Genomic DNA, 72,089 nt, shown 5'->3' with positions numbered 1-72,089 from the left:
TACATGTAGGTATATATTTTGTGTCATAGAACGAGTGTGTATGGATGTTCGGAAAAGATTCAATTTCACATGATATGATTGATCGTATCCTTTTCAATCTACTTCTGACTTGATTGATTTATATTTCAGATGTAATCACATCGGCCTCCCTTTTAGACTTATGGGCCCTAGCTGCGTACGCAAGTACCCCATTATTTTAAGGCTACTGGAGGTTAACTAAATATGACTCGGTCGAGTATATATCTTAATGAGTCTAAATCACACTAAACCCTTCGAAGCTTTTGGTGTGGCGCAAAATACAAGAGACTAAAATACCATTTAGCGTTTACGGTTTAACCGTCGGTAATTATCATTAATACCTTTTAACACTGAGACCCGTAAATTATGGCGTTCGGGTAAGTCCAGTTGCCTTGTAAGGGCTTATCCTGGTGATCCGGGAGATGCAGGATAGGGCGAGATGGTTGTGCTTCTTGGGGCAACCGTGGCTTGCAATTAATTGCCAGACTTCGTAGAGCAGACCGCGAGTGGATTAGACGCGACAAACGCCATCCGTACAAATTGTTCAGAAACTAGCGCCCTAGACGAAGACCACTGTCATGAGTTAAGGCAACGGTCCTTTGCTTGAAGGGTGTGTGGGGCGTGCGAATTAAAATATAAATTAGGACGGCCGCATTACGATTAAAGTGTATTTAAGTCTGACATAACACACGCATTGCGGGAAAATTGGGTTTAAAGTTAATGTGTTCGGTTCAAAGCGCCTGAAATATTAAATCTGCATTTGTATAATAAAATAAACAACAACTAGTTACGAATTGGATTAATTTACAGTGTAATTAATCTACAACTACGAGTAACTTCCTAAAACCCGGTAATTAGTATAAAATATGCACCATTTCTATTATAGTTATTCTGTCTTAATTGGATATTATAATAATGGCAGGTCTAAAGTAAATAGATGATATGATTTTTGTATTAAGCACATTTTTTTACTAAAGGGGACCATATGCATTGCGGTGCAATATTTATAAAAAGGAATAAATGTTAGATATTTGTAGGCAGCAGGACTGCAACTTGAATAACAATTCTTTTTAAAATAAAGTTACTTCCTAAATAATTTTTCTTACCAATTTATTTAATATAGGCTTTTTTAATGGGCTTTGTGTATGTTGTCACTTATTTTTTCAGCTTTCTTTCGTGAATTTAAGTCAATTTTATTCACAAAATTTATTTTAAAGCTCTTTCAATTGGTTAACATTTTGATTAGGACTGTTGTTTAATTTCATTTAAAAGCTTTCGCTAGTGAACAAGATGATAGGTATATGGTTTGAGCTCAGATCATATTTTTTCTACTTTTATATAGTTGCTAATATGTTCCTAACAACAAAGAAGTCTATTTGATTAGTTATTTATCTGTATGTAGGTTTTTCAGTTGACAGTATTTGTGTACTGTGTTCTTGTGTAGCATTATATTTAATTAATACAACAGCGCAAATATTAAGAAATTTAATTCTTGAGAAAACTGTTATTTGTTTTAGAAAAGGCTTAAATTAAAATTAAAAAATTGAAAATATTTTGGTTATAAATATCATTTTACTAAAATAAAAGATTAAGGTTCAATTTACTACATAGTAAAAACTCATTTTATAGTATATATTTAACTTATAAACTACTATTTCTATAACCTATTTATTAAATAAGATTTTAAATAATAAACACGGAGCTTGGAGTCGCAATTTTGTATCATATTTGGCTAGTGGGTCACGTTTTTGACTACCTAGATATATTTAACCAATTTGGTTGAAGACAAATCAATTGCAATTGTGACAAATACAATTCAATCCATAACTTTGCCAATCTTTCAAATCAGACGATTAAAAAATAAAAAAAAAGAGTTTTAAATATTTATGTCAAATTTATAATTTTTATGTAGGTTTTATATAGACAGACAACATAAAGGCCAAACAAATATTTTTAACTCATTATTTTAAAGATTTTAATTAGTCTTATCCATTATAAATTTATTTCAGACGGGTTAGATGGTTTGTGTTTAGATTTTCAGGGTATGGGGATAATAATTTGTTTTCATTCTCAATCTCAAAAGGTTTTGATTGAAAATGATAATTTAATCCTCTATGATCTACCACTTAAAGCTAAGTAAATTTTAGGGCTATTCCTAAAATTGAAATCAAAGTTTGAATAAAACCATTGAGATAGATATAAAGAAAACATTTGGATGTTTAGAAGGGTTGCCGAAATGCGATGACGTAACTTAAATATAAATTGAGACTTTAATAAATATCATAATTTACATATTTCTGACGTCGGTTTACTTTTCAAGACAGATGTTGCCACTCGTATTGCGTCAGCAAATTGCGGAAAACAAGTTAAGAGTATCAGTAAATTATCTGGTTATTGATCGGGAACAAAGACCGTTTGACTATGACATTTGAAAGCGCGTTTTGCAGTTCAGGGAAACGAAAGCAATTCCGCAAAGCTGACAACGCTTGTAATCCTATTTACGAGGCTTTCGAATCGATCGTTTATTATCTGAAATCAATTAAACGCAAACGAGAACATTTTCACCAGACGTGGGTGTAGACTTATAATTAGTATGGTTATCACGCATAACCCTTTAAACAATCAACCGATAGTTTTTTTAGTGTTCGTTTTGTTTCACTTTTAAGGTGATGGGACAATTTTTTTTATTTGCCCTTTGAATAAATACATTTAATTACTATTTAACTTTGTAGAAACAATAAAAACATACTTTATATAAAATAATTTATTAAGATAATTATCACATAATAATAACTGCAAAATTAATTAACCAAAGTGTTTTTAGTATATATTTTTAATTAATTTCTACAGAGTTTATACAGGGGGCTTAATTATCATATTATTTACCGCATACATTAATTATTACACAGAATTTAATCTCTCGTATTTTTTTGCTTCTTTTGATTATATTACACAATGAACCCGCAGATTTAAAAGGATTTTCGCCCGTTTGTAAAATTTCCCATTCCGTGTAGCATTTATCTCGCAGTTTTATTGATTAATTGCGACAGGTTTGAGGCTCGCTTTAATAATGGTCCAAGCTATTAAAAGTATTGGGATCTGATATAATAAAAGTAAATTATACGAGAAATAAGTAAAATAAGTTAAGTACAATGCATTTACTATAATCAATCAGCAAAGGTTCCATCACGTCTTTGGGTCAAATAATTCAGGCCGATCACGTTCAGCATTAAGTATTACCCCTCTTTCATATTTAATTGAGTGAAATGCCTCATCAAACCCACACAGCTTTCTCCAAAAGGCATTAGCACGTGCGCTTTCTAATATGCCACCGACGCATTCAAATGATTTTTACCCTTCATCCAGAAGCAATAAAAATGACACCTTATGAATAATCATTTTCGCGCAACTTTTATTAAGCTCAGTGGTAAACAAAATATACTAATTAAATTATAATAATATATACTAATTAAACTATGCTAGGGATCCATACTATCCTATCACAACCTAGATTGTTTTACAAAACGCGTGCTAGTTAGATAACTGATGCCAAAATTAATAAAATCACTGAAAAACCAATTAATTATTGAAGAAGATTTTAAATAAAAAAAACAAGGATTATTATCGGGGACTTATGTTATATCTAAATGACAAAAGAATATAAGTGTATCTGTGTATGCTGCATGTGCATTATGGTTCAATTGATTAATTTGAGAGCAACCTATATATTGGATTACTGCATTCTCAAATTACTATTTATCAACAGAATCTAATATATACAAAACGGTTAGAATTCTTCTTAAGATAATTTACAAATGATGATCTTGTTAACTTAGCCGTGATTCTATTACACTATTTCTCTACTGTGTTAAATTATATAACATATAATAAAAATAAACTGTTACTAGCTTTACTGACGTCTATTTTGGCTGCAAAATCACACGACTTAAGCCTCAAGACGTGGAAATCCATTTCTAGTTTAAAATGATATTATTTTTAATACAATATAACAAAAAGAAAATTAATATTCGTTAAATCAGGATATTCTGATACATTTGATATATAAATCTCACAACTTTGTAACATTAAGCGTCTGAAGAAAATTCGCCTTTTATAAATATACTTTTGTTCGCGAACAAAAGTAAATAAATATACCTTTGTTCGCGGACCTGTCTTTAAAAAGCCTTACAGTAACAATTAAATTATTAAGATTTTAAAATTGCGTACTTCATTTAAAATTATTTAAGTATGCACATAGTTTTATGTCCTTTCTCTAAGAGTTAATTCTTTATTACTAGGGGTACCAATGAATGTATTTAATGAACTAATATGAAATTATTTTATAGAGCTAAAGTACAATATACGGTCTCGCTACTTTGATTACATATATTTTTCATGCATTTTTTTTCCGATCGGCTGTTGATACAGCGTATTTTTATTTATATTTAATATAAATACATATTAGCAATATTCCAAATACAAACATCGAATGAACGCGATTTCCACGCAACTAAATAAGCAAACATCCAATTGATATTTGTTCATGAAATTAATTTTTCCGACCTTCCGTGAAACGGTAGACACATAGCAGACGCCCCGCGAGAAAACTTTTCCACGACATTAGTAAAAGTTTCCCTGCGAGTATCTGGCTCGTTTGTCATCAGAATGTTGCATTGTTGCCTCTAGTGAATTATTAATCGGTGAAATCGGTAGTAGGGGCGTCTGTGGCGGTGACTAATTATAGTAAGGGATTATATTAGATATAATTTTATCTATTAAAATATTTAGCTTTGGGGTTGATTTTAAAATACATTTGTAAAGTACTTTACATATTTTTAAATTAAAAAGCGCATTTTAAAATACCATTTAGAAAAGTTGTATTATTAATACACCCATCAACCAGACACCAACAATGAGCATTACCAAGACCACAAATATCGTAACCATAACGTTATATATTAATGACTAAGCACTAAGTATCAAACTTTTAAATAGTATTGTGCTCTATTCAAAACCATAAGCACTATCTTGCTCAACAAATAGTTATTAATCCTGCAATTTGTGATTTTGGATTTAACCACAATGGTTTCATTTTTAGATAACTACCCAGAAAACACATGCTTTATTAGAGGAAGCAAAAATTAGAGATGCTGAGTTTGATTATAGTGTAACTGACTATTTGACCATAGAATTACTGATTTCAATAAACATTTTCTCCACTCGTTCAAGCTTATGTGAGAAAATGTATAAAAAGTTTGACAAATGCCCACTTCATCATACCCTCGACGGCTTACTACTACATTTTTGATTAAATTTTTAGTCCAGTCAAATAAGGGTTTAACCTCGGAATGAAAGATAACAAGCTGAAATTTTGCACAGACCTTTGTTTTGGCGTTCTAAATATATGGTGAAAAGTCTCAAAAGATATCGTGTCTGCTAATCAAGATATTAAAGGTCAAAGGTCATAAAAATCGTTTTTTTGCAAATATCTCGCCTCTTTTGCGTCGCATGTCATTAAATGTTTAACAAAACTTATAGAAAATAAAATTTTCTACAAGTTTGTTATAAATTATTTCTTCGTATGGTTAATGGTTTTCGAGATATAGCGCGGGGAGTGGGAAGCGCGCATCCGTTTATAGGATAACGCTATGTAAACTACGGAGCCAGAGTTACCTGTACATTCTTCCACAGTTTCGTAGAAAACATCGCAAATTGTTATCTGCTGAATGAACCCATCTAAAGCATTATAACTTTCAATCTCCATATCTTCAAAAATCATCATCGAAAATGCAAAAAGTAATACGTATGGCCTCTGATACTTCTTGCAAAAGCGGGACCATCCTACATTTTGTCGACAGAATTCGATGCATAAATTGTACTGAGAGCTTCCTTGATTCCGCTTCCATTCATTATATACCATATGCATCCAATAAAAGACATAAGCATATGAAAGCCTCCTAGTTTCACAACTACTCTGGACAAGTCTGAGCTAGCATCTGAAGCTGCTACGATTTCACGTGCTTTTATGTACAACGGATGATCAAAAGTTATTAAGCATGTTCTTTGTTCATGTTTCTTGGCAGTGTTTATATCACACTGTAATGTAGTGTAAATTGTGTCCATATTACTCACAGGATGATGAATAAAAGTAAGAAACAGAAGTCGAGAAGTTACAAAGTTCTCATTGTTTTTTGTAAGTTGTTCAATAAATCCATTCCACCCTGGCAACGGTGAGTTATTTTTCCACTTTCCGTACTTCCACAACAAATCAACTAAATTAAATATTTGTTCGGTTAGTTCTTCTACATCATTAAAATTTTGAACTTGAATCTCTTGCTCAATCCGGGTACGACATGATTTTCATACACTAGAAGAGGTATATGTGATAGTGCTGCTAACTCCTTTGCACTTGGTTTTGTTGTAAATTTCTTTATGCGGTCATCAGATATAACTTCAGATTTTGGAGTTATTATTTTTATCATTCCCATTATATGAACAGTATTATAGCTATCAAGAGTATAAATATTTTTCTGCATTATCTGCTGCATACTGTACTAAGGCACTTGACTATGATGGTTGATTACGAGGCTGTGGGTGATAAACAGCTGAAATTTAACATTTTACAGTATCACTATATGAAGCGAAAAAACCTAAACTTGACAAAACATCCAAAAGTCTTTTTGGATGTTTGGCCTATCTGTATTTTTTCTATGAAGAAATACAGATAGGCCTATTAATAACTGCGAAGAAAAGGACCGTTTTCGTATGGTAGTCATTATAGCATGACTTATAGCCGTGTATTTCGTTTTAAAATGCCCCGTCTTTCCTTTTCTGTTCTTTATAATAACTTCTTGCAGAAAATGTAATAAAGTTTTCGGAATTTCTTCATTAATATTTTACTCGGGGGCGGATAGGACTTGGTCTCAACAACAGAAGATCGAATATCTTCTCTAATAATCGCCGCAGCAGCTTCCACTACGCGCAAGTGTTCTTCTTCCGAAGTGCCTTTTTTATTTTCATACCAAGCTATGGATAAAACTTAAGCTTGAGCATCACGAAAAGAAAAAATAGGGAATGATCCAATCTTCGTTATAACTATAATATCAGTTAAATATTTTTCCCTTAATTTGGAAATGATATTCTTATCATCCGGTACATACTCCGTAAGGACATCTCTCAACTCCTTCAATTTTTTCGCACAAATTTCTTGTCGAGCAATATTTCATTTTTAATTCCTAATAATACAATGAAGAAAGTAATAAAATTATGGTTCAAATGACTTGCCGAGACCACTTTTTTCACGATTGTTTATTTTTTCAAAGCTTATACCAAGTTAAGCAGGTAGAAATACTCGCTGGATTCTATAAACGGATGTACGCCTCCCACTCTTCGCGCTATACCTCAAAAACGGTTAATGATACAAAACAAATATTTTAACTAAACTTGTAGATAATTTTATGCTTTACAAGTTTTGTGAAGCATCTAATGACGTGCAACGCATAAAACGCGAGATATTTGCAAAAAAAACAAATTTTGTGACCTTTGACCTTTGATATCTTGATTAGCAGACACGATATTTTATGAGACTTTTCACCCTGTCCTTAGAACATCAAAACGAAGGTCTGTGAAAAATTTCAGCTTGGTATCTTTCATTCCGAGGTTTAGCCTTTATTTCGCCTTATTTGACTGGACTATACTCTTCAACATTCAACCCCACCGCTCGATACTGACACCTGATAAACATCTGTATATTGTTATAAATAATAGCCTAATAATTCTTATAAGACAGATATTCCCGGCGTTTCACTGGCTGAAAAAGTCATACGATTCAGCACTTTTTTTAATTGATTATTCAACATGATTATGCGGCACGCTTTTGTGGTTACTTTAAATTACATAAATTAGTTGTTTTAAATAATTTTATATACAGGCTTGGCCATAATAATGGTGCACTCCAATAAATGTGATATATCCGAAAAAATAGTAAAAATACAATTAAAAAACTCATCAAGATTGTTTAAACTATTTGTTTTAGGATTATTTTTGAGCTTTAATTACAGCTGCAACTCTTTTTAGCATAGTTTCATTCCAAATATCATGTCACTATTACACTATTCATACTATCCTCGCAAGTGTACAGGTTTCCTACACGTGCTGTTGACATTCAAACACAGAACATAACGCTTCCGCCACGATATTTGACTTTAGCTACCACGCAATCAGCTAGAAACTCTTTTCCGACTCTTCGAGGCACGTGTAGTAAAATGTTAAAAAGTATGATTATTTGAAAAAATAAATTAATTCTAAATATTAAATAGAATAAATGAAAATGTTTTTTAAGAATTGTTTAAAACATTTCAATTTATATAAATAACATTTTTTCGCTCACGGTTATTCACAATTTATAAGCTTTCAATTAATTTATTTTAGTTTTATTATCATACTACTTTTAAACTCAATGTAACTTTTCATGAGTAATTGGAAAACATCATAAAAATATTTTTATAGACTTTGAAAATTATATTTGGGGTATGAGATCATTGCCTGTGAAGCTAGTAAAACTTTATTGTAAAAGCCTATTTAAAATAATATTTTAAAATACTTTTTTCCATTATCTCCATATCATTAAAATATTGTTATGATTGTGGGATTCAAGAAATGTACACCTACTTCTTTTAAGACCACTCTAAACGATCACAAAAATAACCGTCCTACACAAAAATATGCAAAATATTGTGTTGCGTAAAAAATATTTTGAGAGCAATCATAGTAGAGACCTCAAGGGTCTCATATGTTTATCTGGTTTACGAGCGCGTCTTACGAATATTTCATTTATATTTTTTATTATTTTTCTCCGAGAACTGCTTTTTCATAATAAAAAATACGAATTAGATATCGCTACGAATGATTAAATTTTCTACTTTGTACACCATACTCGAATGCAAATCCAACAATGAACGCTCTCAAGGGAGTTTATCCCATCTGTTGATGTGTTTGTCCCACTTCGTATCGCTTGTGTGGTCACATTAATATCAGATGAGCTATAAATTCAATACGCACTATGGGCACGTAATGCAGATAACGAAAGCTTCCATGTGGGCTTTAAATTCCTAGGAATTAATTTCACTTTCCTCTGGTTTTCTACGCCCAGGGCTCCTGTAGCACACTAGTACATTAATAGTACATCCTGAACATATCTAAGACAAGTAATGTATGTTCGTAATCGGCAATTTGTGTTACAATTTATATATGTATATGTATTGGCCATTATTGGACAGGGCTTTTGACCGCACCATTAGGCCCCTATCACAACATGCCAAGATAAGAAACAATTAGTTAAGATTATCCCGTGATGGATAACATGAAATCTAACCATTGTCGTGACGCTGTGTATTATATAACTTATATATTATAGAGTGTACGTTAAACTTACAAGGAAAGGACCCAAGTATTTTTCGAACGGCAAAGGTATTTAATTATTAGTCATTTTTATTAAAGCTCATTGATTTTATATATATATATATTATTCACAAAAAGAGTACTGTGATCATGTATTATACTACTAAATACGGCTCGTAAATAAGATTATAGTAAGTCATATGCTTCTAAAAAAATTAGGAACTAATCTTAGAAACTACCACACATATCTATGAATATTCACAATAAAACATATTAAAATGTATAAATGAAATGGATTATTCTCCTCTGTATACGTTTCTGCTAAGCTTATTCGCAGAAAAGTTATGTTTGTCGAGTTTAAGTAGCATGTGAATTTCTAATTCCACAAATTCCAAAGATTTTTTGAACGAAAGAAAAAACTGCTGCTTATTCTCATTGTCATTATTTGTTTCTGTTTATATGTTTTTTTTATTTTTTATTTATAAATCTAACTTTACTGTTTGCGTTATGATGACCATTATATAATACAAATAATAAAAAAATGTATGCTGCACATCTAAAATAAGTACTATCGCAAGCACATCCTTGTTGAGAAGCTGAATGGCTTATGCACGAGAAGCGTTCACGAGGGCTGATGTCTTGGACGCAACGGACAATAATAAGGGACGCGATTGGGACTCTAGAGCACACTAAGACTTGCAGTTGCTAGTCGAGTATTTGTAACCAATATTACAATAGTTTATCGAAGTAGTCTTTCATCTATTTTGATCGCATATCTCTAATACAGAAAAAAGTTTATTTCGTACCCCTGAATATTTGCATCCACTAGTGGAAAAATAGAACTGAATCTAAAATATTTTTTGTCTACTTTTCTACGAGTATTAAAATGCATTGCAGTTGCGAATTTCTCGTTTATTATATGTTTACGAACGTGTAATTAGCACTTGACGTACCCCCAAGTGTATCATGTACCCTATTTTGGATAGCACTGTCTATTGGGTTGGTGGCTTATATACGCTTGGTCTTATTAAAGAGGTTTCCTTTCTTGTCTACTCTTGACGACCAATTTGATTAGTTTATTTTCGTCGTCTTATAATAATATTTATAAACAGAATTAAGCAGGTGGAGATTCTCGCACTTGTCCTTAGATTTTCCTTGCTGCTTTGTGAATGTAATATAACATTATATAAATTTGGGTAATCTTTCGAATCTTTGATTTTCACATACAAAATTAAATTATCAGCAAACAATGCCACTTGTCGGTGGGTTGAAAATACTATTAGAGTTTCTTTTATTGCACTTTTAACGCGATTTGTGGTATGTTTTTATCATTGTAAAAGCGTCAATTTAAATAAGTGGCAATCTAGTCAGTGGTCCCCATAGATCAATGATATTTATAAACAATAGCATTTTTTTAATTTTTTTGTTTGGTTACCGTTGTTTGGTAACCTTTGCAAGGTTACCAAACAGATTGGCAGAAAAAATATTTTTAGAATAATTCAAAAATGTTATTCTAATATTACACTTTGCTATTTAACGTCCATATAACATATTTAAAGGGATCGTTTTATCTACATATAATATTAAAATGTATTTTTAGTAAGCTCTATATTTATTAAATGGCCTTAGCCCATCGTAAAGCATAAATTACAAATAAATTATTCGCATTTATAATTGAAATTTTCAAAATTCTTCGAATTTTCCTGTCGAGTCGAGTTTAATATTATTATAATTCTCGGTAAGTTTTTATCAGGATATACATACCAATGTTAATAATATTTACCATACGAAAGATTATAAGGTTCTAAATACCAAAAATATTTAGGTTTCTTTCCCTACGTGAAATTTACAGATAACTAAGCTATTTTCATAAAAGGGTGGACATAAGTACCAAACGAAAAATTCAACAGGGGTATTTTTATCGCAACAACAGACGCTGGTTAATTTTTTACTTATAACAATTTAATACCCGTTTCAATGAAAGGCATACATGTATGCTTTACAATTCTGTCATTTTCATTACCGAAACCGAATGTAGAATAGTATAATATGTATTGGTGCGGTAGTAATAGATTTATAGATAATTGGGTAATACTGACGTCATTGGATATACGTATGGGAATTGTGGGTTTACCCTGGGGGGTGATTACAATCGAATAGTTGGGGGACCGCTTCAATGTTATTATAACTTGTATAATATTACACCACAAATCGTACGTGTGCGTGTGTAATTTAATTTTTGTCAATGGGAAATCTTACTTCAACTACGTCTAACTGGTACCGAATTTACATATTGATATTATATAAGTTTATTTTAGACGGTTACAGTACGCTCGATTCGAGTTGACTGAGTATTATTTTCTTTTTAAAAAGTTAAGCACGTCAAAATATTTTATAATGAAACGAGTTCAAATAAACTTTTTACCAAGTATTTGCGACATCAGATTTCACTTTTTTGTGCTATGGGATTTTAAGTTTAAATCGTTTAATTTGTGTACGTCAAAGTGAAATATTGCTTTTTATTATATGTTTCTGAAAATTAAGATAAGCTGCATTTCAATTAAATTATTCAATTATTACGTAATATATCTACTTTAATTCTTACCTTATTTAGTTTTCGTGGAAGTATTTATTTCCTGTGATTTGTTAATGGTAATTGAAAAGGTTAAATTTAATCTACATGTATAATATATACAAGTATCTTTTTTAAGATAAACAATGTAAATTTGTATCACATGAGAAAATATTTATTCGCGGTGTAAAATATTATCTAAGATAAATCTTTGTGTTTATATGAAAATAAACATAATTATGAATATTTTGTTTACGTAGTATTTCGTAGTATAGGTTTTATTATTTCTCAGGATTTTTTTTCCACCTTAACTAAGGGAAATAAACCTAAACATTCAGTTTTATTTTTAAAATTCAAATAACGTAACTATAATTTTTTTATAATATAGAGTTTAAAATACAATAATATTGTTATCATGATCTTAACTGAAAAAATTAAAGTGTTTTTTAATTTTTAAATGGTTATAAAGGATCCATAATCTTTCTTTTGTGAAAAAAATGCCCAAACAATAACGTTTTATTAATATGTTCAAATCTATGTATTATATCAAAATTATTATTTGTCTTATATTAAAATAATAACTTCACGATAATGATTTGTTGTTGCTGGTTTATTGATTAAAAACATAAGCGTGTATGTGGCGCTTATGATTTTTACCAGAATATTATTTTACTACGCAATTATATACTTAGCGCAATTATTTTACCCAGTATAAAGCAAAAAAATGTGGAGTATCTGTATTTGTCTTGAAGTATATGTATGTATTTAACAATTTAGGAAAAACGGCGTGTTCGATATTATTTATTAAACCGTGTTTATTTTTGTTATTATTATGACTACAGAGTCATTTTATATTTTTAACAATACTTTGTATATAAATCGGTCTACTTGAATAATTACTAGAATTAAATTAATGTCTAATTAGGAGTTACTTAATTTTTAAGATTATTCGAAAGACGATACTTTAATGTTGATCGTATTTTTGTTTTCAATACACGTTTTTTACAAGTTTTTTTTTATCAAACTTTAATAGGACAATGTGTTTATATTGTTTGATTAAATGTCTTTGCCTGCATAGACTTTGTCACGCGAATGAATTAGCGAAGCACCATTCGAAACGCTATCGGCGAACTACTAACTATAGTTAGTTGAGTAGCACGGCGTGGAGCAATTTACATTAAGATCAAAATGGTTATTATGTAATCAAATTATTATGGTAATAGCAGTGGCTATCTATGGTATTAATCCGGCGAATATTTACAGCGAGTTCCACGGCGCATATCTTCGTTCGTGGCCACACACGGTGAGAATACTTGTTACAAACATTATTTTTTAAGTCCGATATAAAACTATTTTTTTCTAGGTTGTTTATTACATCCATATAGTTTTTTTAAGTAAACAATATTACAAACTGCTTATATGAAAGGTTGTTTTGGAGTCTAGAGTCTGAAGTCTTGACTTGTCGATAAAATTTATTTTGGCTCGGTTCATATCTACCGGACTCTCAAAACATGACCACTCCCTTTACCAGAACGTATATATTGCAGTACCCTGAACTCATTAATTCTAGTTAACGACGTTTATTTATTAAAGTGATCAATGAGAAAAAACAATAAATCTTTCATAAAGCTAGAGTTGAGATTTACACAGACGTCAGCAAAGATAGTGGAGTTGGAGTGGTTTATGTCATTTTTCAGAACAATCAACACTCCATCTTCCAGAAGCACGTTTGACTCGCCTCATACTAAAAAATCTACAAAGACAACAAATTTTTCTTCGACTGAAAAATTGTGTTTTGAAACCTATTTGGCAGATCCTTCATGGATCCCTCATAAATCACGACGCCTTATAATCCATCAAAGGCAGAGATGCTAAAGTTGAACTATTATACAATATTAAGAAAAGCCTCAGACTCAATATCGATGTCCATACTTTATGCCAAGATCCACAATAATTTTGCTGAGTAACCACTTAAAGGCAAAAACATTTATTAAATACCTAGGCGGTCCGCTACAAAACTGTCATTCAAGTTTCTGACTTAAGCGCATCTCCTTCGAGTTGGCAGATGCCAAAAACTTCTATCCTTTTTACATTTACGAGTCGTGGCATTTAAAACTTATATTTTCACTGCTTTAAAGCAGTTAACGATCATTAGTGCTCAATAGTTTTTTTATTTCAAAAATATTGATACTCGTTTGTGAAAGTGTTTCGAGGTTTGTCACGTCATGTAACTATGCAGACAAATAGACATTAAAAAATACGTTAAAGGTTCATTTAATAGGTAAACAGCTTACCACTGTATTAAAATAGTACTGCATTTAGAAGTCAGAGAGACTTCGCTGGTGTGTCGAGTTGTAATTGCTGGAGTGTTGGTGTAGTAACTGGCTTCGTTATCGTGATGTCGTATTTTTATGATGCTCTCTGGACGATCTGCTGATGTCTCTCGTGTTGATCTTCCTCTGCTGCTCGGGTGTCTGTTCGAGTCTCTCAATCTCTGCTTTGATGTTTCTTCAAAGTATGACAAATGTCACATATTTTATATTCATCGGTGGGGTCAGCTTTGAAAAATCGTAGATAAGGATGTTTTTGTAGCAACTGCGTCACTTCTTGAAGTTTAAGCATTTGTAACGGGGTTAAGAAAGCTTAAAATTCATGTTTGTAACGTAAAATTTTGAAGTGTAGGAGATTTTGATTTTAGTTGTTTAAGTGGTCGTTAACGTGACCTCTGAATTTGTGATTCGTGGTACAGGTGGTTGAGAACTGTGGTGGTTGAAAAGGCAAGATAAACTATGTGGACATTATAAAACATGTAGTATGTAAACTCCTAGGTCTATGCTCTAAGATAATTTCAATCGCCAAAGCCTCTTGAAAACCACATAAATCAAGCATTGTTATCATCTTAGCCAACTACCCTGAATAGCATTTGAATTGCAACAAACAGTTATAAAACGACTTAAAAGCACTAATTATTTTTTATCATTGCCTTTAGCTACATAATATACATTAACTATTAACTAGCAATATTCTTAATCTTCAAGCACAAGAAAATATAATAATGAAAGCTTGGCGACCCACCATGTTTGAAACTAAGACGTAAAGCTTATAAAATACCCTACTACAACCCTCATTGGTGGAAAGCAATGGTTGTTTTAAATTCGTAAGGTTATTTTGCAGCATTTTAAATAAGATGTTAAGAATATTAGGGAGTAGATCAATAAAGTTTTTTAGTATTTAAAAATTGCAACACAGATCATTTTATGAGAATCGATTATAATACTGTTTAATTTAGTCTATAAATTGACTCATATGTTGTTATACATATGTTACTCGTATTTCATCGTTAGAGCTTTTACCACATAGACACTTACTTGATATACTATATATCTTATTAATTTAAGTTTTATACCCAAAGTTAGAATAACTCCTAAATATTAACATACTATTCAATCGAGTTAATATTTGATCGAGTTGTCAAAGCCGATGGTAAATAGTTACAGGCATGCCAAGACTGCAAAGGCATATTTCTAACTAAACCGTTCGGTTATTCCCATCTCGTTTACCATCTCTCACACTGTCGTGATACTGTGAATTATAGGTACTCAGTCATCGTAGACGTACCCTGTTATCTTGACACAACTGTCTGTAAACTGGAACCGGCTTCCTTGCTGAAGCAGTTATCGAACGCTCCGCATAATTTCCACGTAAATATATATTATATATATAGTATGTATACTACTATATTTTTAATCGTTTATAGCTAAAATCTTACTGGATAATAGTTTTTCAAAAAAGATTTGTAGAACATTAATAGTACATATTAATAATATTATATTTTATTATTGGCTACCTTCTATTTAAAAATTTTGTATTATTTTGATTAAAATAGACATTTTAAGCTGTTTAATAATTTTATTTTGGTTAAAGTTAAAAACCATGATTTACACACGTTTTTGTTGTAAAGGATGCACTTGCAATATTTTGTTTAATATTATTTTTCAGATACTTTAACTTAATTATTCTCAAGCTATGTCGTAGACAGCTCGTAACCTATGGTGGTCGATTGTCGAAAGAGTTTTTCATCCCTTTGCGGTTCCTCAAGGGTCAAACCTGGGACTTCGATCTGTTGTAGACTTCTTCTCTTAAATTACCATTCTGGGTAATTTTCTTGATTTTGTTCGCCAACACATTATTCCTGCGATCTCCATGGGAACTTTATGGTCAGATAAACTTCCACTTAAGATCTCGTTATCACTTTGAAGAGAAAATGGAGGTTCTCTCTACATGTGGACGAAGTCTGTAAATAAATTTAAGATGCTCGATTTTGTTACAAGAAACGCGTTTTACCTTTACGATCCGATAATTATTCGAGTCCTCTATGACACTTTAGTTTGCAGCATTTTTAAATCGAGATTTATAATTTGGAATTTTCAATAAGCCAAATACTCTTTTTTAATCTTAAAAGTTCAGTAAAGGTTCTTGAAATACCTTTACAAGAGGATATTCTCTTATTGTTCGTTCTTGTTTCCAAGCGCTTATGTTTTAGGAGCGTTGAAATATAATTCACTGAGTTCTCGCGGAAAATTGTATGTCACTAAGAATTTATTCAAAATGCCGAATGATTCTGTTGACACTCCAACTATTCTCGAAGAATTCCGGAGCATCTTCGAAAATCACGATCGCGTCTTCTTCTGATTCTCGTCAGAGCTAGGACGTCTGCACTAGCCGACTCCCTTATGGCTTTCGCCATCCAACTTCTTAATACGCTGACGTAGTACATCAATCTATTTAATTCCAGCTACGAGGAGCTGGTCCGGTTTGTATAATTACATTTTATTATGTTTTTTTTTGGGTGTTGTAATAATAAAATGTATTGTTTTTTACAATTATGACGCATTGGAGTTCTGTTAGGTCATGATAATCTTAATTTTAATTTAAACCAATTATAAAGGATGCTAAAAATATTTTAGAAAATGTCTGTAATTTTTTTATTCACGTTAAATTATTTTTTTAATGTCATTCACATAAATAAATATGCACTTTTCTTAATGAGAAACAAGTTTTTAAGATACTTTTTGAAGAGACCATGTTTACTCATTTATTGCTCCTTTCACTTCATTAAAAGACTGAAAATGTTTGCTCCAAAGTGTTCTCTGAAAATATCACTTTGCACTAATATAGACTGTAATAGTAATTATTTATATCGCAAATTTACCTTCACTTTTTATGTCAATATTTTTTTTATGTTTTATTAATAGTCCTATTTCTCACAAAACATTTTTTTATTTACTTCTGATTATAAAGCATCATACGAAGTTTTATACAACTGATACACTCATATAATAATTAAAAACCTCTTAGTCACACGTCTATTATCCATAACTAGTTTTTCTACAAAAAAGATAACCTTGAAAATATTTAAAACTGCAGTGTACTTATTTTATTACTGAATTTTTTACAGCAGATATATTTTATAAAATTACTGTGTTGGCTGTGTTAGTTTTTAGGGTGAAACGCTATACGCTACTTTTATATTACACAGATTCACTAAAAACAGCATGAAAATGCTTAATGTTTTATGTTTAATAACAAAATATTATTTACCTTCTTCAATAATTATAAAATATTCCTTGGGATTCAAACGAAATCAACTTTACAAAACTATATGTATCAAATAAGCAATCTATTTTTTTCAAATAAATTTGAAGTCGAGATCCTCTCATCTACAAAACTTTGATGTATTGCTCTTTATTTTTTTAATACAAACTAAACATAGAGATATTTAATATTTATCGTAGATAGTTATTTTTATAGATTTTTTATGCTAATATTATACGCTTCATGCATCCGACATGCAATCAATATTTCGCTGAGTTACGGTAAAAAATAATTGCATATAGTATTTTTCCGTTGAATAATTTAATGTAAAGGTAATAAATTTAGATTGCACTACTAGTAAATTGAATGCTCCGCCAAAAGTTAAATTTATTGAAAAAATATACGATTTCATAAAACGTTAATTCTTACATATAAAAGTACATATAAATGTCATTTAATTTCTATTATTGTATATTTTAAGGTTATAGCACTATAACAATGTGCACGCAGTCGTTTATAAAATGTACCACAAAATGCTAGCCTGTGATCTGTGACGCAAAACAAGTGTGACATGCCTGTTTTATAGTGAGCATTTAAGTTAATCCAAAAATGGAATGAGAATGACGGATAGGTCACGTCAGAGAGTTAACATATCTACTATGGTTGTTCAGTGATTCATTTAACCCGAAGGTAGCTACTCGCGTGGGTGTAAATTTACTAGTGAACCTGGGGTATAATTACAGTGTGGTATATTTTTCTCGTCCTGATTTTATTGCCTGTATTATTTCAATAGTATTGCATTAGTGTGAAGGCATTTTATTATATAAATGTTTTGATCTATTAAGAAAAAGAATAAATATATGAGTACCTAATTTAAATGATTTTTCGTGATGTAAATATTTGAAATACACTCGGGAAGCATACATAAAAAATACGTGTCGTTGAAATGTTGACGAAACAGCGCTGAAACTCTTCAAACAGATAATGTGAATTTCTGATAACGCGACGACGCATAACGCGTGGAATTCTCTCAATTTTGCACAGAAATTCTCATTTTGCTTTATCTTGTTTTTGAGATATTAAAAAAATATATTGCACCTTTTCATTGAAAACATGTGTAGTTATGTTGGTGGTACAGAAATGTTATATGATACTTCCAGATAAACAAAGCTATTTGCATTTTTAATTTATTGTCAAATAGCGTTGATTTATTTCCATTTGGGTACTTGCGGTAGATGAATGCATTTTGGTCTAGTCAATTTTAATCTAAGTGTAAACTTTACTTTATTGTTAATTAAAATAAAAATATTATTTTACGACATTCAGTTTAATTTTAATTAAGATAAATTCAAGTCTACAGCGCTGCTTTAATTTATTGCAATATTCTAAATTATTTAAAAATAATTTAGTAATTTAATATATAGCAAAAAACAATTAGTTGGGTTAGGTTGATTTAAATAAATGTGATACTTAAATACTTGTTTTATATTTCAATTATTTGTTTTTGCCTTTAAATCCTTGAAATTCTTGCATATTTTATTTAGAATATCAGCCACTGGTCAATTGTAATGTTTTTCTTCACATAATTAATTTAAAAAGATTAGTTAAGGTCATATTTAACATATTCTAAAAGTGAATTACTTTATATAATTATTTCAACCTATAAAAATACATAAAAATGGTATATGTACCATAGTGAATAAACTATGCACGTTCTAGTTTCAACTTTTAGCGCAGAAACGGCGGTGGCTTTGAAGAAGTTTGGCCGTGTTACTGGATGTATGATTATTTTCCTAAAAGCGAAAGACCTAACCCAAGCAACTTACACATTCTGCATAAAGCTCTGGTACATAATAATTCGATTTGAATTTTCGCAGCTAATGGCCGCAAAGGTTACTACTTATACATATACAACGTTGCGTTGTATACTATGTGTTCTCCGTCATTTCCAAGTTTGTTTGCTGGCTAAAGTTGTTTCGTGATAGGCGCGTGTTTGCAGCGAGCGAATTATCAATCTGTAATTAAATTAAAATGTGCTTACACGGGTCTAATTTGTGGGTTTTATGTCAATTTAAGTTTCAACAGCTGTTATACACGCAAATTCGTACGTGCGAAATTATTAGCGTTATATGTGTTGTGTGTAGGGCTGCGGAAACGCGAGCGGCTCAGTTAATATACTGCCAAGACTTTCAAACTAATTTCGACTTAATTAATGCGAACACTTTATCTTGGTTTATAGGGGAAAAAGTGACGCGCGGATGTATATGCAAATGCCTATATATATTTCAGTGTCAACGTGTTGTTAAATGTTACTAATTGTTAACAGCCGCAGCGCAAATAACCGCAGGCTTTAACTGCGATGATAATTTACTTTTGTTGGAACAATTATTCTTAAAATGACTCAATTGACTCTCACTAATTGGTGTTTGCTTAAAACTTTAATGATTTTTCTTCTCAAGACTAGCTTATTTGAAACAATGGTTAACGAACAAAGAGCAAATATATACACTTCAAATTAAAAGTTAATAGATTTCAAGCCGCCAATGTTGATACAACTTTAAAACGGTAAATATACTGTAGAAAACATTGAATAGATTGAATATATAAGATAAATTGTAGTTGTTTTATTTTAACTTAATACTAAATAAGTTTAACTTACTACTATATTATTGCTATATACTAATATCTATTTTTATGCGGTAGATGCGTTTTAAGGGATACTGCATTGCAAAAATAATTTTATTTTAGTTAAAAGTAACATTTTTTATAACATAGTATCTTTCAAACATGACACTTTTTTTGTACATGTATTTTGAGCATATTTTTCCCAATTTTCGCATATTGATTTTAATTTTTCGCATTTATTTCACATCTAAATGTTTATTTATTTTAACATTTTGAGAAGAATGCATATTTTGGGCAAACAATCTCAAAGTAAGTTTAAAAACTGTATTTTCCCGAAACTATTAAAGACAAAATCTCTAAATGAGTTAAAAAAAAAACATTTTTATAAATTTTTGCGATGTTAAAAAATCAAAATGCTGTATTTATGTATGTAAATTGTTATTGCTTACTTATAAAATAAGTAATAAACTAATTTGTTTCTCAAAAACGGTTTTGAAAATATCAAATAAATTTTATATTAAATTATAAAACTGATAATGTGAGGCTTCGTAAAATATATGCAGTAAGTAACTGATGCCATGACTCTAAGATTTTTGTAATTTTGGCATATGATTTTGACAGAGGCATACATTTTTAACACTAACTTCATTTTTGTAATTTTTACTTTGACTTATAATTTATTTTGAAACTCTATTAGCTGAATATTTTAATTGTATTACACAATTATTGGATCTACATAATTATTCGATGTATAATTTAATCCAAAATCACATTAATAACATGTACAAAATGTTTCAATTAAAACGTTAATTTTAAATTTTAAATATAGTTATAATAATTACTTTACTAATGTATAATGCAATACAGACAATTATTTTAATAAATTTAACCATTTGGAAAATTTATAAATATGAGTTAAAATTTAACTTATGTAAAGAAAATTTAGCCTCGAATCAAGCTTTATAAAAAAGATAGTTTATATTAGAATAATTAAACAATAATAACAAATATTCTTAAGGCTTCAATTTGTATGAAAACAATAGAACGTAAGATATACCAAATATTTCATTAAAATTTACGCACGAAAAAAATATTCATTAAAACTTTTGCTATAAAAATGTTGATTTTCATTATTTTTACTCTGGAATTTAAAATATAAAGCCTTGAAACTGTAATAATTTAATAAAACTCATAATTGTAAAAAGACGTGAATTTCTTAAAAAAAAAGTATATTAATAATATTTAAATCATGTCTATAAGGATAAACCACAAACGTGTTTAAGATTTCTACCCTGAGATATAGTAAACGTTAATTAAATAATATAATTTTCACATACACTAGGGACTTTGTATACATTTATGGAAATAGTAAAAAATAAAAAAAATTAGCTTAAGATTAAAAGTCTTGTTTACTGTATTAATTGGACTCGTACGTAGTCGTTTCGATAGTAGGTCATTGTTTGCGTAGGTAGGTTCTTTTATAAGTCGTTCGTACTTGTTCTCGAGTATGTGTCCTGTGGGTGATTACTCAAACAGGAATCCGTGGTCGATGAGGTTCATATAACAAAGAAGTTATTAAAGCGAAGTAGTAGTCCAAGCATCGATATATACTGGAATCAAGTGTGTATAGTCCGGTTTTGTACCGCCTAATATACACCGTCCTACGCGTAAGCCGTATTCACACCCCGCACGTTGTATGGAGTAGTAGAAAAGCAGCTTTCTTCTGGACAACTGCTACGCTCGTGGGCACAGTTTGCGGGATTTCAGTCGCGCGTCTGGCGTGTCTCGTGACTGATAATTGATACGTAATCTTGCGTTATTTTTGTGAATTAAAATAAAATTAGCTTCACAATGAAATTGGTATGGATTTATTTAAATGTATGTTCTAATTAAATTATAAAAAACTTATTTTTATTTTTTTTATCATTATCATCATAGTATTAGAGCCCAAATTGGTCTCACTAAAGATTATTCTGGATTTTGCTCTATAATGAGCCTAATCGCTGATACTAAGCATTTGGAAATCATTCCATATATTTTTTCCAGTCAATGCAGTCGCGGTCTATCTGCGTTATACAATTATAGTCTTAACTTAATGGTTATAAAATATAAACCACTTCGAGAGTTTCAAGTCGTTAATGCAGGACAGATATTTGGCCTACATAATGACGCCTGGCTCCTGACACAAGTCGTACAGATTGTTGTTGTACTGACGGAGCTAAGTATTGTTCTCACAAGTGGGTCCAACACATTTTTCTGAATCTTTCCCCCCAAAGACTTTGCCGATGAGAGTATCTAGCGTCAACGTCTTACACCTAAATACCAGGACTAGTTTTACTGGAGTATTGTATAATCGTGTTTATGTTCTTCTGGCATCCAGAGGAAATATTTGGACGTTTTTCTTTTTTTCTGTTTTCTGTTGTTGTTTGTTTTTGCAACTGTATAGCACATATTTAATGATTTGTATTTAAAAATGTTTTTGAGAAATACGGTGTATAAATATTAATAATTTAAAATTCGCATTGAATAAATTGCATCACGTATTTACCATGAGTTTTTAATTAAGCCTAAAATACGGCATGATGTTATGATCACGTTTCATTATGGTACAATGTAGAAGTGTAGCAAATAACCGTTTAAGGATATGATTAAATAAGACGCGTCCATTGAGAGTCATGGTTACAGTCTATTAATTCTTTGCAGACGCGTCCTTAGCCAGAAGAAATGTCTGCATTTTAAGGATGTAAAAAGGACATTCAACGGCGTGTAACGATCTTTATTTTATTGCCAGCGGCGCGGAAGTAATGACCGAATTAAAATACAAAGTGCCACTTTGCTTTGGTAATGTATTCCGTTTGGTGCCCGGCCCGTTCGAGGATCCCATTTTCCTGCTACGATATTGCATTAAAAATAAAAACATCCTCCTGAGGTGAATGACTACTGAACAACGCAAGCCCTGCGTGTGTATCCTTTAACGGGAAATTGACGAAAAAAATAATATTTTTTTCCATTCGCTTTTGGTCCTTATCTTTCGGACCGCGCCTAGGGAACAAAACCCATCGCTGGAGATCCTGTGATATTTTACTAATTTACATTTTTTAAATATATTTTACGGGGGCAGAATAAAAAAAACGTAACACGGCGTATAGACTTTCGTTGTTGTGTTAAATATTAAATGGTAAATTTGGCCAATGTTACAAAGAAAGACAATTAGTATCGTTTTTTTCCTGAAAATGACCTTATCGAGATCAAAATGAAATATTAGTACAAGACTGTTGCGAGCGAAAGAAATTTCGACTTAAAATAAACTTTCTTTAGATTTTTGATGGACTTTTAAATCGAAAAAAATAACATATTTGTTGTACAATAAAAAATCTCTACTCATTCCCGATTTCTTTTAAAGTCGATTAATATTAATTGCTATTATAACATTTTAATCATTTCTTAGAAACATCTTAAGTTTCTCTTCGTGAAAAATAAAACTGATGCGGTACCAATTAAAAAAGGTTTTTCTTAATAAAAAGGTACATAATATCTTTTCATCTCCAGGAAAATAATTATTGTTTATTAATACTATGATTATAAAATATAATATATTAAAAATATTTGTTAATATTAATTAGGAAACTACTACACCAAATTCGTTTAATAATGAAAATTATGGCTTCGACTTCGAGTACAGAAACCAAAGATTATATAAATTTAATTTTTCTTACAATTGGATGAATCAAACAGATGTCGTTAATATTACCTAGTTGCTCGATTTCATTCAAATTATTTTAGCAGATTTTGTATATAAAAAATAATTGTTTGATAAATAAACTGCGAAAAAAAACTCGAAGTATCGCTATATTTACCGGATTTAAGAAATACCTAACTAAGATACAGTTGCCATTATTAAATGATAATGACAGGCCATGTTATTGCCTTAGGTCAGAACAACTGAGATTTTTCAGATATTTTGAAGTATCACTATATCATCAATTTTATCTAGCAATATATTTATTAAAAAAAGTGTAATTAATTACGCTAGAGGAAAATCTATCCATGGCGTTTTTCTCAAATGCAATTAGACTAATAGCAACCAGACTTTACACATACATAGATGTAAGAGATTTGTTAGATGAGATCTTTCGTTTCCTTGTAGAAAAAAATATCACCATTACTTGCTGGTTAAAATACACTGCGTTCAGTGTATCAAATCTAGAGCTGTAGGGGAAAATAACACAAACAGTGGTTTGGGCAGTAGTATTTCTGCATTTAAAAAGAAGGGTTAGTTTTGATCCAAGCCTTAGTAGATAAACGTTTTTAAAGATTCCTAAATATCAGAGATCATTTACAAAAAAATCTAACGGGAAATACCTATAAGATTTACAATATATTAAAGAGATATAGAGACCAATTTATGGGGATAACGTAGATATTAAATCAGATGCAAGTAAATTTGCAGAGCAATTTTATTTTGGCAATTTCACTTTTAAAAATTAAATTTTTACCTTGTGATGTGACATTTCTTTGAAAGCCAGATTTTTGTATGTATGTGTGCAATGATACATATTTCAAGCTAATGATATGCTTTGAATTGGTGTTTGAGTCTAAACGATAAAAAAAAGAGGGCGAGCTTGCCAAATATTCACACCGAAAATTTTTAAAGGGTAAACTTTTAAATTATTCTTTGATTTTATTGGTTTGGCTAAAAAAATAAAAGTAAATATTTAATAATAAACCTGCAAACCATTATAGTATATTTTATAATAAAAATGTTTTCTATTTTACTATGAATATATTTCAACTCCCTTTGTCATAGGGCTTAAATATGCTATGTTTCGGGACTTTGATGTTATATTATTTTTATATGATTACTATCCCTGCTCTATAAATCAGGCATATTGCGAGACGCCATAATTATTACATCATATGCTTCCCTCAGGAAAATATGGAAAAGACAGCCGCTAGATAAATAGCGATTTTGAATCTAGGTGTTCGTAGCCAGCCTACCTTTAGTGGCCGTACTTTGGCGGTTTCAATGATGGCTTGGCCTCTGTTAGAGCCATAAAACCCCTCATATAACGACATTTACTGCCTACCGTTATACTTATTGGAAGATGGCCACGGACACTTGAAACAAGTGCTGATGTTGGCATTAACGTGTACTCCAAACTACGAACCCTGGATGCGCTCATGTGGACCCTTAAAGCATTGATTTATGCAATCGTTATAAATAATAAATGCACAAATGGAAACGTTTATAGTCTCTGAAAAGGGACAGATAAATAGAGTTATCAACCCGTCTCGATAACAATGGATATGTTATTGAAAAGAGTTCATTCGGAGCGAATCCCTTTGTCATTGGGAAGAATACGAATCTCTTAAAAGCTCTGGGGGAAAATATACGAAAATATAATTTCTGGGATGGCGTTCAATATACAAGGGTAAAAACTATGAATCGCCAGTTATAGGGGTATAGGAAAAAAGTTGTCCCCGTCGTTACGGGCACATGGTGCGCGTATTCAGTTTCAAACGATTTTAATACGCACGAGGATTACAAACTAGATATTATTGTAAAACTTGTTGATTTTTTTTATATATCATATAATTAAATATAATAATTAGGCGATCTATAACCAATTAATGTTATTTTGAAATGACTAGCGATGAAAAATTGACTCATTAACATGCTGAAGTCTCCTTTGAAATTTCTCTGGTGTGATTGACATTAATTAAGGGCCTGCGATGACAAGTACTTTATTTCTCTTTGATGACGACATAATAATTATTATTAAATTTCAATTTGAAAACGGCACAATTTAATCGTAACGACGTAACTATGTTATTTATATTTCACGTAATATTATATAAACAATGACTAATGTTTATTAGCTCATTCAAACTATATTTATTGTACATAAGTATAGTTTTTGACATTCATATACATATATATATATTTGTAATTTCTTGTTGTCTTATGTAATATACATTTCAAAATATTATTTTATTGTCTATTAATTATTTTTGACTAAATTTTGGAGCGTATCGTATATTTAATAATTTTAGCTCTTTTAATGAATACCTGAATTGGAATAGCACACAATATAACGAAAATTAGGAGCAGGATTCATTGTCTTTTATAGACCAATACACGATTTTCAATTTACGCTTATATTTTTATTTAATTACATTTAAAAATTAATTTTTATTTAACGGAAAAATTTAACTTTTTCTTTCTACATTATCAATATATTTTATTCGATATATTGTATGATTATAAACCAAGCATAGGCATTTAAAAAAATACAATTAATGAGTCAAATAATTAAAATGTTTAAGAATTTTTTTTATTATTATTTGATTAATTAAAAATACTGGATTTTATCAGAAAAATAAAAACTAACGACATAAAGTATTAAAATAAAATCAGTAGTTTTGCTAATATTTAGTGTTATTTAAACTTTTGTACTATTTTACTCTTTTCTTGATAAGATATTTATTTTTAATATTTCGCCGTTTCTTCGGCATTTGCTAAGTTGTTAGATATATATCCACAATCACTGTTGGCAAGCGCTAGTAGACCGACAACACATGTTTCGTCTGCGTCGTTCTACGGTCACTAATCTCTCGTGCCTTTTGAAGGCGGTGAACAAAAACTGATTATACAGACTAGCTAATCTTGATTTCTGATATATGATTTATATTGTTACATAATTAATATGTCATTAGATTTTTATCCGGGTTGTTAATATATTGTATTTTAAAATTTTAATTTAATAGACTCTGATTAGTGTAAGAAATATTAGTAAAAAATATTTAAAATATGAGATCAGAGTGCTATATATCTTACAATTATTATTGTTATATAGTGTATAGCTATTTTACTTAGGAGACATTTTTGTTCCCCAATTTTAGTTCAGTGATGTGTACTATATCAATATCATGTCATATATATCTAAAAAAATCATTTAAAATATCATCTACGTGTTTTATGGTATAAAATTTGCTTATTTAAAAGATAGGTTATGTTTTTTATTTATACGATTTATTTGTTTTTGCATTCAAGCCGTTTTATTGCGATTGCCATAAATCACACCCTCGATTGGCATTATTCATTTAATATTTTTTTTACTCTCAGCTCGGTACAAGCTATATAAGTGCGTCGATGAGAAATTTCGTCGCCGAATGTGATTTATTTATGCATTAGCGATATTATTAGAGTCGAACGGGGGTCGGGCGGATGATGGGGCGGGTGGCAAGTGGGTGGTGTGATAATTCACCGTTGGCCGCGATATTAAAAGGCCATGCAGAGAGAGGGCACCCGAATGGGTGAGGGTCATAAATCGCCAACTTTTTTATAAAGACGAAGTATTCCTCTGCAAAGGGCAGACTCCTCCTCAGTTTCACCGGCGCACATGTCTTATAAAAACCGGGAAAACCGGGACCGAGCAAGCCGAGGGGAAAAAACGCGTTCATAACTTCTTCGCCCTCAGATTTATTCCCACATCGAAAGTTGCTGAATTAATTTGCCGCGGCAAGTTGAACTCGGCGCTCCTCTCTTTCGCCGACTCTCACTCACTACTTTTGGTCTTTCTTCCTACTTCTACTACTTCTTCCTTTCCACTGTATAATTTATTGTGCCGCGCGAAACTAAACTGGCTGTCTGTTATCATGAACGGACTATAAATTCGTTTCGGGCGATAAAATTATCGAGAGTTCACCCGTGGGGGGATGAAGGCTTAATTTTTTTCCAGGTCGCAGAATATTGTTTTTTATTTAAATCCACATATGTATGCGTATGAAATCACGTTTGTTATAAATTTTTAAGGTATAGGTAATAGTTTGCTCTATTTTTAAAGCAGACCATCTTATTTTTATCATACATTCTTTTTTCGTGGTATTGTGTAATATTAAAAATTAAGTAGAAAAATCGTTTGACATTTTTTTTTTATTTAAGAAGCTTGTCACAAATACGCAGCAATATTTAGACGAAGTAGAGAAAACCAGTTATTTTTGATTGTGTAAATGAACATAATGGGAAATAAAAAATATTAGAGCCGAAAAAGAAAGTAATTTTCATTTGACGCCATAGAAAAACCTTTTTATTCGACAGATAAAAATCATGTTATTGCATGTAATAAATATGTTTATAGAAAATAATAATTTAAAATTTTTATTTAGCTATACTTACATATTTATTAAGACTGCATCGTATTATTGCTAAATGAAAATAATAAATTATATAGCAGAATATAAAGTAACCTTAGTATCAAAAAATAAAACTGGTATAATAAAAAGAAAAATTCTAAAATAAAAGAGGGCGTTCTACGAAAAATAGTTTGACTTAAATTTTTTGTTGAAGCTAGTGAAGCTATAAGGTAATATAATTTTTTTATTACGTTCTTGTTTTATAGCACTATTTTTTTATTTGTAAAGGGCTTTATTTATTAGGACAGTTATACTAAAACACTAATCCTTTTTATGTAATATTTAAGAGCGGATTAACATTTTATAAAAACGCTCGGCTAAGCACTAAATATCAATTATTTGATTTTATCTAAAATATTTTATGTACAGACAAAGCACTGATGAGCCGATTTTAGGTTTAAGTAGGTATTATACGTTTTTTCTCATCCAAAGCATATTGTACTTTGACGTTAAATTTAATATAAAAGTTTCGGAGTTAAAAATAGGCAAATGTAAATGTAAAGTTATTTTATTAAAACTAAATTTATCAGCAAATATCCAATGTATAAAAATTATATTTTTATATTATAAAGGTTACTAAATTTCTGATTATTATCCTAGTAATGAGCAATTAAAATCAAGAAATTAATTTAAATGACCTTTAATTTATTTCAAAGGTAGTTTGCGTAACGAAACACGTAAGCCTCTTTAAGTAATAATACCATATACTCTAGTTGCTTTGTTAATTGTTCGTACACTAGTATATCGTTGAATAATTTTATAGGTAATATGCCAAAGGGCGTTATATATTCAGATTCTCAAAACAAAAGGGGATTTTACTATATTGTTAATATTGTGTTGGTCCGTTTAATGTCGGTTTTTGAAACTTAAAATAAATAAACAATGTGGTTTAATTATAACCATTAGCTTTTATTCTTGGCTTCGCTCGTGTTTTGTTACCAACTATATCATTACTTTTAACATTTTACTATAGACGAAGTTTTTTGCAGAATTATTTTATCTGGTAGCACATACATGTGTATATTACTTTTTTTTTAGCGATATTAACATTTACATATAAAGTCAATTCCTGAAACATAGGCTAACTTATTTATTTTGACTAGGATCAATGAGATATATGCCTTTAAATTTATCAAACAGGATCGTTGCTCAGTTTTTCTCATATATTTTAAATGCCTTCACAAACAAGTACGTTCTAATTAAATAAATATTAGCACAAAACGTCAAAGTACACATTGCTTTAGATGCTAAAAATTACATTTCGGTCGTTTCAGATATTCAAGTAAATATACTGAAATTAGCATTAAATACATTTTTTTCTCTCCCTTTTTTGTTTTTGCCCTTATACTGAAACGATCAACATTTTATTTTATACACTTATTGTTATATTTTTGTAGCTAATAACAAAACTGTAAGCTTGAAAATCTCTATAGCCCAGTAATACGTATTGTGTGTGATAGTATGTATATATAAAATTAATTATCGTATTGAAACAAACGTTTAAAAAAAATGTGGCTAAAATTCTTTAATAGCTTGTTAGTGCTTGCTAACTAATAGTTTAATTTTTAGTTAATCATATTGTCAATTGAGTACATTAAGTAAACGGGCTGTAATTGGCATAATATCTTAAATCGAACAATTGACCTAATCGACTTTTTTGTTTGACCTAGTCTTGGTTGGTTTTAAGACCATGTATTGTAAGGTTGTTTAGTGATTTTTTTGTAGGTAATAAAAAACTTCTGCTGAAATTAATCGTGAACTTGTTTATAGTAATAACGTTGTATACAAACAAACTTATTGATGACTTGAATTCAACTTTAAAGATGGGAAAATGTTTAGTAAAACGGAATGCTAGATAACCGAACAATGTAGCAACATTTATATTTTATATACAATAATAGATAATGGATCGGCATTGTAAGATAATAGTACCATTTTTTTATTAGAACGCATACAAAAACAAATTGTTAAGATATCTGTAATGAATTATTTTTCTTTTGACTATTGAAATTTATCTTAGGCAGCCTCGAGGAGTCACAATCATTGTTCTATTATAGTCTGTACTATTTTTTAATTATCTTTATAAAATCATATTTTATAATAATATCGATAGTAGTACATATAGGACAAAATTTAATTATTTAACAAGGAAAATATACGAGAAATATTAATATAAATAAACTTCCGCAGAATCAAGCTTAATGTTTATTGTTGTACGAAGTACGACAAATTAATGCGTGTATACCAAAAATATTCCATTATGGAATGGATGGCAGTGTAAGAATCGACGTGTTAATGTTTAATACACGGTATGACGGAGCATAATGGGTGATACCGGGTATAAATTTCGCCCACGGTTTACTCAGGTTGCAGTTAATTCGAAGCGCATAACTTATGAACCACTTAGTGTATATGAACAATACTAGCTCCGTACAAACAGTAGAAATTCATTTCGATAGAACTTGCACACAATTCGAATACGGCGTGGCCCTTTCCTATTTATGGAATATTTATGTAGCTCAAAGTTATTAAGTTGAATCGCGCGCAGGTTATAGACTATAGGGTATAGAGCATAACATGTTGAATAAATTTTCATCGAAAAGTGTATGAGAAACGACTTCCGAACAACTTGGGCAACTGTTATAGGGTAGCTCCGAGCACAATGCCGACATCGCGTCATAACGACGGGACATAATGGAAATTTTTCACTTTGACAACTTTTATACTCATTGTGTATCGTCACTACGTGCCGTATTTCACTTATAAAATATAATCGGTGGGTGAAAATATTAAGGGTGTTGTTTAATGCTCATAATATTTTAAAGTCGTTTAATGAAATAAAATAAAATTTTCACCACTGTTACAGCATGTAACAATACTTCAGACGATCAATAATATTCTGTTAATTAACAGACATTCCTTCTCACTAATTGTGAATTGTTTATAGGTAATATTATTTAAATTAAAATCGAAAGCTTAAAATATATATCAGCTCTTTAATTTTAAATTTAATAAGAACGAAAAGACAAATTCTGCATTTTAAACAATTCAGTAAAATTATATTTTTAATTTATTAATGAATTATGTATAGCAGTAAATATAATATGTATTAACTAGCATATTTCAATTCACTTTTAATTTGCCTTATTTAAAATTATATTAGAAGTTTAAGTTTTTCGTACAAGTTTGTTTTAATGTTTAGTGCTCTAAAAACTATTCTTGATTTTCATTTGGCGTCGTTAATAAGTTCGACTTTCAGAAAAAAACATTATTCGCACTTAAAAATGTGCTAAAGTTTAGCTCTTTTCCATCAGGAATCATGAAATGAATCGTTAACAAATATCAAAAAGACCTGGGTTTAAATCCATCTAGTTTAACAGATTAGTGTTTTTTCAAATTTTATCGTAGCTGGGAGATCAGAATTAATAATATTAATTATATAACTGAAACTCCTATAGCATTTCTTAAATTTTATACAAATCTATATCTTAATAAATAAATAAAATAAAACTGTATATTTGATGGTTATTGATCCATATTGATTTTAAGTTATAATAATAATTTGTAATTATTAAAATATATTTTAGTCTGATGTATCACTACTTACTTAGTAGTTATTGATGGTGTTGTAACTCATTGGAGTAACGTTTGTCATGTTCCAATAGAAGAAAAATAATAAATAAAAATCAGCATTTGCTAGATCCAGGCCAAAAACGTGCTTGCTGATTTAAAGCTAACTGAATATCAGAGAACTTTTGATTTGATGTGAAACAGAAAGTAAACTTTTAACACGTGCGTTATTTTTATGAATTATTACACGATGAAATTTTTACTTTCATAATTTGAACAAACGTAAATAAACAATAAATAAAGTAAGAATAGGCAAAACAGAAGGTACTTGTGATATTAATTACAAAATTAATATTCCCAGCTACAAAAGATATTGATAAATTATTCGTCAAAAAAAGTTACTAAACATAATATAACATTCCATGAAAATGGGAAAATAATTAATAAAGATCGCTTTCCGAACTATTTTAACTTACTGCAGTATTCATCGGAAAACTTTGGAAACAAATGTAATTCTCGGAAAAATTATATTAATTTTGGATTAAATTGAAAAGGTTTTTCAGATTAAGATTAAAAGGTCAGTTTTGAGTTATTTATAAATTTTTTGGTTTTTTATATTATTTGTAATGTTTTTTATTTGAATTAAATAACTATAGAAGTTAACTATTTTTTCAATAAAGTTTTTGTTTTAATAGTACACTTTCATTAAAGATAAAGAACTACTGTTTTTTATAATGATTATTGCGTACTTGTAAGTAATATATTTTCACACACGTAACATATTTTCAATCGTGTTTGATTGGATTTAGTTTCGTCTATTTTTAAACCTTCTTTATATTTAAGTAATATTATTCTCAATGCCCCTTCCTCTTCTGCTAATAACGTCATTATACTTAGTATCAAAAGGAAGAGGAAAAAATCAACATCTCCGGTGTTTCTTATGTTTCGTTAAAAGCGCAGTCTTAGAAAGGTTAATTGAAATTTTTGACGCGTCGATTGGTTCTATTGAAAATTTTTGTTTGTGCAAGAATTTTCCGAAATAATAAATTTACATTAAATAGTTTTTTCAAAGCGTCGTTTGTGTGTAATATTTTTATATTCGAGAATTAATGATTGCCTTTTGAAAAGTACGGATTTTGAAAAGTGCCTTTGTGAAAGTTCAAGTACCGTTTCATGGCATTTAAACAATAGCTGTTGGAATAATAAGGCTTCGTATACATAATAGAAAGTATAAGAATTTAATTTTAATGTTTATTATGAGGTAGATGTTTCATTTTGAATTTAAATTTATATTTGCTGACACGTTCAAGTTGAAAAGCAATTATGTAGTTACTAGAATAGTAGCAATGTTGAATAATAATTACAGTTCTAAAAGTCGACAATAAACTATGAATGTAAAAGTATCACACTTAACTGACAAGTATAATTAAAATAAATTAAATGTGTCTGATATGAAAATGTTACTTTACACTTTCTTATATTAAAAAAAAGTTATCTTGTGCTAATATATTGTACTGAAACATATTGACCAAATAAATATAGGTCTAAAAAAAAAATGTTTTTATAAATGCATGTAATGCATACATCATAAAAATAGGCTTATGTTAGTATATATTAAATAATAAATTAAAAAATATTAGTAATATTTAATAACATTTATAATATTGTTTAATTATTTTAATCGTAACACTTATTCATATCAATCATTTTTAACATTACAAAGTTTCAGGTCTGTAAAATAATTAAATACAAACGAGCCGCGTTATTTGTGGTTGTGAATAAATACTTAAAAGTCAAAAACCCCGGTCATCCGTCTTTTATTAATGTCTGCTGAATTTTCATTCACGGCGTGTCTTCATTGGAACACATTTATCTGCAGCCACCTCACCCTTGCATTCATAACTTTGCCGCTATATATTTTTTCATCTCTCTCTTTAATCCTTTCTCATTCTTGGCTTAATGATTCTAATTTTTTTCACCACACCGACGCTTTATCTACCGATGAAATATTTCCAGTCTTTAGTCTTTATTTAAAATGATGTCCGTTTCATCAGTCGGGTTGCGGCGGCAATTTATAATATTTTATAATGGTTGAGCATTTTTGCCGCTTGCCTCCGAAAAATGGCGTAATGATGATAATCTGGTTTCGGCGAGTGATGATATTTATGTGTCGGTATTATCTTGGGTCGGTTAAATTTTTCTTACTTAGCTCTTTTGGGGGCGAAGCCGCTAATGAGGCGTGCGGGAAACAAAGTGGGAAATAAGTTTTTATTCGCCCCTCTTCACTTTAAATCACGCAACCGTTTGCCTCAACAGATGGTCGATGAGAATTAAAAGTTTTAGATTAAACTGGGGAAAAAAAGAGTATTATCGTCTTAACAAAATTGCTGAACCATCCACTCGGTTAGGAAGATACCCTTAGTATCTACTAGGGGGATGAAATTTTGATTTCCAACGCTTCGCAGTTCCACCTCATAATACAATGTATAATACACATGGTGGTAGTAGATAATACTTAACTTAGTGTATATTAATGTACTTAGGTAAAATGCAATATAATACTAATTAATTTATTGGCAAATTTCGAAAATTCTAAAAGACATATTTTTCACAATTCATATTATTTTATTTTTTTATATTTTCTAGAAGTAAAAATATCAACCAATCAATTAAACATTGTACTTTATATAAATTATTTTAAAGAAACTTAATAAAAGTAGTTATAACTATATTCGTAGCTGGCACGGATATTCGAACGCTGAACATTTTCAATATTAAATTTAAATATTATGTAAATCACTTCCTGAAATATTCCGATTCGGCTTCTCTTTTGAGCAATAATTATCATGGATAGACTTTTATATAAAAAATACACGCGTGCGTATTTTTCCTATTTTGTTAAACGTGTTTGCTTAAGGGATGGCGTGTATCCATCCCGATGTAAATCTCTCAATATTTGTTTATCGATGTTTGAAAGTATTACATAGCGAATGATCTGTGTTATCTCACGTTCGCTCTGGGCTATTTGTAGGTGTCTCGTTGGCGTGAAACCGACGTCTTTACAATTCCCACGTTCTGTGGACACAAGGTTCTTTGGGGGTTTCTCTAAATACATTATGATAAACCAGGAATAAAATATTTACCATTGCATCCTTTCGTTGTATGAATTACTTATATTACAAAAAAAGTAGACACATAAATAAATAGAAAATATACGTAAAAAAAACTAGGTTTGATACTTTAAAATATTTAGAAAAGCTTAAAAATCGTAATTATAATCATCTAATCAAAATAAAATATACATCACTGTATTTACCACTGTATTAGTCTCTTGGCTTTACAAGTACTAAGTAATCGGTCGTTAAAACGTCGCTATTCAGCTTCTTCAGCGGTTTCATTAGCATGTATTTCAGTAGCACGGAATCGATCGTTAGTACGTCGCTGTTCAGCTCAATTTAAAAAAAAAAGCAGCACAGTTGACCTAGGAATGGCAGCTAGAACGACATCTGAAAATATTGCTTCTGTTCACCGTTTAAAGGGAGTTATTGTGATAGACAGATACATGTATTTTCGGTTTTATGGTATATATAAAAAAAATATAAAAATTAGTTGTAAATATAAATCGAACAGTTACTGTCGGTCATTTCTTTTGTAGGTAAATTACCATGACATTGGGAAGACGAAGGCTTGTTTTTGATTCTCGTCAGCTGTTTTATGACTCATGTGTAATTCAAAAGGCCAGGTCGAAGAAGGCCGAAAGAAGGCTATTTATTGGTGTCGATTAATCGAGTAACTAGGTTTGCCTTCAGCCTGACAGCCCTTTGTAGGTTTGAGGTTTTCCTAGTCTACATTATGTTTATAGTAAGGTCTTCTAATTTAAATTTTCACTTTCCGAATCGGAATCCGGAAATGGAATCAATGCCCTGGGTTGACAATAAAGTAATTGGAGTTATATGGAGTCCCTTTTCGAAGCGAATAGAATTAGTATGTAATTAAATGGTTTTGCGATTATCTTAGTTCTGTGTGTAACTGCTTAAATTTTAAGAATAAAGCTTTAACACATATTATATAATTATTTTGTCTATCGTTAACTCATTTAATAATCGTTATTGTGAATAGTATAGAAACGTACGTAATTAACCTTCTTAGAACGATGCTTTAGCCTTGAGGTACAATAAGGGTTCAAGATTATAATAACCGTGTTTAAAGTTATTGAGATTCTAAGAATTTATACTTTCATACTCATATTAATACATTTTTCGTTTATATATTTTTGTATAAATAAGTAATTATTATAATTATATTTTCGGCCGATTTTTTCTAATATTTTCTTATCTCAGCTGTCAGATAAGTGTTCTTTAACAGATTAACTTAGTAGCACTGTAAACAAATTGCTACAATATTATTGAACTTTGTGAAAAATTTAAAAAAAAAAGAGAAGAATGAAATTCATTTCTAGCTCTATTAACAGATTAAAAATAAAAGTATGTATGCATAATTTAATTGCGCAATCAGTAAAAAATAACTCTTTATTGGACTTCATTATAAAAACGCTTAAAGTTTTACCGTTAAAATAACAAAAAAACCCAACTAATACATGTCGTTTGATACAATCATAAGTTTTATTAGCTTGAACTGTGCGTTTATAGCCTTTTATTTTTACGACCCATATATTATATTTACTACATCCATTGATGAATCGATAGTTTTTCGGATCGACTGCTATATAAATAAAGTCTCGAATTTGATTACGGGCTATTTTCAAACAGAATTACGAACGCAATTTGGTTTATTATCGCCTAAGTTGATTTGCTTTCACCCGAAGCAATCACGACCGATTACCTGAGCAGACGTATGGCATAAACACATAAAAGTGAATTATTAAAGGGCTTGGTTGAGAACAACACAAAACTCTTCTGCGTTAGATTTGAAAATTAATAAGTCACTTATAAATGTTGCAAAGTCACCTCGAATCGGCTACTTCGAATAAATCACACACTTTCTATTTTTTTCGATTCCAATTTATATTGATACGTGACATATAAAAATGGCCGAGGATTAATTTTCTAAAGTGGACGTGGCTTTATATTGACGTTTTATTAAATAAAAAAAATACTAAAGCGTGTAGTTTATCTCTTTTTATTTATTATAAAATATGTCAAAGAAATAAAAAAATGTTATTATATAATATAAAAAAAATCTATAAAGTTTTATTTTATTAAAATAATATAATCATCTTTCATTTATGAGAAACGTAATAAATATTTTTATTAATATTATTCACGGCACTTGAAAAGTTTTACAATATACTAGGTATTATACTTTTCTGAAAGAAATGCTAAAGGTTAATTGTCGCGCAACGCATTTTTCTTTAATAAATGCGGAGGGTTTATTATTACTGCGCAGTCTGTTAAATGAGTCTATTTTGCTTTTAAACCATAATATTATTAAAAGTTAACCCATACGTCACGGTGCCTGGAAATGAAAAATGACATCCGATGGGGTCGCTCAACTCCCCCAAACATTTCAAGTCAAAATATTGATGAATTCTTCATCAAATTTATTTAAAAATGGATAATTCTAAGTATAAAATTTGTTATTCATGATAAGCTTCATCATCTGGTCAATATTTAGGATTTTTTAATTAATCATTACGACGCATAAGTGACGACGTAAACGCCGAGATTTCGCTGCAGACTAGCTTTGCAGGTATACGAGTGACTGCCGCGCGCTCGGTACGGAGTAACCCAAAAAATAAACAAGTATTTCATTTATTTATTATTTCAATTTTTAAAATAAAAAATTGTTGCAACATTTATGCTGTTAATATACAAAAAAGTCAATATATAAATACTATTTTGAAATTAAATTAAAAATTTGAAAAATAAAACACATTTATTTTATAAACACAAAAGCTTGCCAACAGTTAGAGGGCAAAATATTCCCTGATTGCGACTATAAAAATTGAAGGAATTGGCTAGCGAATCATTCAAATCGATTAAATTTGGTGAACGTTATGCATGTATATGTAAACGAGTATGTAGCCACAGTTACTTCGGCAAATTGTAATAAATATTATATGAATACATATAAGAAATAACCTGCAGCTGCTCGGAAAACTAAACTATAAATTGTGATTATGTACACGTGAGTACAATAAAATGCATTTATTAAAAAATATCTTCTCTGGTCAAACGATCATCAAATCTGAGCACCGAAAATCTCTAGACATGACCGCTGAATAAAAATATTGTTTGAATAGTTCGTTTGTTGTCCATAATTCTTTTAACTGTATTTTACCCCCATTCAATCCTCCAGAAGATAATAGGATACCTATAAACGCTTCAACTTCGATACGGCTTACGGGAGAAATGTCTTTTTTGAAATGTATTATCAATATCGATATCGCTATCGTATTCGCTACCACTCTCGTCAGAATCTTGCAAAATTCTTAGCAACTCTTCGTCAGTTACAAGCCGATCAGCCATTTTACAATTTCAAAAGTAACGTGAGAAATAAAATAACAATAACGATCGAATTTGGCGGTTCAATTCGTACTGTATGTTTTTTTGGGTGACGGTGTAGTTTGCGATAAAGCGTTGAAGGAACCGCGTGGAGGGGGCGCCGCGCGAAATTCTTAGAAGGCGAATTTCTCTAAAAACTGACTCAGGTATACAAATCACACGGCGACAGTACCGATTACAGTTGATTTTATTTTATTCTCGCGATTGGAGATAATAAAGTACAATGATTCTTTTTAATATTTATTCTTTAAACTATTTTTGACAAATACAAAAAGTTTGCGACAAATAGGATTTATATTGAATAAGTTATTTGAGAAAAACCAAAAAGTTGGGGGAGTCAATAGACCCTACAGGCACGGATGGGTCCGTGCCTGTGGCAAAATTTTGATATTTATTTTATTTTTCTTAAAAGAAAAACATACAATTCATAGTTTAAATTTACTACATAAAATCTATTTATTTAAAAAATAGTGAATAAGTACAAGTTTACAAATAATTTAAGAAATCGTTAAACAAACATGTGAGTAACTATGGTAGATATGCCACATCGCTCAGGTTTAATGCACTAATTTAATTTTATGCACTGACCGTGAGAAAAATAGCGCAATACGCAAGTGATTTTAGCACGTGAAATAAGATCCGAGGGATTAGCAAAAAGCAATATCAAATGGCTGTTTGCGGCCTCTTCAAATTAATAAAATATTGCATTGAAAAAATGTCAGGTTTAATGCAAAATGACAAGTACGGGGTTGTCACACTTTACATGTTAAAACTCTGACAGTTAGGCAAATATTCTTATAGGAAAGATGACATAAATATATAATTCGCCATAAAGGCCATTGTATCATTAGGGAGCACTAAATTATAATGTTTGTTATTAAATGGTATTTTTTGCTATAAACTAATTTTTTCGCTCTTATTTTTTACCACATTTATGAGAATTTATCAAATACTCAATGCTTATTTTATACCATCTATTATTCATTAACGTTGCCTTAGATCTTCCCATTATTGTCAGCATAATATACTAATCTATCAAATTATCAAAATCTAAGACTTTTGAATACTGCTAATTAAACTCTTATACGCTTTATTTTATAACTAAATATAAAAAGCTTCTAATTAAATTTTCATTTGTGCTTGCCCTATATAAAAAAATAAAATTATCATAAGGATTTCAGATTGAATTCATAATTTTTATTATTGTATTTTTCCCTAAGTGATATAATTACTTATCGATTTTTTTTATTCTTATCTTCAATAGTAAAATATATATTATATTGTAGATTTCTGAGAAATAAAGAAATTATAATGATGTATTATAAATTAATATAATGTATAAAATACTAAAAATAACCGTATACACCCCAATAACAATATATAAAGGAGCTATATAAAAAATATTTAAAGAAAGCTGCAATAAATTAATACCAAGAAATATATTGTATTATTTTTAATAATATAGGGAATAATTATTATTTAACAATGACGATTTATATAAAATTAATTTTCTCAAATAATTTAAAAATACTTGTTCTAATAATAGATTAATTATTTATATTTTTATAATTTATTACCATAAAAATGATCTATTGTATTCTCCTTTTACCGCATTTTATTTTTAGTTATATCGTATCCTTTGACAATATTTTTGTTCAAATATTTTTATTCAGCATGTGTTTTGGATTTTTCATAAGTGATGCTGCGAAATAAAAAATGCTCATGGATGAATCAGTTCTCATTTAAATGAATTCCCTGCATATTGCGTCATAAATCATTAGAAATCAATAGATTTTTAAAATCAACACAATACAGAGCAAAGATTCTCACTTGAATCACATAATATGTTTTATGCTTTTAAAAAAAATATAAATTTTATAAAAAAATATATAAATTGTTGGCTTATCACACACACAAGAATTCCTTTTGCAGGAGCTAAGAATATTAACAGATTTTGCAGATAGTAGAGTTTGGTCAACCAGATAGTATAGTTTAGGTCCTAGAGCTAGGCAGTAATGACAGTGCACTTATTTTTTTGAATTGACGCCAAGGTTTTCAATCCTTGTCTTGTCGAGCCTTCCATTGAAAGCCTATTAGTAGCACCAAGCTATCATCCTTGGCCGGCCATTTCCATTAAAGACTCTGACGTCGAGCTTTCGAAGTTATCCCCCGTCGAGATCTGTGATTGCACAGAACGAGGCTTTCTTTAGAGGTTCACTAGAAGGCCATTACCAGCATCTTACAACGAGACACAGTTTCAAGATAGTTTTTTGTTGTAGTTAACATTGCTAAATTAAAACTCTATAAAATAGGCATATTTATTTTTTATGGTTAAAAATTGAAAACCAGTTTCAACCGTTTTTTAATTTGATAATTAAAAACAATTTTTTTTACAAAAGTCTGTTTTTTAATAAAACCTAATATGTACAACTCTAAACTACATTATTATAAATAAAAGTGTCACTGAACTCAAAATTTGCAATTAAATGTTCATTTAAATTTATTTAATTAAGAGATAGTATAAATATGTATGTACGATAAATTATGCAAAAAAAAGATTTAACATAGAGCATATAAAAATAGGATCTTTTGGTTAAAATAGAAAGGTTTCAAACTACAAAGGTGACCATGAATTTTGATAAAAATATTTAATATGGTTATTGTTAGGAGTATATCAAAACAATAACACATAAACACATAAAACCCGAGATAGAAGCTTAACTATTTGATGTTTCATTATACATATACAATATAGCTTAAGTATTGAGAGCAATCATTAGGGCATATAGTTCATTGCGATCATATGCGAATAGACATTTCCGTGGATCACGTTTCCAATGCTTCTAATGCTTTGCAGCTGTATACCGATGTTTTATACAAGACTGACTCCTATTTGCTTTTGAATTGATTGGATTTCAGATATCTAAAATTATATTAGCTTTACTCGTAAAGTTGTTTAAGTCCTACTATTGCGACGTAAGTGATCTGTAAATGATTATAGTATTGATCTTATGACAGTCGTATGCGAAAGTACTGTAACGTATATTACTGTCCCACAAGGAATTATTAAAATATGACGACATACAATTTTCTTGGATAGGTCAAATACATAGATCATTAAGCAAACAAATAAGCTTTAAGAAAGGAAAGAAGCTGGGTAAAATAAATTTTATTATGCTGATTTGGAGTGGGAGATGGAGTAGGAGTGTGTGTGGGACGGAAGGTTGTAATGGAAGCGAGAGCCAGATGGTATATTATTATTATTATTGTTGTAAATATCATTGTAACACAGTAGGCCCATGGCATTACCGTGTATAACAATATTTCTGAGAAACAATCAAAGTCTTGCAATTGAAGACAAATGTTTTTAGCAATCGTATTTTTGTATATAATATAATTGCTTCTGCAAATCGAACCTTATTTTATATTTTTAGCGTAGGTTTAAATGTATTTAACTTATAAATATTTTTTAATAATAAACTGCTTTTTGGATAATTTAAAAAATAAACAAACCAGTTGTGACAATTTAAAACTAACCTGTAAAACACATGGCTTGAAATGTGCTTCACTGTTACTGTAAATATATTTTACACGCTTATGGTTTTATCGTGGCCGTTACATATCCCCTAAAATATAGATTTATCCTTTATTTATTGTGTTTGCTAACACCATTATTAAAGGGTTTACTATTTATTCGAACGTTATCATTTTACAGTTGGGTCATTGTTTGTGAATGAATTCGCATAATGCACTTCTGTTCCATGTGTAATCAAACATATATGTATTATATATCCAATTTGACTAATGTATACATATTACTTAAATAAAAATGTTGAGATAAAATATTTACAACATATTATATATAATAAATATATTTTTAAATACTTCCAGCTTTTGCTCAGTTTCATACGTTAGGGCAATTACAAAAATGTATTGTATACGATAAAAAGGTTAATCATAGCAGTAGTATCTGTAAAAAAATAATAGTATTAGGTAAACCTTTCAGACGTTTGCTTTGTCTTATGGGCTTCAACTTTGACTGTTCAAAAAATTTTATAACGACTATTCTCAAATTTAGTTAGGTTTATAGTTTCTAAATATATAAATACTATTTAGACATAAAAAAATAATTTTAAATTTCGATTATGTAAAGTTATGCAAATGCGTGACGTTGATTTAATATAATAGTTTACGTTAGGGTTAGATTGTAGTTTAGATCAATTAATCCGGTCCCTTTGTCCCCGTGATTGGGTTAGGAGATAAATAATGATTGATTGTATGAATGTGATTCGTCGTTCACATATTCGAAAGGCGAAGGTTTAACAAACAAATGGTCGTGTTTGGAATGTAAAATGAGTGTTGGGGATTGACCGGGCACTTGAGAGAAAATGCACAACTCAATCGGGTGGTCACTGAAGGATTGTGTGTGCATTTCAGAAGAGCTGGGATTTCGTGATAAGTCTGCGGTTGGAATCGTTCAGCTGATACGCTGTGATTGAAGAGAATAACACGATAATAATGTTGTGAGACGAGATGTAAGGATTTAAGATTGCCACACGTATACTGTACAATATTGGAAGAGATATCTATTTTGTTTTATTGAATTTCTCAGAAATAAATAATTTAAGTTATTATTAGCTCGATTGTTTTCTAAGTGTGTGTATAAATATTCTGTGTATATAAATATTCTTTAAAGCTGTTTAACAGATTATATACCTACTCATTGTAAGATAAATTTCAGATATCACATTCCAAGTGAAAAGGATTTGTAACATGATATATGAGTATCACATAAATGAGCGATAAAAATAAAGAGATTAATTAACCGAGTAAAAGGGTGAGAGATAAGGTGGGAGTTTTTCATATTGAGATTATTTTTAACATACTGTTATAATTTGCTGTAATATTATTTATTTTTCTTGGCGATACGAACTGGTATGGGGCATGGCCTCCACAACAAGAGCTTTCCATTTGGTCCTGTTCTTGGCTAAACAGCCGCATCTAATTCCCAACTCGTCCCATATTGATCCATTTTTATGCAACATGGTCTTTCCACTTTTTCTTAGTCTGGCCTTTAGTCTCTTCCATTTTAGGATCTATTTTGTTATTAGTTTCCGGTGACGAGTTTCGTCCATCCTTTCAAAGTGACCTGCACATCGAAGTCTTTGGTATCTAGATAATCTGGTGTTTTCTACATTATTCATATTTTTCAATTCCGAGTACATTTTTATTTTTTAAGTATTTTTTTAAACCAGAGAGTCGATAATTATTTTTTTATAAGTGCATTAGATGACCTTATAATCTGCTTACGCGCACATTTGTGTTATATTAGTATCAATACGTATATACAACCTCTGATATTTAATTTGCGGTCAAGCACTTGATTAAATATCATGGTGGACAATGCGTCTCTTTTGCTTAGCCCTAGATTTAACAGATTTTTATTTGGTTATTAGTAAAAAAATTGTCGGACCTTGATCGCTCAGATGATTTAAGTTAGTTATGCTCGAGTTATTTGAGCGATCATAAACAGTTCTTAATCTATGGCGGTCGATTTTTGAAAAATTATTCCACACCCTTGAGGGTCCTCAAGGGTACAACCAGAGTCTATGGTTCATCACTATATTTATTATTAACATAAATATGACAGTAACAAATTCAAGTTTAATTTAATATGCAGATGATTTAAAAATGGTTTAAATGCATTCGTTATGGGCTTCCATGTCTACTTTTAGTGTCGGAAAGTGACGTTCTGTGTCATTTTTATATTAATCAAATATAAATTTGTAAATTAAGACATTTTATATTTTTTTCACATCAAGTTTTTTAAATATGTTTATAATGTTCTGCATATAGATTAAATTCGATCTAATCTGAAAAGAAAAATGTAGAGCATTTACATGTTTATTTGAAGCTTGCAAACTTAAAATACTTTTATTTTTCAACTCTAATATTAAAGCTAAATAAAACGTTGTATCAAAGTGGTGAGTACTAAATAAATCGACTATTTCAGAAATGTCCGGAATGCCCGCTATGCAAACCCCATCAGGCAAACACTCGAAAATTGCGAGTTCGTAGCTTATCCGCTGAATGAAAAGAAGCCTTTTGGAGTCCCCCTCGTTCGCTTGATTTCTTTATCCAATTGTTTCTCGTCTAAACTCGTTTCTATGGCCGACAACTGGGAAACTTTCGGGGCCCTGCTCATTTTAAAAATCACCCTGTATGGTTAGGTGCTCTATACAAATATACTATGTATGTGTGTGTTTTTTGGATAGTAACTGATCGCGTTTGCCGCCGACCGTCATTATGTGGAAAATGAATAAAGGGAAGGCATCAAAGGGAGTGCCTTTTCACTTTGCCCACCGCGGCGGTGCCCTTTTATTTGAGCCGCGAAATTGTTTGTATTTTCGCGTCCTATGTATTAGGCGAATTATTTGCTTTTTCACCGTCGGCTCTCATGTTTTCATTTAGGAATATGTATGCAAATATGTTATATAATATGTACGTGAAATAAATATATTTTAAAAATAAATTAAAAATTATACTGACTAACATCGTGTACGTTGATAAACAAACGGAGAGTTCTTAAAAAAAAAAAACAATTTCAACCGAAAAAAAATAGAATATATTTGTTTTAGTCATTTTTAATGAACAAATTTAAATAAAAAAACATGTAATCTTTGACAATAAATTTTTATTATTGACCAGATTATTGTCCACACAAAAATTCTAAGCATATTAATTGCGCACACAAAAATTACGAATACGAAAATTCCGCACATTTATTTAATAATCAGCTACGGATGTCGTCGCGATCTTATTTTTAAACGAGCATCTGGCGTTTCGAATAGTCTGTCACTCGCATTAGCGTTTAAGTAGTGTTTTTTTGTGTTTTTTTTTCTACAAACCGTCTAAATGTATCTATGAGTCAAAAAATAGTTAATTACTTAAAAGATTCAGAAAAATGTTCCATTTATTAAATTCATGTGACCATATTACAAATATCGGAGATTATATTAATGCTTTAGATTCGAAACACTCCGTGAAAAGGTTTGCAGTAATTGGTGACAAAGGTGATTCCATGGGTACTCCTTCAATTTGTTTGTAAAATTGTTTATTATAAATTATATATGTAGGTTGAATTTAGACATTGGTTTATGAGATTTAAAATATATTTTCAAGATTTTTATCTTACATTCAAAATTGTAACTGCTTTTGGTATTGAAATATTTGTAAAAAGTCAAGATACCTAAAACTGACTCAAAGATCTTTGTCTAAAAATTTGATTTTTTGATTGTTTTCTTTAAAGTTATAAGAATCTTTTACATATGTTTTTATTTTCTTATTTAAAGGCTAAAGTCGTTTTATTACAAATATTGCTAGTTTTTGAGTAGGAACGTTAACGCATTAACAATAGATATATTTTGCTTATGAAATTTCGGTCATCAATAAAATGTAGGGATTCTGGAAGATTTTTGACGTGGAATAATTTCGTGCTTTTTTTCCACTTAGAAATGTATTTTAGCAATAAGTTTTATAGTTTTATTTTAAAGATATGAAGTGGGTGGGTGTTTTGACCATAAATGTTGGGGTCATCATCTTGGGCGTAATTTTAACCTTATCTCAGTCTTTTTTCATTTGCTTGTTACTAAGGGAAGAGCAAGTGGATTTATTTTACAATTGGTTTGTTTAAATGATTTTATTTTTAATATTTTATTATTTTACCATTTAAATATTTATTGTGTTTATTATGCTAATTTTAATAAAATTCATACGAATATATACTCATTTAAGCAAACCAATTCGAAAATGAATACACTTGTTACTCTCTTAGTAACAAACAAAGGCTAAAAAAATGTAAATATATAAATAGAAGCTAATATATATGTATGTATATAGTTAATAAACATTAAAAATATTTTGTCAAAAACACTAGAAAGATTTGCTTAGTATTATTAATAATAAATGTTATGTAAAGAAACTAAATACATTTAAAAAGTTCTCATATGGTCTATTGTGCAATAATACTATTTTTAATGTGCAATTTTAAATTGAATTGGTTACAAGTGTCGCAGAATGGAGCGACGGAAGAGATTTTCAAGTATAGTACATATAAAGAGGTGAGATGGATGGTATATTGCATGGTTTGGAAAAGTATTATATATTTATTTATATGTTCATAAGTTGCTACTACTATATTTAATTAAATCTTGATTTCTAAATAGCGATGTACTTAAATATAACACTGGAATATATTAGTTTTATTGAATAAAAGTGAAATGCAGAAGCAGAATTCTGTTCTATAGGCAATTAATCATATAATATTTACACATGGCCAATTACCTAAAAAAACACTTATTAGAAACTCAACCTTATACTCTTAAAATTTTCATTACAAAAAAATAAGTACAGTTTTATGGAGCTATACTTTAAATATAAAAATAATTGTTTTATTACTGCAGAATTACTTAACTAATTACGCATTACTATTGTTCATAAAGTCTTTGGATACCGATTGCCTGAGCTGTATTAAACCAGCATTATAAAACATGTGTCACTTGTTCACAGAAAAGTGAGACGTAAGGAGTCACATTAATGACATATCCTAGCTTCTTCACAGCTGACAATAATACAATCTGACACTTCTTATTGTTATTTCAACTCCATCGCCTGATAGCAGAATATAAATTTCCTATAATATAATTCCTAATCCCAGGCACCAGACAGATAAATTGAGCTCTAGAACATTAAAAACAAAGTAATATTACAATGTTTTGCAACTATTCAGATATTTAAATTTTTGCGAGGGCCTTGATAATAATTTATATAAAACCTAATATTTTAAAAAATCTAAAAAATATTCTCTATAGGTGTTGCATGTAAAGTAATGTGCGTGACAAAAATAAAAAAACAATCTTGTAAAATGTTATGAATTTATTTGATTCGTATACCTATTTTATTTTGTTATATTTTTTAAGTTTAACGTCTTAATAATATTTTTAGTCCTAATTTTATGGATGCATTATGCTAAGGCTTGATTAAAGCGTATTTTTCTCGCCATCTCTCTTTCAAAGTCAAAGTCCAAATATTATCTATTTTAATACAAAATTTCTGACTGCATTTTTAATTTTTCAATTTGATCTTATGCCAAGATAGAATCATACTATAGAGTATTTTTTATTTGGTAAATAAAAAATACTGAAAATTAGCTGTAACGATTTGTTATTATTAGTATACGTAGACTACCAGTAGAAAATATTCCATAAAAATAAAAATTTTAGTGTAATTTTAGCGAAAAATATAATTTTGACGTATCAATCTTCAAAACGTTGTTATTCAAAAGTAGATATCAAAAATTAAGACATAACACAGATTCAGTAGTACTGCGTAACTACACATATGCGTAACTGTAACCTACGTAAACGTAAAAATAAACGCGCGTCTCTATGGTAATGTTTAAATAAGAGAATAACACAATGGAGTTTCGCAAGCAAGCAAGCATCCATTATGCCCGCTTGCGAGTTTTTGTGTTCTGAATATTCTAATGAGCTGGGCTGTGTGTAGGGGTCAGAATCTGTGAAAAGCTTCCTACGCTGTGCCGTGCACGTCTTGTTTATTTTTGCGAAAAAGAAGAGGGTTCAGAAACGAGGAATTCTTGGCGCCTCGGCAAGGATCCTAACTGATCCCCCTCACTTGTCGCGTTTCATTACTCTATAGCGTTTTGATTAAACTCTTATATAAAAAGCTTTCAAAGTTGGCTATCACCCTTTTATATCGCAAAACGAGGAGCTGTTTTGGCGTCAAAACTTACCTAATAACATCGACGTAGCTGACTCATGAATAAAAGAGGAAGCCTTCTGCTTATACTGTGCTATAATATAGCGATTCGAGAGACGCCATGCGCGATATTTTTTTCAAGCTAGAATACGTTTTTTGAAATCTCGTTCACATGAAAGAATGTGAAATGTGTATCTTAAGTTTTCGAAAAAAAATGCTTACATAATACAGAATAATGCGTGCATGTATGTTCTTTGATACAAACATTTTTTCATTTTTCCTTAATTTAATTGTAATAAACCATAAAAAAATGAACATAATATTTTGTAATTGACCTCGAATTTTTTGAAGTATAATTTTATTTTTAAACTTATAAAGTTAATGTATTTAATTAACCGTTTATGACTTTTGTTTACAACGGAAAAGTTGATAAAACCATCTTGAAAATGTGTTACTTATATTAAATTAACTGTCGTTAATAGATATAAAAACAAATTGTTTCATTACACTCGACAAATCATCTAAATAGGCTACAATTTATAAACAATATTTATTGACAAGATTAGTAATGTATTCAATTTAAATATTGAAATATGCAAGGGCCGAAACTTTTGTCATTTAATTTAACGTTCATACTTTTTTCGGAGAGCATCATCAAGGACTTGTTGTTTCTATTCTAACTAGCGCGATAGACCAGTGGTATACGTTTACGACTAATACCTGAAAGACTTGGGTACGAATTTCATATAATTATATTTTTAATCAGTCATCAAAGATTGAGTTTTTTTAGAATTTCCAAATCTCACAGAGAAATGTCCTGATGAGTTAATAAATACATAAAAAATCAAGCTAATGACATTTATTGATTGTAATCTGTAGTAATTCTTGATAATTAATTAAATATGTCAATGATTTATCGATTTTAATTCTAGCTTAATGTATTAGTACTTATTTAATAGGGTTTACCCCCACTGGGCTACCGCATGTCTTAACAAAAAATGCAAATGTGTAAGTTTATATTATAACTGCATTATAATACAACTAATTTCTGCCGTGCACCATGAATCATTCAGCTGTGGCTCCTCTGTCTTTCCCACCCCTGCTTAGACCTCTAAAACCTTAATCTAATCTCTCTTATAGTTTAGTTATAAATAATTCATTTTTATAGCGCAACCTGTACGCAACAATATATTACGCAAACAACAGCCCGTTTAACCCTCCGGCTGACTTATTCCCGATACATTAATCAAAATTTTCAATACGGCCGAAAGTCACGGGGTGGCCATAACCGTGCACATAGCTAGCTGAAATATTTAGATATTATTTCATGCACCAATTACCCAGCGGCGTTTTACAGCATCGGTTATGGGCCGGCTGCGGGCACATTAACTACTCGTGAAGACTCCATCCGCACGACAAAAGCGCCCTTTACAGAGATCATATCGTGTTAGCGGGCAAACGTAGCCAGGGCAGCGGGTATCGATAATGGTATCAATAATGTATCATTTGTCAGGTTTACGACCTCGTACGGGGCAGGCCGTTACCCGAGGTGCTTGCCGCAAGTACGTACTTGAGGAAGATGTTTGTGCAGAGTGGCGGTTTTGGACAGCGCGCGCCCCACGTAATTGAATCAAGATCACGTAAACAGCGACGCCCAACCGGCGGCGTGTGTGCCTTTCAGATGCACTAGACCGCACGCCGGGATATACGGTACGTGTGGATGTTTGCTGTGCCAATATTCGCTCAATTTACGTGCGTCTTGCTAGAATCAGCAGGATGGCTGGCAGTGTGAAAAAGGGCTGCCGAATCCATACAAAAATGCGAATCCTCTACGTATTAGTTTATTAAGTGCATTTTTTCATAAATAGGGATAAAAATGAATAAATCGTATTTAAAAAATATGTTTATTTAAAATTCGTCACCGCATTTCTAAAGTAAACAGGGTAGTAAATATAGTAGAAATTGAGTATTACGTAGTGTACACTTGAACTCCAAGCTTAAATTTAATAAGCATATCACAAAATTACGTTTTAAAGTGCTCGCTGCCTTCGTGCTCCTTAGAATAATATCAAACTACTTAATACTAGTGTTTTTGTACAGCTAGCTACAATTCATCCCAAATATTATGGGGGTGCTTCAGAATTCTATATGATACCAAAAATTCAATTCTTAGTCATTAAAACAAAAAACTAAAAACGTTAACTTTATTGCAAGTCTCATAAAAACCTTGTATGGGGTCCGATTAATCTAATAAATATATAGCTTGTTTTGAAGCAAAAAACTATTTTTTTTTTATTTCGATGCAGATTTAGCTTCAAAACGTTTTACATTAAGCAAACTATTATGTAAGATTTTAACCAACAGAGCTATAAGTGTTTAAGTTTTTAAATTTTCCATTATTTTGCCTAAAAGTGACATATTTAATTTTGCTAGCAAATATTATAGGGGTGCTTAAGAATTCTATATTGTAAAAAAAATTCAATCTATTCAATCAAAACAATAAAATTATTTAGAGATATGTTATTTTTTAAACAATATCCTAAGGGTTTTCGAGAGCTCTATTTTGTTTTAAAAATTCAAGTCTTAATCTTTAAAACAAATAAAATAACAACGTTGACTATATGCCAAGTAACAAAAATTCAATTCTTAGTTATTAAAACAAAGGAAAACATCGTGATTTTTTTATTTGCACAAATTAAATAATCAGGATATATTTATTACAAAAGTTAAAAATTTTGTATATTTTATTAAAAAAGTTTGAACCGTTATTCGCGTAGATATAGGTAAGAGTGAAACGAAGTGCTAACTATAGAAAGTAAAATTTATATATACAAACAATTAATAAAACAATTCATACGCTTTCTCTGTTTGAAGTAACACAGAAATAGTGTTAGTCCCTTTCATCCCTTTTTCCATACCATATACTTCTCCCCTTTTAATATTTATGGCGGATACTAAGCAATTAAAAGTTTTCTCACGGTGGTGTTCCATTTATAAAAAAAAAATTGACGGTAAAACGCTTTATTATTATCTGAAATGGCCCTTTTTGTGATTTATTAGCATAAGTTAATCCCTTAAATTGTGTATAGTAGAGTGCTTTAATTGATAAACCATATTAAAAATAAATTGTAAATATATTTTTTTAACTTTCACTTTCTCTTACATTTGCGTTCTCATTTTTATTGTCATTTACACAGACTTCACAATATACCGAATCAGTACAAGAGACCAATTGTTTATGTACCCCCTAAATGACAAGCTGACGGATACCATTTGGCAAGTGTATTTCAGCCACCTCTTTATAATAGTTAATAATGATGGTACAACTTTGGTATAGTGGAAAAAGTAAAAAGCATAATATCAAAAATTAATTCGGATTTGATGTAATTACTGTGTAAATGTTTAGCATCCTCTGAGAAATAATAAAGCTCATTCAACAATCCGACGCTAAACTCAGACTTCGCTCTGAACCAAAACAATGGAAAATTGCTTAAATAATAATAATATTGAGCATTATTATACCGACAAATATCCTTACTTCCAATGTTCTCGAAACTTTTTGAAAATACTTATATTGAGAAGATTAAAACAAATAATAGAAGAAATACTGAAAATTCTGACTCATTCATTTTGACTTCGAGTGTATTTAATAACCAACCATATTGAAAAACCTTTAAAGGGCAGAGTAAATAGTATTAGAAATCGCAAAAAAAGTTAAACGTTTCAGTTTTATAACGCAATATTACAAAACATATTTTAAAAAAATACAATTTTATTAAGATTATAAACAATAAAACAGCAAAAAATCTACATTTTATTACTATAAAATTTGCTTATAAAAAACGCTGTAAAATTTTAAATAAGTTAAAAATTTTAGTGTTAAAATAGCTATTTTGAATTACTAAATTATTTAATTTTTATCTTATTTGATCTAAGAATGTAATCTATGTTCGCGATTAAGTATTTTTTTAAGAGGAACATGTTTGGCACTCCTTTACTCTCGAACTTTAAAAATAAACCTTGTTGATGTCTGTTACTTTTTTTTATCAAAAACATATTAATAAAAAATATACATTGACTTATTGTAATATTTAATAACAATATACGCAAAATACTTCAACTCTTATTTGATATTATTGTATATTTAAAATAAGTGCTATTTTGTTAACTTGTCAATGTATTTTTAATGAATTACATTTTTGTTATTTAATCTAATTAGCAATTCAAGTCGTATGTATATTCGAAAATGTTTTACACGACTCATTTGTAAATTTTACACTATCGTTGTGAATTTAACCGCCAGCGTTACGTTTTCTATTTGCAAACTCGTAAAGCAAACAACTCTATCGCGCCCGAGCTTTTTTCCCCGCACCCTAAATTTATACAGTGAGTGAAAAATGACAAAAACAAAAGCTCGAAGAGGCAGATAAGTTTGTTTGTCGCGCAATTTTAAGAAGAAAATGTGTTTGCTCAAAACGCGCAAGTACACCGGCTGAAAATAAATTAAAAGAGGGCCGAGGGAATAGGGGCACTTGCAAGAAATTCCATTTTGAATGTTTTTATAGGCCGCAGACTGGCACGTTACAGGGGCTCGGGGAGCACAACCATAGGCGTGTTTGTCTGGAAAATCTTCGCCGATACTCGGGCCTTATGCCTGTTTATTTAGGACCGGCCCTGTGTACCGACATCATTAACTCCTGGCCTTACACGAACACCGACATGCACAAAATTGACTGAAAGGTACGAACATTTTCTTTTCTTTAAAGAAACCGCCGCAGAATTTACCGCATTTCGTTAAATGCGCGTCGTGTATTTTTTCCGCTTTTGCCTTCGTTCATTGAAAGGATAAGGCATTGAAAGATGCTCGGTAAAAAGGTTTGCGTCTTCGAATACGACGAATAAACATGTTTTGTCCGAGAGGATCTCAATCCATCAAAACAGGCTTTGATTTTTGCAAAAATATTTTGATTAAGGTGTACATTGAATTTTTGGATGACGGTTTATAAAATGTCATAATTTAAATTATCCAGAATATTAATATTGAAAATAGTATTATGATCTACGTATCTATCTAGAGAAACTAGATGATCAGTTTTTTCAAGTATTTCTAGACCTTTAAATTCTTGCCCAGATTCCGTCCGAAACTATAATTTTTCCAGTCTTTCTAAATCAGCTAAAAACAGGTGATTTATAACATTTTGAGCCCTCAAGTTCGGACTATTTATTGACGATAAGAGCACACAAAGGTGCAAGAAAACACCATGATTGTGAAAGAGAGGGTACTTATGGCATGTATTTATTTCAATGTATATAATAATACGTTGTATGTATATATTACAAAGTTACTTACTAATAAATCAGTATATTTTTATGTGTTATTACACAGTACTTAAAAATGCGAGATACACTTGGCTAACATTTGCTGCCGTGGCCATAATTGCTATGCATACATATATATGTACATATTTTACGTTTGCAACGATTTACAAAAGCGCGACTTGGCGTCGCCTTAATAGTTACGGGTGCTTTTACGAGTGGTTTATTATCGCCCTTTATCAAATTAATAAATTTTGCCGACACGTCCCTAAATCACGTTGTTCCGAAAGCGTTACCCACCATATTTCAGCCATGTGTAAAGTACGCACGCTTATTGCAATATTTTATTATATCGGCAGTAAAAACATTCAGAGGGCGCGATCTCTTCGGCGACCCTTTTCCTTTTCCTTGGCTGTTGATCTGGTCCTCTCCGGTTCTTTCAGGGGGTGCTCCAAGTGAGGTGTGTCGGTGGGCTGCGGCGATGTGGGGGCGCCCGGGTCACGCACTGAATAGAATCTGTGTGCCACTCGTGACACATATTGGGTATTACACACCCTTTTATTGTACGTAATAGGATAGAGATATTTTTATGCCCTCGTCCTTTTCTCAGATTTATGGTAGCCGTTTTGGCGATGTAATTAATATAGTTGTAATATGCCGACGATAAAATCTGCGATGCGCGAATTTAATTGGAACTTTGACGAAGGTCGCTCATGTTTCCAATCTACGGATGGGTACGCGTACATGCATTATGTATATACATAGTATTTTATATGGATTTTGCTAATAAATAATCCCAATGAACAGGGATTCAATATTTATATACTACATAGTATACAAGGACGGCGATCTACTCGACATTTAAAAATTACAGCCGGCATTGGTTGAAAATATAAACTTTATTTTTCCTGTAAAGGGATTTTTTATATAAAAAAAGTAGCTTTTATTGTATTTAAAAATTTTCTCGATAATGAGGTGTGAATTAATAATAGTAATTGCCCGATAAATCTATGTATGATATCAGTCTTTTCATATTAGAAACAGTAAATACCCATCATCAAACATTTTACAGTAAATACCCATCTTCAAACTTTTTTAGTAGATATAAGTAAATATATTCATCCGTTGAAAATCTGTCCATTTTTAAAAGTAGAATTTAAAAAAAATCTTTCTTTGCAATTGTGATTGGGAAGTTTTCGTTATATTGGCGGATTAGTCTCATTGCAGATAGAATAAAATAAATTGTTCAACTGTGCTTCAATGTCAAAAATTTTCTCTGTAAATATTTAGATAGTATTTAGTACAGTTGTTATTTTAATTATTTATAATAATAAAAATGTCTTAAAAGCAATAAATTGACATATATCTTGACTAGCAAAATATAAATTTTAAAACAGGCAATCAAAGGGCCAAAAATTAGTCAGGGCTGTTCAGTTGAGTTGAGTTTTATGAGTTTTTGGTCACGAACATATTTTCCTTATTGCGCAAATAATATAAAACGAAGTATTAAAGTTGATATGAGTAGTTTAAAAATGTCTCTTTATGAATATTTTTTGGAAATGTAGCACTTGTATTGCATAATATGCTCTCACATTTATTGTTTGAGCAAGCGTGTTAAAATCAAAGGCTAACTTAACAAAAAAAGTTAAAATAAGTACAAGAACAACGATACAATAAATGTTTTTTCTGGCTTCTCTTTTCTGCTACTATCTTTCAAATTTCGAAGAAAATCTTGTTCGCAATGATTACATTTAAAACTGACCAAAGAATTCTAAATCAAAATGCAAGTTAATTCTGGATCGGACAGAAGAGTTATTTCCTTTAATAAATGTAGATAATTGCTTTCATCGATCAGTATTTAAAAATAGTTTAATATGGTAAATTTATAGTTGTAAAATATTTGGAAAATTCTGTCACGACAACTTTTTTCATTATATCTGAATTGCACTGAATTCCAATAATTTTATTAAAATATAATAGGGATAGCAATATATAAGTATTAAGAAAACTGTAAAAACATTAAATCTTGTTTAAAATTTGGTTTTAAGGCTTACAAAAAAAATATTGTTGGCACAACGTGATTTAACCTAAACTTAATTTATTAAAGTGCTAAGATAATTATTTTGCACTGCGTTTTCTAAAGAAATAAGCTAAATTTGAATGCTTCAAGTTAGTAATACATATTTCTAATAATTTGATCTTTTTCTTTTATAACCATGATAGAAATTTTGATTTTTATTTATAAAAAAATATTTTCTTAGAATTGTTTAAGAGCCTTAAATCACGATAGCCAATATTTTTGTATACTAAGCACATGTATTTTGTATACAAACGTATTACTTTGGTACACTAAGACAAACCAGAATATTGACTTTTGTGTCAAGGGTGTTTATTTCTCTTTAAAAACAAAGGTATTTGTTATTATTGTTGTACGACAGTTCATATCGTTAACATTCAGTTTTCTTTAGAACGGGTACCACTCTGTATTCAGGAGGTCGAGATGGACCATGGGATGCTAATAGAATAGGCGTTGCGACAACTGACCTGCCGATGTTTATGACTTAATAGCGTAATATTGCCTAAAATATTTTTTCGTCTAGGACGTTTGAGACTTGCCTTTGTATTTACATTAAATTTGCCGAAATTTTTATTGTTTTGCTATTCAATTTATCGCTATGTGTAATTAAACTAAAAGCTTTTTGAACGTTTGAAACTTGTCTTTGTATATCCTGTCGTTGATTACGCTTATTATTAGCATGTAGTTCAATTAATAAATTAAAGGGTGGTCCATTAGTGAACCCGATTATCATTCACTTATTAAAGCACGGGCACTGATTTAAGCTTTGAGATTTTATGAAAAATGTATATTCAATGACGTCAAAACATCTCTTATCTTTATTATCTTAGTGCCTATTATTTTAGTAGACATTATTAAATATATCTTGTTTTATAATAGCATCATGTATCGGCACTAGTTTCAATAACTTCTCATAACAATTGAAATCTGTGTCGCAAGCACGAATAAAAATATAGACCCCTAAATCAATTGATCTGCTCAAAAGGATCTCGGTTTTATCACAGGCAAATGAAAAAGATTGAAAATTGTATAATTTTTTGGGTTTCTGATTACTAGTTTCTGTTAGTTTCTGTCTCCTTCTATTTTGGATATAGAAATTACATCATTAGCCGTGGACATATATTTAATTTTGGATTAAGATTTAAGTACATTGAAGTTCGCAGATTTGATAAAAAACATGAATTAACCTCTGAATAAAATGTAAAGTCGTGTAAAGAAGTCGAGGTACTTCAAAACCAGCTAAGCTTCTTAATGTAGCGGTAAATTCACCTGTAAGAAAAGCGACCAACGACAACGGTTCAATTAAATATGTTTAACTATTAATTTATATCATCAGTTCATCATATGCATAAATGTTTTTTGTGCAATACACAATTACGATCACAATATAATTTACATTAGTACAACTGAGTTAAAAATTGCGGCTCGTCGGGGTCATATCAGTCATTAAACATCAAGACACTCTGGGGATAGAACACTCATACATTACATTATTCTTAGAAAGCTTTTAAAATACAGTTTAGGACACGTAGGACTAATTTTATTATTTTAAATGTAAAGTGGGTATGATATTTTTGTAACCTTATCAAACAAATATTATATAAACGCAAAGATAAATAAAAATATAATATAATTCATTATTTTATGAGCTAAATCTAATATTTGGTATAAGCATACGTGCGTGTTTTGAACTTAGTCACAGCTGGAGCAATAAAATAAATGCAATTGAGCGGCTGAAACAGTTTGCGTAAATATGGCATATATGGCTTGTAAAATTGTATGCGAGCCCTCTTTCGCTCCATTTCGTCCCTTCACAAAGGGAATACAAAATTTGAACATTAAATTTGAAACGACATTCGGCTCGTATTTAAATAATGACTTCTGCTAGCTTTGCCGTAATGTTTATGAGGGTCACAGAGTCGACTCCTAGCATATATTATATATCTGCACGGTTTTTAGGCCAACTTTGGTCTTTGGAACGCGGACCCCTGGAAACACCTTGTGGTCAAGCAGATAGTTTACGCTCAGCCGTTTGTAAGCTCGCCTATTATTTTTTAGCCAAAGTGTTGTGCGGCAACCGCACTTGTAAATAAGTAAAACATTAATAGTTTGTGTATAATTAATAGAGGGACATTCTGAAAGCGAATGTTTTAAATTAAAATTTCATAACGCAAAGAGCTTGTGGTATTTAGAGGCGGAAAAGCATTCCTAACCCGTCAGCATTAAACATTTAAGCGTTTGATGATTAAAAATATAAATCACGCGAAGGCTCGTTCAAGTAGCTGCGGAGTTGCTAAATCAAATAATGGTATACAAATTAATGAAATGAAATTAAATACTTTTACTCTTTAACCGTTTATGGAGCAAAATATAATTAAAATATTGATATTTTAACTTGAATTGATATTTTAACTTGAATAAAGGTGACATTTTATATTAATATCTTATAACAATTATTACTCTTTATAGTATATAATTTTACGTTTGTTTTTGCTACCTTTTTATTATTTGATTAATTAATTATATAATCTTTAAGGTTTCATATGTCGAGACCGTTTTGTCGAGGCTGACTGGGTCTTGTCTGTTCCTTATCTTTTTCCTTTTTGCTCTTTTCTGACAAAGAGTACTCCGTACCTCGTTCTAGTGTGTTTACGGCTGTACAAATAATAATATTTGATCTTTAATAAGCAGTCATAAAAAAGCGCTAAAATTATATAACGGTAATGACTTTTCTGTTTAAACAGGTAAATTGCTTAAATAGTCAGCAACGGTTTAATAGGTACATGAAATAACTTAATAAAATATAATAATGCATAAATTATTGTAAAAGCAAAGATATTATATTTCAAAGTTAATTATAAAAAATAATTTAGAGCCGATTATATAACTTTTGCCGGAAATAAAAAACATCGTGAAGCTGTGTCCTTTAATCGGATTAAATTGATTTTTTCTTTGAGAAAAATTTAGGCACAAAAAGTTTAATACTTATATTTTAAAACTGTCATTGTATTTTTTTCGTCAATATCCAATAACAAATAAAGTAACTTACACTGCATCTTTAATAAATATATTATTATATTATTTATTAAAAAAATGCAGTGTATTCTATTATGTGATTAAATTATTATAAATTATATTTGTACTAAATCGTACTGGCTGAATTTTGAACATAAAACAAGTTTAAGTTAATCAAACCGTTTTTATCATGGAAATAAATATTTAACGATTATTCGAAATATTGTTGTATTTCATAAAATTACACAGTATCTCAATATTTTGTTATAGGTTAAATAGTAGTCAGACATCAGATTGAAATAATTATGAAGTATTATTATAGCTAATAATTATTATTTGTCACTGTGCACATCCTAGCTCAATTTTATATTTATATATATATTATTTATACATGAAATTAGAAAATGTATTAAAGTATAATCTATGATGATCGATCGAAATTCAATTTTATAAAAAAAATAATTTAGATCTACCAGATACGATAAATTCACATGGGATTTGATACATATTTTATGAGAGAAAACGTTAGAATTCATTTAAGAAGTGTTTGTTCTTATAATAACTTATTAGCTATAACTCATAGATATTAATTTTATTAATTATATTTATTTTTAGGCCAATTATGTTTAAAAAACATATACTTCTTGAGATTAAGCTCTCTTTAAACCAATTTGGATAGAAAGCTTCGATAGCCCTATAGAATAATTTTAGATTAAACATCTAATTGTATTTTTCATTTTATTCTTACCTAATTATATATGGAGTTCTTATAGTACAAATTAATAAAATAGATTGAAATTAATTAACATATGCTTTCAAAATAATTTATTAAATAAGAATATAAAAAATAATTTTTATAGTTGGAAAAACATTATATATGTAATAGTAGTGTTATCTAATTCTTCATCTTGTGTTCTACCATTTAGAGCAATTTTATGTCAGTATTGGGCATATAAGGATGAAGAAAATAACCAATGATGTTTAAAGATTATATGTATTTTATAATATATATTTTGTTATTATCATAAAAAAGAAAAATGTCAGATAATAATTCTAGACGCCTAAAAAGCATTCTGTATATTTCTTATTTCAAGTAGGAGTACAACAAAGAAGGCGGAAAGTCTGTTAAATATGCGTAAATCTATTTTATTTATATTTAGCAGTATACACAAAAGCTTTATTATTGTGGAAAATGTTTTATATATTATTGAAACAATACATCAGAAATGACCTTTATAAAAAATGTTAAAAATATTAAAATATAGCATTAAAATCAAAATTTGCAAATTTCCAACGTTGAATGAAAAAGTAGCTTTTCAAAGGAATATCTTATTTAAATATTAGCTATAAACATATGTTATGTATATTTTTTTTTTTTATCAATTTAGCTATTTTGAATCGTTATGTCATAAGATATTGTGGCGAAAGTTGTTAAACATACTATAAAATATAAATCGCTGGAATTTTTACCGTTTAAAAACCATTTTATTTTGTAGAAAAATAGTATACGTAATCTGTTTACTTAGCAATACATTATACTATCAGTATAAACAAAGTTAATAACCTATAATACAAAACCATCATTTAAAACTATTAAAAGATTTGATAAATTTAAATATTATTTGTGAGCTTTTTAATGAAAGATATTTAGATCGATAATTGTTTAAATTTAAGAAAATAAAATCAATAACCTTACTGTATGAGAACTCTTATGAAATGTGAAAAATTATATCCGAAAAATTCTCCAAACACTAATATGTTATTAAATGTGTTATTGAAACTGATGTGATCTAAAATAAAATAGTAGGTAATTAAATATTTATAAATTTGTAGCCTAATAAAGTTCGGCATATTTTATAATAAAATATATTTTTTCTTAAATGTTGCGTCTTAAATGCTAATATATAGATCACATATATAACAACTTCTTAGTATTATATTTAGAGTGTAAATTATTCGGTATTTTATTTAAGTAAACTTATGAGTAAAAAATCTTAAAAAAATATTATGCGGATAAATTTTGAGTCTCACAAATTAAATAAATGCGTAATTAAGAACTCATTAATCAACTTGAATAAAAGTGTACTTGAAATAAATAAAATTTAAGTCATTGTTTTCAAGCTATATATAATCAAAATTAATACCATATAGTGTGACATCATTAGCCAGTGAGACGCTGAAATATTAGTATTTAAATCAATGTATAATACAATAATTTAGATGTAAGTGTCGAATACAGGAAATATATTTTAGAAAAGTTTTTAGTGGTCGATTCCAATATGGTTGTATACTGTGTTGTAGAAGTTACATACCCTAAACTGCTGATGTTAACTTTTTCTTACTGCGTCAATTCTCTCTCTTTAGTGAGCAAGTGTCAACCATTTCATTCGTTCTTAAAAGTGGAGAAGACTTATATAAACTAATTAGGCCTTATTGCAAAACTCTGCCTCTCTAATGTACGCCGCTTTTAATTGAGCATGAGATTTTTATGAAAGAAAGTATTTTAGTTGCTTTTCGATCGTCTTTATAAAATATGCTGAAAAATACTATTTATTCAGAAAACATATTTATAGCTTTTTGTTTCTACGCGTGATCACGATACTACAATACATTGTATCAGTAGTGACAAACAATTATACAAGTCTTCACTGTGCTAATGTTTATGGTTTTCGAAAGTTTTTAGTGAGCGGTAGCAGTTATCAATCAAATAAATAAAAAAATTGCGTTCTAATGGTTATTTTATCTCTATTTTTAATAATCACAGAAATTAAAATAGACATTATATTTTATTTTTATAAATAGCAATACTATACAATACATATATTGTGTAAAAAACCTTTTATATTGTGGACCCATTAGTTAAAACTGTGAGCTTTAAATGGTTGCTGAACTATGTAATATTTATTACGCTGTTATTGAAATGATATTTTCATGCTTCTATACTGGTTATCAAATTCACTATACATACAAAAAAATGTAGTGTGAATTATATTTAATTTATTGTAATGATTTAATGGATGTGCCGTGAAAAATTTATAATTTGATTTGTGTGATGCTGCGTGAGAAAAATTGCGACATACTGCCTTAGAAAAATTCAGAATTCACAATAGAAAAGCTGAGTTGATGATTGATACCATCGACGAGTAGTAAAATCTTCCCCTTTCGAACCTTCTATATAGAAGTCAAGTCTCCAATCGGACATAAAAAATATGATACACATAGACGACACAACGTTGAATTTCAACAGTCGAACGGGTCGCTGTCGCATGTTGCGGATTACGGATGAGTATCAGTACGTGCCTCCGACATACGCACACACCTACATATTTACGCACCGCATCCAATTCCCGAACAAAGGGAATTGTACACACGTTTCGATAACGAACGCACCTTTTGCGGATGAGATATTCGCCATGGGTCCGAACAATAATCGCTCGCTCACGTAACGGCGTCCCGTATTGTACAACGTAAACGTTAAAGGCGGCTCGTTCTCTTTCGCCGTTGTTATCTTTGCCGTTGTCGCTGCCTAGGCTCACAAAAGGGATCATAACTTATTTACGACGTTCACGTGTCATGGATAAGTGCTGGCGCAGAGGCAGTGGACCAAGTTGAAAATTAATGAACTTCGAGTGAATGCTATGTGCTTTTGCACTTGGTGGCCGAATGCAGTCGTAAGTCTTTTGGCTTATGATGAAAATTGCATTGTGGTTGGTGTTGTATTGTGTACTTTATACCTGACTATTCGCATCGTCTTAAATCATGTACACTGTTATAAAGTTATGTGTATTTGCGGTTATCTTGAGTATGATACGTGTGTAGTTATAGTTATCTATATTAATGGTTCGTAAAATGTTCTCACTCATGGCACTAGAATTTTGTGAATACTATAAACTATAGTTATGTAAAGAATTAGATCAATTATGTGTTGATTAATAAATTTAAATGGTAATAAATTGATTACGGAAAACGTCCTTCAGTCAAGTCGCCAGACGAGTAGGTTATCTACTATCATTCCGCCTCAGCCTCAAATTTACATAATTTGTGTTAAATATAAAAAAAGTTCTTATGGTATAATATTAAAATAATTAATATTAAATTATTTGCTAAAACAATTCAAAGCAAAATCCGTTAGCATCAAATGTCAAGGAATAATAGTAGAAATATTAAAAAATTATATAAATAAAGTTTTGTCTTATATACTGTTACAACGGCTTTCCGTGTTTTTATAAATCCCACTACATAAACATAAATTTAAAACGTTTCTTAATTATTATATAAATTTAAGAATGATATGAAAAAAAATACCCAGAAATAATGAATAAAAGTTAAAAATACAAACTCAAATATATTTTCATTAAAAAAACCTCAAAGTTCACGTTAAAATTATTTAGATTTTTCTTACTCTTCTTAACTAAAATAACTTGTTTTTTAATTGCTGGTATATTAAAATATAAATTTTTTTTATTTATATTTTTATATTTTATTTTTTACTAGATAATATACAATAGAACAATTATCGGATTCGTCATATTAAAGACATTGTTTATTACGACCTTTAATTTCGAAAAAATAAGTATTTCACTGAAAGTTCTAATCCGCTTGATTCTAATAAACCAATAATAATTTGACTATGTAGCGCAACAGTTGATATTTTATTTAATAATATATATTTTACTCAGAAATTGCTACTATTAAAAAGTTTTATAATAAGACCTACAAAATACAAAGAATATTGAAATCAAACTTACAAATTTTGTGTTTCATTGCAATTATTTCTTACTCTATGAATTATTATTTTTTCTTTAGATATAAATTCAGGAATGGACTCCAATTATTGATCATTATTATTATGTAATAATACCTTTTACACCTTCTTGAGTTTGCCTTTTATATATACATATTCTAGACGATTCATAATATTTTATTTTTATTTTTACATTCAATATTTTTGAGGACCTACACGCGCGTACCATAAAGACGTGTATATTTACAAATATAATTATTATCTAAAATCCCTTTGAAAAACACTACGTTTATTATATATTATGTATATAAAGCTATCTTTTACACTTGATAACGTTTTTATTTTGTTAGTTTTATCAGACCTTTTTTACTCGGAGTGATTCAATCAACTCAAACATTCTAAGACAAAGTAAGTATCAAAGCTCGCGAGCTTTTTTCTTTTGCGTATGCACGCCCTTTGGAAAAAGCAAAAAAAGGCTTTCACACTCCTTTGTGGGCGCTTAATGCAATTGTATCGAATTTCTAAGATACAAACGTACGCCTGTCTATTTTTTTCGACATGTATACATTTTGTGTGTGTATTTTTTTCAATTAAGCGATAACGTCCTCTTCGAACGCTTCTCGACGGCGTGCTCAAAAATGATAAGGAGGCTTTTTGAAGCGGATACAAGATTACCTTAGGGAGCGACGTCGCTACTTAAATCTCTTTTTTGCATCCCTTCCTGCTTTAAGGGAAAGACAGGGCGGACACATAGATATTCGATATTGGGCAAGCACGTTTCAGAACAAATACCTCTAGTCTTTGAAAAATTGTCGAACGTGTGTATATGTACTATTTTATATACGATAGAGAAGTAAATAAGATTTGCGAACAAAAAAAATATTCTTAGATTAACAAATTCAATATATAAGCTAAACATATGACAAATGTTGTAATAATAAAAGCAAAGCGTAGTGAAAATATCAAGGTATATATATAGTAACAGGTATTTTAGTGCTTAAAATTCAATACAAGAATACCGTTATTAGAGTTTTTGTTAATATTGGTGATATCATTATAGTTACTGGCCCGACAACAGTAGATGGGTTTTCGCCTCTTCTAAGAATGTTTTTCATCTCCTCCGATCCTGCGCCAAGTTTCTTCAGTCGTTGGCTTCGGCTGCACTGGCATATTTTGTCGCATCGGCAAACCACTGAAGTTCTGCTTGTTATTCAGCAATTGCCTTGGCAGTTGGATAGAGTCAATTCATACAACGTTGCCATTCCACCATAGTGTTTTACAATTTTATTAAAAGTAAGAGACTGCAGAGCTCGTTGTAGGTCCTGATGCGCCACTCTTTTCCCTTTTTTACCGCCCCATATATCATTCGTAGCACTTTTCTCTCGAATGTGCCAAGCAGTTGTTCGTAGACCCTAGCAATTGTACGATTCTCCAAACCATATGTCAGCATAGGTCTAGTCAATGTTTTGTACACGAGTATCTTCGTGCGACGAGATAGTGCCCGCGATTTGATCTGATTTATTAGACCAAAGTAACATTTATTTGATGACACTATTCGTTTTATGATCTCGCTGATGTCGTTGTTGGCTGTAACCAGTCTTTCTAGGTATATATATAAAACTATTGACATTTATTTTGATATTTGCAGGATGCTGTCTCCGTTGAACCGTAACCAGCATATATTTTGTTTTCTGCTTGTTAATTTTTAGGTACATTTCTTGACTTATGTGATAAAGAGTTGAAGGCTTTTATTAGTGCCAGATTTTGATCTTGCTACAATACCTATGTCATCTGCATAGGTGAAAAATTATACAGATTTATTATTTATACTACTTGTTAATTTGACTTTGCCATCTCTGGTTACATTTTCCATTGCAATGATAAACAGGGTACAAGTCAGTGCATCACCCTGACGCAAATCATTAAGCGTATACATGGGACTGGAAAGCTCATTCTGCAGTCTTTTTTATAATATATAATACATAATACACCAAAAAACTACATAAATGTGATTGCTTCAAAATATATATTCTTTTTTAAAGTGAGACATACATATGTCTAAATATACGTGTTACACTACGTCAGATCGATAATTCTATTGCAATATAAACAATTACTTTCGGCTTTAGCTATAAGTAGAAGAGCTTTTGAAATGGATGTATACTAATAGTCACCAATGCCCTTCATCCATTCACTCCTTCGTTATCTTATATAATAATTAAAAATTCTCTTAACTGCTACGGAAAATGAAGGGAACACTAAGAAAAGCAAGCGTCCTTGTGTAAACGTAGGGTTAGTGATGCAAATTGACAGCACATAATTACCAATATTTAGGTAGTTACAAAATATTGCCAAGTATTTTTACAATTACATGTATAAAAATAGAAAAGGCAAAATAAAAGAAAATAAAAATATTTACTTTGAAGGAATTGGTTATTTTTCTTTTCAGTTTAAAGTAAAAGTTTGGAAAACGTTCAATGTGTCTACTTAAAAAATGTCTATTTAGTAAATTTGATGTGTTTTGAAAACCCTACACACGCGCGTATCCAAGCTTTCAAAGGGTACATTAAGGGATGGGACGCAAGTGGTCAGCCCGGCACTTAATGATTTAAACTTTCCTTTTTATTGTCGCTTCCAGAGCTTAATGGTGTTCATATCCCACACTCCAGATGGGGTTTCACTTGTTCCAATGTTTTCTCATTTGCTGTATTATTCTATTGAACTCCCGCAGATGTCGTTCAACGGAGTTATACTGCAAATTATTTTGAACAGGATTTGCTAGTAAAACACACCTTACTAACATTGACCTTAAGGAATATACAATATTTTGGGTTGATATTTTGCTTTTAGCTGACAAGTTTTTAACATGTAACGAAGCACCAGGGAGAGGTTTTTTTAATCAGGCATTAACTAATATTTTATTTTCGTTATTTCGACAATAATGAAGCCATCTAGAAAAAGTTTTTAATGATTTATTTAATAAAATACATATACATATAATAAAAAAATGAATAAAATCATATTTAAAATAAAAAACAATTTAACAAAATATTTAGAAAAACAATTTGTGACAATTAATTATTATTATAAATAATAATAGTGAGACTACGAGTAGCTGGATAGGAACAAATCAATATTATTTCTTAGATCGTTAAAAAGTATAGTTTTTTTGGGGAGTTGTTCAATACTCATAATCTTGCATGCGGATCTTTAACTTTTAGGGAACGTAAGCGCTGGTAATTTTGTGGCACAGAAAAGCGAAGTTCCTTTAAAATCTCCGGATTATAAATATGTCCTACTTTCTGCTTGAAAAAGTGCTCTCCTAAGTTGACTCATCAACGCGACTCAAGAAAATCATATCCCAGTTTACCTTGTAGGAGTTTTTGTAAGAAATATAAATCGATATTATTTATTTTCTTTATTATTTATAAAAATATTATATGATCAGTTCTTTGGCGTGATGTCAACAAATCTCAGTCGCATAAAAGAGTAATAAAACATAGCTTTAAAAGGTCAGAAGAAGGACGTAGTCAGCTTAATAAAGTTTTACAATACTTCACAGGAAACATCTTGATCTTCACCCTGGTCATAATTAATGATTATTTAATCTATATTTAAATTAAAAGCTAAGTAGAGTTTCAATAGGAATTTCTCAAATTATTGTCGAAACATTTCACAACTTGATATTGAAAGCGAAACCATCAGACTCTCTTCGAAACTCTCTACATAACATGTCATATAATTAGATTATTATCAACCTTTTATTGCCTCAGGTAAAACATTTCAACTAAATGTAACTGTAATCGTTATGAAAAAGCATAACCATTCACTGCTAGTGATATATTCTCAGAAAAACTTGTTATATTTAGTTTAAACTTAAACATGGCTGACGTCAACGGCGTGCAGACAGCATATATACAGTATGGAAACTATACTCTCTGATTAGTTAATTGCTCTACATTTATATGATGTGCGAGTGCCTTTGCGAGACAAATACGAGCGTGACTCATCAGCCTCAGCTGCCGCATCTCTGTTTAATTACTGAGCGGCAGATAATTACAATCTCGTTATCGTGCCAAATGTTTATCTTTAATTTCGTGCAAAAAGTCGTGCAAAAAATATATTATTTAGAAATGATTTACATCAGCTGCAATGTCAGCGAGGAATATTAAAGCACGTTTTACGCGAGCGGCATACATGCATTAATGAGTAACCGTAGAGTGATCCTAACCGCGGCCTGGGCTATTATTATATTCATGTTAGGCTTAAACCGAAAACAGGAGAGTAGATTTTTAATATGCAATTTGATTGGACAGTTGTCTAAAACCACCTCACGTTCTTAACAGTCTATGAGCAAAATATTAAGTTGATTCAACGAAAAAAATTGTCTTTACATATAAGTTTATTTATAAGGTGTGACAGTGTCTCAATATAATTTATAAAAATTCACTTTTGATTAAAAAAATACTTTATAGAATTTGTTTGTATATTGATTCGAAAGTTCATTACATAATCAACTAATAAAAATACGCATTTGCGTGAACATGCACTGTAACGAAAATATAAATAAAATCACATATACTTTTCATTACAGGAAAATTATATGTTATTTATGATTTTTATTTATTAATTACTTTCACAAATGCAATCACCTCTCTCATAAATTAAATTACTAAAACTTGGTCAGTTCTGCTTCATTTTAATTTAAAATAATAATATATTAACCCATCAGTTTAAACATACATTTATGAATCGAGCAATAACGTAGATTAAATGTATATGTATATATATATATATATTATATTTTTGTAATCTCGGGGCTCATCGCGATTTTCACTTACTTTCTTTCTATATTTCGGCTGCGATGCTTTAACTATGGTCACGAATTATCTGTAACTGTCGCTCTGGTCCTTGATCTTGTCATATATATACGTTTCCCAGGATTCGTCATTTGTGTTTGTGTAATTGTGTGGCAATGGGTCAGTGATTTTGTACGCAAAAACTCCAAAACCAGAAGTCAAAAGTTTGACCATCTGGTGATTTCCAAGTTACTTTATGTATGTTCCTGTGCTACTTATAATTAAAGTATGCCCTGTTGCGAAATCTACAGCCATCTTTCTATTGTTATAACAACTGTTTGGCAGACTATTCTAATCTAAAGTCAGCTTTTATATTGTTTCCTTTCTAACATTTGCGTTACAATCTTCTAAGATAATTTTAATATCACTTGATTGCATGAACTTTGCTCCTAAAAATATCAAAACCTAATAACAAAGATGAACAAAGATAATAATAATAAGAAGTCATGGCAGGTCGCAGCATTTTTGTTAGCTAGCCGCGTATGTGGCATTCATGATCTAAAGGGTTAACGGGGTTCGTTTCAAGTTGGGTTCAGAGTCCGTGCAGAACAATTCGTGCGCGCCCTAGGAATAAAATCATATAAGAACGTCGGTCGGTGTCTTTAAAAATTCATTCGCTCAGATTTTCCGACGCTATCAGCGGTACGTGCCCCGTTTCTACGGACCCGGGGCGAAAGCGACAGAAAAACAGCCGACAAATCGTAGCTGGAGGTGTGGCAGTGATAAAAGAAACGCGCGACCCCAAGCCACGATTGTTATTCACGACGGAGGCACCGGGTCGAGCGGACAAATGGCTTTACATACCCCCGGATACCACCAAGAACTTTGTTAAGGAGCAATGAAATTAATTTGCCCAGTAATTGGTTCTCCTATCCTTTGTCTAACACTGACCGGTCACCTGAAGAGGCTGGTTTTCTGCAACAATGAAGTCACCATGACCGATCGGTACTTCTTTCAAATAAGGTAATTGTTACTCGGATATCTACGCATACGAGAATTCATGAATAACAAATAGATGTAGTGGCGTTAAGATATCTTCAACAATAGATTTGTAATAATGTTTAGTTGATAAGGACCAAAGTTAAGGCACTTATTTTTGTGGTTTAATGCTTAAAGTAGACTCAAAATATTTTGAGTCCACAACACTAAATAATTATTATGTTACATAAAGACTTGTACAAAATAATCGAATATTTTCGCAGTATTACTAATAAGCCAATTGCGTAGCGGAGGCTTCTTTTGTAAAGGGTCACGAAATAAACAAATTGAGATAAAGCAGATAAATCCTTTGACAACAGGGGCACTGTAAAACTTGGAACTTTTTTGTACAATAAAGTTCTAGTGGACGATTAACCAGATAACGCGAAGGTCTAATTTGTATTCGGAGCAAATTTTTCGCTTGGTGATTATCACATTTATTTCATAAATTAGTCCTTCGCTCCTTTTGTTGAATTATATCTAACCTTATTATTTAAAACGTAGTTTTATAACTAAATGAAATAGCACAATAAAACATTTTCAATTTAATGTAGTAAATAATTTATATTTTTTGTATAATTAATATTTAATTGCTTTTAATATATAAAAGATATTGTTTATTTTTTTGTAAATTCTTCATTTTTAAATTCAAGTATATTCCATTGCAAATATAATCATTTTTTATAATATATTGTAGTTAAATAACTTTAAAGAAACAAGGAAACATGGTTTTTATTGACGAAGTAACATCATTATTTTCCACCGTCAATGACGATGACGTATTATTATCGTAAACAACCATTTGTATATTATTTATTTTGTAACTTTAAATCTAAACTATAAAATTTAGTTTAAGTCATATGAAATAGTATTTGGATCATATTTTGTGCCTCAGATTTACTTGTGACAGAAACATAAAAGAAAGAGAAAAGTACCGACAAAAGCTAACGTATATATTATTCTTATATACCTTTATACATGTAAATGTGTGCTTTGAGTATTTTTTCATTTAATTTTATCTTACATTTCAGCTTCATAAATATCACCTACACAAATTGAGGTAATTCGAATAGGAACAATGCTGAATATTTATATCTGTCCAATCGAGTTTTTTTTGCTTGCATTTTCTTTCTTTTATTTTAATATTTTTAAAACCATATCCAATTTTGACTTGCGGTATCACGTTAACCTTTATATCTCAAATTTATGCAATTAGGTATAGTAATTAAAATATTTTTTTGCTTCGTTCTGGAAACACATTATGGTTTCATAATTTAATGTACTATAATTATAAAAAAAAATATTATGGGAGATTAAAAACGTGATATGACGTAATCTAATTTCAAAGCATAATTAATATAAGTGAGTCAAGTCTGGGCAGCAATTTGTTTATATGACATGTATTTTATTAAGTAAATTTAATATAAATAAAAAATACGTTAAGGTTATTATAAATACAACAAGCAAAATAGTGATGATAATATTAGAAAAAAATTTTGTATTTCGTACGAAGATATAATTAATATAACGCTTACGAACATATGTATCTACATATGTTCATAAGCCATTTACATGTATGTACATACAAAAAAAATAGCAAATTATACTTCTAAAATTATATTATATGGAACACCAGCTTTCAATCATAATCAATGATAATATGTTTTTGATTTTAGCTATATTGCTAGAATTAAACACTAGATAAGCAGAAATTTCTCAAATTAATTCCTGTCACAAAGAGTATGTAACTTATTTATTATCATTGTTGAGGTGCAGCATCAGGAATCAATAAAATTATGAAAGTAAATATTATTTTGTCTTTAATTAGATGTGTCAGAGTCGTAGCCGCGATCAATATGGTTAATGCTTTTACAATCAACCGCGTTCCATTGCATATTCAAATTTCCTAGTTACATAATAGATCTACAATCTTAAAGGTCAGTTTGTGTTAGTATTTAACTTGAATTCTGGGAACTTTAAAACTCAATCGGGTAACTGGTAGCTTCTATATTGATTGTTATCTTGGTAACATATTATTGTATTGTACTTTATTATTATTATTAACATAGAAATTAATCGCAAAGATGCCACATATTATGAAGCATTTTATTGTATCAAGCTTCAACGTATGATAGTAATAACTAACGCTACTATGTTCAATAAGATTTCACAGAGCTTATTTAGCTCCAAAACTAGTTTTACTGGCGCATAAAATTAATATTATATCATCCGAGATTTTGTATCTAATAAAGATTGTGCTAGACGAATTTATATCTTCACTGCTATGAGATGTGAGGCACATAATCTTGAGCTAGAGATACTTAATTTTTTTTATGTTATTCTACGTATCCTTTTATCCACTAGCACAACACATTATTTAGTATTGTTTTTATAAAATCATAATAAATGTACGTTTATTGATAATACATGATTTTTTAAATATTTAATTTAATCATTATTTTAAAATTAAATTGTAGAAATTAATAAACAAAGAGTTCAATGTTTCTAAATTTAAGATAAAGCCAAATATTTAAAATTAATATTCAATAAGAACATTTTTATTATAAAAGAGCTATGACACAGCGACAACTTCTTATCTTAAAATGTTGGGAAACTCTTATTTTTAGCGTACAATATACGAATGCCTAATTTTATTTATGTTGGATAGTTACTACGCAGTAATAAATATTGAATACATACAAAGGATGTGTGTCTTAAAATTATTAAAAATGATTTGTTAAACATGATTTGATTACAAAAAAATGTATAATGACTTGATCACCATTAAAGTAAGTTTGTTGAGACTAAGAACAAAGATTTCAGC

This window comes from Plectrocnemia conspersa, unplaced genomic scaffold, assembly GCF_051122295.1.
Source record: "Plectrocnemia conspersa isolate PC_06_02 unplaced genomic scaffold, ASM5112229v1 ptg000010l, whole genome shotgun sequence".
NCBI classification, from domain to species: Eukaryota; Metazoa; Arthropoda; class Insecta; order Trichoptera; family Polycentropodidae; genus Plectrocnemia; species Plectrocnemia conspersa.
The sequence above is the reverse complement of the archived record's forward strand: the minus strand, read 5'-3'. Positions refer to the sequence as shown.